This window comes from Moschus berezovskii, chromosome 6 (assembly GCF_049115385.1).
Source record: "Moschus berezovskii isolate FMDL1 chromosome 6, NW_MosBer_1.0, whole genome shotgun sequence".
Lineage (NCBI taxonomy): Eukaryota > Metazoa > Chordata > Mammalia > Artiodactyla > Moschidae > Moschus > Moschus berezovskii.
The window spans coordinates 114677800-114747196 of NC_142465.1; the positions used below are offsets into that span (position 1 = coordinate 114677800).

At 54.6% G+C, this 69397-nt stretch overlaps 3 protein-coding genes across 4 annotated transcripts; all 3 read left to right on the forward strand.

The window, feature by feature from the left end:
• The first annotated feature begins 3496 nt into the window (after window positions 1-3496).
• MGAT3 (beta-1,4-mannosyl-glycoprotein 4-beta-N-acetylglucosaminyltransferase) lies at window positions 3497-39613 on the forward strand. Of its 2 annotated transcripts, none has more exons than XM_088836763.1 (2): window positions 3497-3651; window positions 37711-39613. In XM_088836763.1, exon 2 carries the CDS (start codon window positions 37712-37714, stop codon window positions 39323-39325), a length of 1614 nt encoding a protein of 537 aa, XP_088692889.1. In that variant the 5' UTR covers window positions 3497-3651; window position 37711; the 3' UTR covers window positions 39326-39613. The 2 variants fall into 2 exon arrangements, with proteins under 2 accessions (XP_088692889.1, XP_055252334.1); XM_055396359.2 differs by lacking the exon at window positions 3497-3651 and adding an exon at window positions 11447-12000.
• A 15622-nt stretch (window positions 39614-55235) lies between these two features.
• On the forward strand, window positions 55236-58690 carry MIURF (mitochondrial elongation factor 1 upstream open reading frame). The gene is made up of 2 exons (XM_088837501.1): window positions 55236-55403; window positions 58450-58690. Exon 2 carries the CDS (start codon window positions 58478-58480, stop codon window positions 58688-58690), a length of 213 nt encoding a protein of 70 aa, XP_088693627.1. The 5' UTR covers window positions 55236-55403; window positions 58450-58477.
• A 5711-nt stretch (window positions 58691-64401) lies between these two features.
• Window positions 64402-68307, forward strand: MIEF1 (mitochondrial elongation factor 1). The gene is made up of 4 exons (XM_055395454.2): window positions 64402-64545; window positions 65946-66123; window positions 66322-66584; window positions 67113-68307. The coding sequence occupies exons 1-4, from the start codon at window positions 64402-64404 to the stop codon at window positions 67917-67919; spliced, it is 1392 nt and encodes a 463-aa protein (XP_055251429.1). The 3' UTR covers window positions 67920-68307.
• Window positions 68308-69397: the final 1090 nt, after the last annotated feature.

Below are 69397 nucleotides of genomic sequence, written 5' to 3' on the forward strand. Positions count from 1 at the left end.
CCCCCACCACCAGCCCCCCGAGGACCTCAGGAAGCGTGCAGCGGCCGTGGATTCAGTCCTGGCTCTGATGCTTATTAGCTCTAGGATCTTGGGAAAGTTACCTCTCCGTGCCTCAGTTTCCTTATCTGAAAAATGGGGAGAAGAGAGGACAAAACATAACTAGGCCCTGTTCTCAGCACTTTACATCAAGCAGCTCATTTAACCGTCCCAATGACTCTATGTGGGCTGAGGGTAGGGGGCTCTGTTATTAGTCTCACTTTACAGAAAAGGAGATGAAAGCACAGAGAGGTCAATAACTAGCCTGGGGTCACACAGTTAGTCATCATTCTGGAGTCTACGCTTCATCCAACTCCTGCAGAGTCTGCTCCCCATCTCCTAATCCCTTCTTTTTTTTTATTATGGGAAAATATACATAACAAGTCAAGGCTATGGTTTTTCCAGTGGTCATGTGTGAATGTGAGAGATGGACTATAAAGAAAGCTGAGCGCCGATGAACTGATGCTTTTGAATTGTGGTGTTGGAGAAGACTCTTGAGAGTCCCTTGGACAGCAAGGAGATCCAACCAGTCCATCCTAAAGGAGATCAGTCCTGAGTGTTCATTGGAAGGACTGATGTTGAAGCTGAAACTCCAATACTTTGGCCACCTGATGCAAAGAACTGACTCATTTGAAAAGACCCTGATGCTGGGAAAGATTGAAGGCAGGAGGAGAAGGGGACAACAGAGGATGAGATGGTTGGATGGCATCACTGACTCAATGGACATGAGTTTGGGTGAACTCCGGGAGTTGGTGATGGACAGGGAGGCCTGGTGTGCTGTGATTCATGGGGTCGCAAAGAGTCGGACACGACTGAGCGACTGAACTGAACTGATACATAACAAAACTTACCATTTTAACCATTTTCAAACATTATGTATTTTTGGCTGTGCTGGGTCTTTGTTGATGTGAGTGGACTTTCTCTGGTTACTCGGAACCCCCCCTGAGTGGGGGCTGCTCTCTAGTCGCTGCGTTCTGGCTTGTGGTTGCCGAGGCTTCTCCTGTTGCAGCGCGTGGGCTCTAGCTGTCAGCAGTCGTGCATGGGCTTAGCTGCCCTGCAGCACGTGAAGTCTTTCCGGACCAGAAACAGAACCTGTGTCCACTGCACTGGCAGGCAGATTCTTAACCACTGGCCCATCAGAGAAGTCCATATTAACCATTTTCAATTGCATAATTCAGTGGCATTAAGTCATTCACACTGTTGTACAACCATCACCACCATCCATCTCCAGGACTTTTTTCTTCTTCCCAAACTGAAACTACCTGTTAAACAGTAACTGCCCATTTCCTGGCAATTGCCATCCTGTGTCTATGAATTTGGCTCCTCATAGAACTGCAATCATATGCTGTTTGTCCTTTTGGGACTGGCTGATTTCACTTGAATGACTCAATGGACATGAGTTTGGGCAAACTCCGGAAAATGGTGAAGGACAGGGAAGCCTGGCGTGCTGCAGTCTGTGGGGTCACAGAGTCAGACACGACTGAGCGACTGAACAACATTTCACTTAAAAGGCCTTCAAGTTTCACTCATGCTGTAGAATCTGTCAGAGTTTTATTTCATTTTTTGGCTGTACCTTATAGCTTTGGGATCTTAGTTCCCCAATCAGAGATGGAACTTGGGCCCTCATTGATGAAAGTGGAGTCCTAACCACTGGACTGCCAGGGAATTCTCTAAGAATTTCCTTCTTTTTTAAGGCTGAATAATATTCCACGGCATACTTTCACCATGTTTTTGCTTATCCATTTAGTCCTCAATGGACACCTGAATTGCTTCTCCATTTGGCTCTTGTGATTAAAGAGGCTGCGAACATGGATGCACAACAATCTGTTCAAGTCCCCGCTTCCCGCCTTTTGGGCACATACCCAGAGAAAAAATCGCTGGATCACAGAGTCATTCTCTGTGTAAGTTTTTGAGGAGCTGTTGTGCTGTTCCGCGGCAGCTGTACCATTTTACATTCCCACCAGCAAGGCACAAGGGTTTCTGATTCCTCCTTGCAATCATGTGACTCCAAGCCCGGGGAACACTGGCAGCCCCTCTGGGCGCCGAGCAGGGCCGGGTAATATGCTGGCAGAGATTGTCCAGCAGCTCATAAGTGAGGAGCGTGTGGGGTGGGGCAGTGATGCCAGCCCTTCGGGTAGGCACTGGGGAAGCCTGTCTTGCCAGCATCCTCACCCATGGATGCCAAGCCCTGGGTTCATTCTTCTGGCTCTGACCTTTCCTGACCCTGCTCTGCCAGGTCACTTTAGACCAGGGCAAAGGGCATGAGAGGGGCCAGCATGGGGGACCCTGGCAGGCTTAAAGCCATGACATAGTCAGACCCTGGGGCAGAAGGGTCCCTGCTCAGCAGGACCTCACCCTGCCCTGCCACACCCCTCACTCTGTCATCCCTGCCCTGGCCTCAGTTACCTCTTCTGCTTTGCACGGGCAAGCCTGAGAATCGACTTTGTGACCCAGGAGATGCCAGGCTCCCTTTAGGAATTCCCAAGGCCAAATCCCTCACTGGGCAGGTGAGTCAAGGAGGGTGGCTGTTCTAGAACCCTGGCTCCAGGCTCCCACCCTGGTTCTCTCTGCACCCTGCCCAGGCTGCTTGCATCTTCCAAGAGGGGTGAGGCCATTAGGTCCTTGAAAGTCTGGACTCATTGAAGGCTCTGGTCCCAGGCTGAGGGTGGGTACTCTGCCCTCCAGAGATGTCAGAGACAGAGGCTCTTTGGGTCCTCTTCCTGTCTCTTCACTGATGTAATGGGGTTAGACTGGGACTCAGTAGCCTTTAAAGGCCCTCCCATCTAGAAGATTCCATGACCCTAAACTTTCAGAAGAGGAGGAGAAGTCATTGAGGAGGGTGGCTGCAGTTTCTGGACCACATGCATGCTAATCGCTTCAGTCATGTCCGACTCTTCGAGACCCTATAGACCGTAGCCCACCAGGCTCCTCTGTCCATGGGATTCTCCAGGCAAGAATACTGGAGTGGGTTGCCATGCTCTCCTCCAGGGGATCTTCCCCACCCAGGGATCGAACCTGCATCTCCTACGGCTCCTGCTTTGCAGGTGGATTCTTTACTGCTGAGCCACCGGGGAAGCCCTTTTGGACAATAACCATCTACAAACAGTAATAATGGCACTAACTACGTTTTCTAAGCATTTTGACGTGTATAAACTCATTCCATCCTTACAACAACCCTATGCAGAAGATACGAGTCTTATTCCTATTTTACAAAAGAGGAAACTGAACTGCAGGTAGCAGCTAGCAGGAAGTGTATAAGAGCGGCCAGAAACCTGACCACAAAAACAGGCCACATAAAGCCGAGGGTTGGCCTACCAGGGGAGGGAGAGGCCCTTGGGCTGTACTAGTCAGGTCGTGTCTGGGGAAAGGCAGGGGCAAGTGGGAGAGAGGCTGAGATGGAAAGTTCTGGAAACCCTGCATTGGAGGAGCTGCTAAAGATCCTGGGAAGAGAAGTGGTACAGGGACTCTAACCAGTTTCTGAAGGATGGTGGTGCCAGTGAAGAAGCTGACTTGCTCGGACCAATTCCAGGCAGTGGGATCTAGGGTTTCTAATAGCTGAAGCTGCCCCACCGAAAAGAGCTTCCAAGGGAGACAGTGAGTGGCACGTCACAGGAGGTGTGTAAGCAGAGCCGTGTGGGACAGGGCTCAGAGGAGGTGATCCTGAGGGTGAGGCTCCGTCGAGCCACATCGAGGCAGCCGTGGCAGCCTCATGGTGCACAGGGGCTCAAGGTTAGCAGCTGAAGCCTTGGTGCTGGCTCTGGTCCCCAGGTGGAGTGCCAGCCCCGCCCGGGGCCTTTTCTGTGGCCAACCCACAGACGTATTTCTGGGTGAGTTTTTCTCTTCTTCCACTCCCACCCAGCAGCCCGGCTCCAGCTGGACAGCCTGGGCTCCCCGCAGCACCCACATTATTTACATTTTTGGTCATCAAAAGGACCAGAGAATCTGCTGACCCAAAGGATCTCTGAGACCCCTCAAGGACCGCCTGTGGGCCTGGGGCGTATAGGCTCAAACAGGGAAAACAGCCTGGATGTCCAGAGGTTGCCTTCCAGGTTGGGGGGAGGTGACCGAGGGGGTGTGGGCCAGGTGGTGGCCCAGCAGCTGTGAGGTTGGAACCTCGCTGATGGGCCCCAGGAGCGGAAGCTGCCATCAGGCGGACAGGCCGTGAGTCAGCAAGGTGGGCTGGTGCCCCCACCTCTGTTTCTGGAGTTTCAAGGCACCTTTGCCAGGGTAGGTGCTGGGGGCACGGATGGGAGCAGCAGCTGCAGGCCGGAGGGGGCTCCGGGTAGGCCCATCCCAGTCCTGCCCTCCTGGCTGAGGCTGGTAGGAATGTTGTCATGTGAGTTTGTGGGGAGCGCCCAGTAGGGTTTTGAGGGTTACAGGGTGTGTGTCCTCTGTGAGTGTACAAGGGGTGTGTCTGTGGGTCTCTGTCCAAGGCTGAGTGTGTGTGTAAGCAGCACTAGGATGGGATGTCTCTTGGTGGGCACGCCCTGCTCCATGCATGTGCCAGGCAGAAGCACACAGGCGTGTTGTGTACCTCTCTCTGCTGGTAGGACCGCTGATGTGACCCAGCGCCGTGCCCTCGGGGACCCAGCCCCGGGGCCTCACTCCAGCAGGCCACCCTCCTGGGCTGCCATCTGCCACAGGGGGTGTCACTAGCTCAGCTGGTGACTTAGCCCAGCGTTCAGCATCTCTGGTGTCTTTGGAGCTTGTGGAGACCCTCGGGCTGACTCACTCCCTGCATGTCCCCTGCACGCTTTCTGGCTGTAACTAGTCCCTTCCCTGTGCATCCTTGTACTGGATGCTCATCTCCAAATCTGCCCCAGCCTTTGAGGCCTGGCTGAGATGCTGCCTCTACCTTCCAAGCCCCCCGGGGGACTGCGGCTGTCTCCTGTTGCATTTAGGTCTCGTCCTCGGCACCCCACTGGCCCAGCTTCTCCTGGGGGCAGGGATGAGTCTGACTGCTCTAGCCCAGGACCTGACGTATTGTAGGGGCTGAAACTGTGAACAGATGTAACCTTGCCCTCCCCCTGCCCTACGTACTCGCCTCCTCTCTGGATGGGGTCAGCTGTGAGGATGAGAGGACTCGGGGAGGGACCTAGCCCTTGGTCACTGGAGCCCTGGCTCTGAGCTTGTGTCCTGGCTCTGCTCTCAGCTGTCGGGGGGACTCTGTCAATCAGTTTCCTCACTGGGGGATCCAGTGTGCGAGGCTTGGGAGCCTCCAGGGAAGGTAAACGTAGTGGAGAGGGAACGGGCTCCCAAGTTTCTAGGAGAGGTTGCCAGGATCCAGCTAAGTGTGCAGTTCATGGCACAAGACGTGACTGGGATGCTGGATCACGTCGGTTTACAACCACACAGCAGCCTTGGCCCCAGTGGGGGGATTCTTCCAGTCCGAAGGTCTTTTCTCACCCAGAAGGCGGGCACTTCTCTCTCTAGGCTCCCAGCAGTCCCCCACAAAAGACACTTGCAGATGACGCATGTGTGCATGCTTAGTCATGTCCTACTCTTTTCTGACCCCATGGACTGTAGCCCGCCGGGCTCCTCTGTCTATGGGATTTTCCAGGGAAGAATACTGGAGTGGGTTGTCATTTCCTCCCCAGGGGAGCTTCCCCACCCAGGGATCAAACCCATGTCTCTTGTGTCTCCTGCTTTGCAGGCAGGTTCTTTACCAATGGTGCCACCTGGGAAATTTCAGGGGTGACCCTCAAACACACATGGTGGGGGGCGGGAGGGAGGCTTCCTTCCCATGAACAGAGATTACCAAGCCGCTGCTATGTGCCAGGCTTGTGGGTACTGAAGAAACAACAGCGGGGTCAGGACAAACATCACTGCCCTGCTAAGGGTTATGTCTAGTGGGGGAGACAAGCAAAAGGACAAGACACAGGAAATTACCTAATATGTTGAAGGTGAAAAGTTCTAAGAAAAAAGAGAAGGCAGAGTGATCAGGAAGCCTGCACCTAAACAGGGTGCTTGGGGAGGCCCTGAGTTTGCATTGAGACTTGAAGGAGGAGGAGCCATGTGGTATCTGGGGAAGAGCATCCGGAGGAGAGAACAGCCCGCCCCAAGGAGGTAGATGAGCTCAGGGAGCACGGAGGGGGATGGGGTGGGGGGGGTGGGGGACAGCGGGCCGATCAGGTGGGCCCCTGTGGCTCCTAAAGGACTCTGGCCTCATGCTGGGTGAGATGGGATCTGCCTTGTTGCTTTCTAGAAACATACTGACTGCTCTATAGGGCTGGAGCAGGTGCACCGGGGCAAAGCTCTGGCAAGCATGCCAGTGAAGGACTTCTTTGGTGGTCTCGTGGTTTAGACTCTGTGTTTTAACTTTGGGGGTGCACAGGGTCGATCCCTGGTCGGGGACCTAGGAGCAGCTAAAAATAAATAAATAAAGCAACAACAACTATTTTAAACAAAAAAGAATGCAGGTGAAAGCCATGGAAGGGTGAGAGGGCAACTGGGGAGCCCAAAGGACCCTCTGCTGTGGGAGGAGCATGGGAGAATTGGGGGAGGGGCCTCTGAAAGGCCAGGGGAGCCCAGGAGTCCCTCAGCTGGGCCCCAGTCCTTTGAGGACCCAATAACAGCCATGGGCCCGCTCCCACAAAAGCACACAGGTGTGCATGCACATGTCCACATGCCACATGTGTTCATACACACTCACACGTGCAAGAGCAAAATCACATTCATGTGCAGGGATACCCATAACCATGTCTACACACACATGTGCACTCTCACAAACACACACCATGCCACAGGAAATTTTAGGAGATTCCCGGACCCCCTGACCTCCCAGGTAATGGACTCCTGTCTAATATATCCCCTCCGCTTGACAAGTATGGAAACTGAGGTTTGCAGAGAGAAAGGGGACTTATCCAAAGTCACCCAGGCAGAGAGGGTCTGACCAGCAGCATTTGGCCCAGACAAGACTAGACTCCCTAATGTGGGGCTGTCTGTCCCCCTATACTGAGCAGGGTGACCCATCTCATTGTTATGCCCTAGGAGCTCACCAGGAGGCCAGTCATGGAGGTCAGAATATCAGACAGGAAGTGCTGAGGGTCCTAAGAGGGCCCGGAAACCTGTAGTAGGCCATGAAGGTGAACTTCAGAGAGCTGCTCGCTGTGTGCTTGGGGGATGGGCTCGGTAATGAGTGAATGAATGAATGGAGATCATGTAGGGGAGGGTAGGAGAGCCAGTCTGGTGACTTCATGTGGCAGGTGATGAGGAAGGAAGGGGACTAACATCCCGCTGCTGCTGCTAACCCACGTGCTCTCAGGCGGCCACCTCATGCCCATTATACAGATGAATAAGCTGAAGCTTCTCTTTTCTTTGGCTGCACCACTGTGAGGCTTGCAGAGTCAGTCCCAACCAGCGGACAGCCAGGGAATTCCCTAAGCCATGGCTTTGAGCCAGCTCACATTGCCTATGGCATCACCAGGCTCCTGGCCCCTGAGGACTTGGCAGGGCAGGTGTTTGGCCCTCATCACGGCTCAGGGGACTCTCACCTGGAGACCCAGGGCCAAGTGAAGGAGGGGGTGAATATAGCTCCCACCGGTCAGGCAGCAGCTGCCAAAAGGGATAACAGACCTAGCAATTGTTCCCAGAGCCAAACAGGCCCCAGGTGAAAGGGGACAGCAGATCTGTAAGGTGACACCTGTCTTGGGGTGGATAATCTCTTATCTGGACCTCTCTCAGCTCCAGGCTCCCACAGCCTCCTTGTCAGGTGGCCTGGCCCCAGGGGAAGGGTGGGGAGGGAGGAACACTTACCAAGCCTCTGCCTCCCCCACGCCCCCTTTGGGGGTGTGGAGACAGGAGAGGAAGTGAGCAAGTAGGAGGGAGAGGATGGAACTGTCCAGGTTCCACTGATATCAATGTGATGCCTGGGCAGCGATCGTTCCCATTTTCTGGATGAGGAAATGGGGCTTAGTCCAGTGACACGAGTACAACAGGTAGAGGAGCTGATGCGAGCCCGGCTCTCTTTTATTTATTTATTTGGCTGCACTAGGTCTTATTCATTGCAGCATGCGTGATCTTTTTTAAAAAATATTTTTTACTTATTTATTTTTGGTTGTGCTTGGTCTTCGCCGCTGCATGTGGGCTTTTTCTACTTGCAGTGAGCCGGGGCTACTCTTGGTTGTGCGGGCTTCTCATGGTGGTGGCACGTCTTGTTCGGATCACGCTTTGGTAGTTGTGGTTCCCAGGCTCTAGAGCACAGGCGCAATAGTTGTGGTGCATGGGCTTAGCTGCTCCATGGCATGTGGGAATCTTCCTGCACCAGGGACTGAACCTGTGTCTCCTGCATTGGCAGGCGGATTCTTTACTACTGAGACATCAGGGAAGCCCCTCTGAGTGGCCTTATGAAGGAAACTTCCTTATTCCCATTTTACAGATGAGGAAACTGAGGTTTAAGTCATTGACACAAAAACTCAGACTGAAGCCAGATGTCTCTGGTTCCTGAACCCAGTGACCACCATTCAGTGACTTGCCCACACCCTTATCTCTCACTCAGCCCCACAGGGAGGACCTGGGGGCTAAATGATAGATGACCACAGCTATTTTGCACATCGTTAAAAAAAAAAAAAAAGGAGTCAAGCTACAAGTGTGATGAATTAGTTTTTAGGTCACAGCAAAATGGCTTCAAATCAAATGAGCTGCATCAAAAAAAAAGTGTCACAAGGGTACAATCCTTACATTGAGGGGATCTGGGAGGCCTGGGCTGGGGCTAGGAAGCTTCCTTTCTACTGACCACCCTTCAATAATTTTCAGATTTGCACTGTGTGAAATTATTCTCTACCCACCCAAATCAATTAAATGATTTCAAAGGACAAAAGGCATATTTGTGGCTCAGGCCTTGATTTGGAATTGTGGGGCTCGTGGTCTTGCGAGGTTCCAGCGCTTGTCAGGGGCAGAAAGAGCACACATTAGGTGACAGATGAAGGCTATGGACCACCCACCAGGAGCATCCTGGCAAAGAGAGTGAAGACTGAGAAAGCCCCATAAACCTGAACTTGAGCCCGGGGCATGTCACTTCACCTCCTCCCCTTTGCTGGGAGCTGTGAAAAGTGAGAGATGTGATATTTTGTGCCCAGCTTGGTGCTGGGCCAGCATCCAGGTTTCTGGACAAGTTCGCTGGGGGAGCCAGACCTACAACAGAGCTTCTCTTTTGGGCCGAGGATGTCCACAGTGCTGCAGAAGGCCGTGGGAGAAGATTCTCCTGCGGAACATGGCTGGGCAAGGAAAAGTGTCTCTGAGAGGGTCCTTTCCAGAGGGCGGGAATCCCCAGGCAGAGGTGGAGTGATGGCCACGGCAAGGTGGAGGTGAGTGTGTGAGAGCAGTAGTGAGGGTTCTGTAGGGGTGGAGTGACAAGGGCGGAGCGTCTGCTGTCGAGGCAGGTGGGGGAGAAGCGGAGGCTGACTTTTTTTTTTTTTTTAACCTAGTTGTCACTTGTTGCAATGCACTGTATTTATTTATTTATTTGACTGTGCCTGGTCTTAGTTGCCGCATGTGGGATCTTTAGTTGCAGCATGAGAACTCATTTGTGAAACGTGGAATCTAGTTCCCTGACTTGGAATCGAACCTCGGCCCCCTGCACTGGGAACGCAGAGTCTTCGCCAATGAACTAACAGAGGTCTCAAGACATATTTTCAGGATAGGATAGTTGGGATCTGGGGAGGGGGTACTGACAGAGTAACTGAAGCGGGTGCGTCATGGAGACAATACATAAGGCACAGTAGGGCTTCCCCGGTGGCTCAGCGGTAAAGAACCTGCCTGCAGTGCAGGAGACACAGGAGACTCGCATCTGATCTCTGGGTCAGGAAGATCCCCTGGAGGAGGGCATGGGGACCCACTCCACTATTCTTGACTGGGAAATCTGCAGGACAGAGGAGCCTGGTTACAGTCCACGGGATCGTAAAGAGTTGGACAAGACTGACCGACTAAAGTTTCTTTTATTTTTAAGAGTAGTGCCAGCTAGGAATGGTTTTTACATTTCCAAGTGGTTGGGGGTAAAAAAATCAAAAGAATAATGGTTTACCTTGAGTGTCCCTAAGTAAAGTTTTCTTAGAACACAGTCATACTCATTCCTGTACACAATACCTATGGTTGATTTTATGCCACACTGGCAGAGCAGAGTAGTTAAGACAGAGACCCTATGAGCAACAAAGCCTAAAATATTTACTCTATCGCCCTTACAGACAACAGTTTGCTCATTTGGGGCTTAGAGGGAACTAACCGCCGGCAGAGGTAAACAGCAGAGGGTCTAGGTTACGAAGACCTCCTTTTCTGCCCAAGAACTGAGCTTAAGCTGAGAGCAAGTGGGAGCCATCAGGTGTTCACAGAGGAGAGTGTCCTGCTCAAATAAATGTTGGAGAACGGGGACTCTGGGTGCTTAGCAAGAATAGACAAAGGTGGGCGAGGAGCACATGAACCAGGAAGAACAGCAGGAGAGGGCTCCAAAGGCCCAGGCGGCTGCTCTTGAGAACCTTGTGGGCGCCTAGCCTGGAGGAAGCTCAGTGCCCTCCGCTGCCTCCGCTGCTGGTCCACAGCGATGCTGCTGCATACCCGGAACCGCTTACACACATAGCCGGAAGTGATTGCTAGAGGGGCTCACGTGAGTGGAAGCCGGAAGCCCATGGCCCTGGAATGGCGGGAAGCACGTGGAGACCGCCTCGAGCCCCATGCAAAAGCATGAGGAGCCAAGGTGTGAAATAGTGGGCGCTTGGAGAACCGCTGCTGGTTGTCCAGCAGAAGAGGAGACGCAGGAGGTGGGCAGGACCGTTGGGCTTTAAGTGCCCGCCGAGGGGGACGGAGTGGGTGTGGCGAGCAAAGGTCTCCACCGGGAGTCAGTGGGCCAGGCCTGGAATAGAGGGGGTCAGAAGGATACAGGCGGGCCAAGGCCCAAGGCCTACAGGCCAGTGTACATTGGCGATCTTCAGAAATACACAGACATGTGTAGAAGCGGTCACAGGCCCGCAGCGATACACGCCCCACAATACCGGGCCCTTTGCACACGGTCACAGCTGCGTGTACACATCATTGCAGCCGCCCAGGACCAGGCACGCACACAACACAAGACCCAGAGGCCTCTCTGCATGGTCACAGATGTATGCACACAAACACGATCCAGGCACACACAGGCACAGCGGCTGGGATCCACGCCCATGTACACACAGGTACAGACTCCGGTACACGCCGCAGGTCACCCAGACCTATACATGCGGTAAAGCAGACACATGCATCCACGCGCAACAGAATCGGACAGGCAGACGCATGCACATGCCAGACACGCACACACTCTGACCCGCTCCGCCTCTCCTCACACACACACACACACACACACACAACCGCACAGGACGCACCGGGCCGTGGGTCGGCGCACGCACGGTCACAGGCAGGGTCGCGCGCGCCCGGGCGCGGGCGCGCGCACACACACACAGACACACACACACACATTTGATCGCACACGCGGGAGGCGCAGAGCAGCGGCGGCCCGAGACTGCGGTCCTAGGCGTCCCCGGCCCCGCGCGGCGAGCGGAGCCCGGCTGGCGGCAGAGAGAAGGGGGCGCCGGTGGGGGCGGGGCGAGGGCCGGAGCCGCCCGAGCCCGGAGGGAGCGGCACCTCTGCGCGCCGCGCTCGGGCCTCGCCTCCGCACCCCCCGCCTGCCTCCCGTGGGGCCCTCCCCCGCCGGGGTCCGCTCGCCGGATCCCCGCCGCGGCCCCCGGGTGCAGACAGGAGGCCGCGCCGGGCCCGTGGGACGGGTTGGAGGTGGGGGCGGGGGCGGCGGGGCGGGGATCGGGGCCGGGCCGGGGCCGCGCTGCCTGCGATGCCGGGCGCCCGCCGCAGCCGCCGCCGCCAGACCCCGGGATGGGGCGAGAGGTTGCGGCGGACGCCAGCATCTCCCCGCCGGGGGCCCCGGGGGCCGCGGAGCCGCCGCCGCCGCTGCTGCTGCCGCCGCTTCTGAGACCCGGCGGGCGATGGGTGAGTTGACCCTGGCGTCCTGGGGGCCAGCGTCGCAGCCCCCCGCATCCCGGCACTCCCGGCCCTACGCCTCCTCCTCCGCGCTCGCTGCGCCCCTAGTCCCCCGTCACAGCTCCCACAGCCCCCCTCCCCGAGCGTGACCTTTGGGGGCGGGGGCGGGAGCGCTAGGCTGGGGGGTCTGGGTGGGGGCCGAGATGGGGGTCGGATGCTGGGGCGGCTACTCAGCTCTGGCACCCCCTCCCCCAACCCGGCTGCTCAGCTGAGCTTTCTGTGGCCCGGGAGGGCAAAGCCTCATTCCCTCGACCCCCCCATCCCCGGCCTGGGCAGGGGGCGTCCCCGAGGCGCGGGGTTTGAGCTAGGCTTTGTGCACCGCGCCCCGGACAAACCTCCCGCGCGCCGCGAGGCTGGGGGTGGGAGGCCTCGGCTCCCGCTTTCCCCTACCCCCGACCCCGGGCTGCGGCGCGGCGGCGGCCGAGGCCCTGGCGCTGTCGGGATGCTGGGAGGATGCGGAGGCCGGGATCAGACCGAGGAGGTGGAGAAAGAACCCCAACCCTTTCTGGTGGGGGTGCTCCCGCTCTTTCCACCGCACTGCCCAGGGAGGGGGAGGGAACCTGGCTGGGGGAGGGTGCTATAAATATCTGCAAATAGTGAGTTCTGGAACCGGGGGTGGGGAGGGGACTGCACCTGGGTTGTATTGGTGCGGGGGGAGGTGTGCCTGAGCTGGGGTGCCAGAGAGGCAGAGATGGGTTTCAGCCAGCCCTGGTAACCTGAGGTTGGGTGACTCTCTAGGCTCTAGGAGACTTCCTAGAAGTGGGCAGGACCACTGCCCTAGTGAGCTCTCTCTGGTCCCCCAGCCCCGGCTGTCTCTGGGTCCACATAGCACTCCACTCCTGGGCCACCAGCCCAGATCTGCCTCGATGGGAAAGACTTGTGTCACCTCCTGGGCAGTTACTAAAAATCCAGGCAATGGGCCAAGCCTGGGGATGGGAGGAAGAGCAAGACAAGTTCCTCCCCCCCCCCACCCCACTTCCCCAATGCTCCACCCGGATTAGCTGACCATTCTGCAGGGTTATCAATATTTCTGCCAGCTGAAGAGACAGACACAGGGTCCTTGGAAAGTTTGAAAAAGGGGCCCCCAGCTCCCCCCGCCCCGGGGGAGAGGGAACTTGCTGGAAGACATAAAAGGAAGCTAGAAGGGTTTGCTTGGGAGAGAAAGTGGGAAGGGTATTCTGGGCGGAGGGATGGATAAGGCAAGGCTCCAGGATGTGCTGAGTGTGTGCTGAGAGCTGGAGGTGGGGGACAGCCAAAGCCCTGCTGGGGGCTGACACGAGAAGCCACTGAGGAGAGGGGAGCCGAGGCTGGAGGAAAAGGAAGGCCAGGTGGCGGCGAGGTGGTGGGCCTCCCCAGGGAGCTGGCATGAGGACAGCAAGGAGACTGGCTGGGATGGCACCGTCTGGCCCAGCTGACCCCCTTCTGTGGGTCTGCCTAGCGCCCTTGATGTGGTCAGGGCTGCTTGACCCACATTGCTGGTCACTTTCACTGAGGTGGCCGGACCACCTCAGCGGGACAGCCTGCTGAACCTCAGTTTCCCTGTCTGACGCATGGGGAGATTCCTTCACTGAGTTGTGGCGAGGACTGCATGAGATGCTGCGTCTACACGTATAGGTCCACCCAGCTCCTGAGAAGCACCTAGGAAACGGCTGGCAGCTCCTGGGAAACAGGGCCGCTGGTACCAGCTGGCAGGCCATGTCCCCTTGATGGTGAGGACTCTGTGAGGGCTGGTTGTGACCAGGAGGAAGCTGAGGCCTGGTGCAGCCGATTGTCGCTGTCGTTCTTCTCGGAGGAGACAAAAGTAGCGGTGAGGAGTGACCGGGCAGGGCAGTCTGCACAGGCAGCCTCCTCTTGCCTCTGTAGACACCCGCTGACTTCTGGCCCCCAGCCATGCCGCTCAGGGGACTCTGCTCTGCTCTCCAAGGCCAGTGTTTGGTCCCCATGGCGCCGCACGGCGCACCCCTTCACAGCCAGCTCTCTAGTCCACCGCGTGGGACCAGGGCTCCCTTCCAGACGTTTCTTCAGATATTCTGGCCAACAGCATATCCTCCTGCGAAGGGCACTTTGCCGGGCAGCCTGGTGGAGAGGACACAGGCCTTGCCCGTCAGAGATTCAAGTTGAGTTGGGCAGCAGATACCCCTGGGCACATGGGCGCAGATCCCCATGGTCTGCCTAGCCCTGTGCTGGCTGCTTGTGGGTAGGGAGCAGTCTCAATAGTCGTGCCATGAGGCAGGCAAGTGCAGAAAGAGCAAGAATCTCAGATCCAGTGGCCCAGGTTCAGATTCCGATCCCGTCACTTCTTATTGCGTGACAGCAGACTGGTGACTGTGTCTCTCTGTGCCTCAGTTTCCTTATCTCTAAAGTGGGGGAGATGCACACTGTTGCTCTTTGAAGAGCTTAGTTCAGTTTCCAGTGGGCATTCGCTGACCCCCTTCTAGAATGAGTCTCCCTGTTCGCCCAGCCTGCCACAGTCGATGTGTGGTCCACTTTCCTGTTTCTTCCCCTCTGTCTGTGAGTCCCCATGGGCTGGGTCCTGCCTCTCTGCACCCATTTCTTGGGTGGTGGTGGGGCAGTGTTCTGCTGGCTCACCGATGAATAGTGTTGGCCAGTTACAGTGGTGTAAATCTTCCCAGCAGGACCGATTTCAAGCTGCCAACAATTTAACAGTCTCACAGTGGGAGCTGGTACAGCACCCAGGCATTCAGTAGGTGCTTAATAAATAACAGTAGAACAAGGAGGAAAGTCCCCAGGAGCTGTTGGTCAGACAGACTTGGGGAGCGGCCACCTGATTCTGTATGCGGAGGGCTTGTTGGAGGGCGCTGGATAGGCTGAGGGTGGGGTGAGAGACCACAGGGAGGAGGGCAGAGGGAATGGTGGGTGTTCTCCTTCCCTCCACACCTCTGACCCTGCCTCTCTCCTGTCTAACCCCTTCTCCTCCCAGGGTCTCTCCTTGACCTTGGCCTGGGCCTGAGCGTAGAATGGCCCGGCTGGACCCCATGCTTTAGCCAAACAGGGTTCTGAGTGTGGTCTGCACAGGCCCCAAAATTCAGATTCTATTCCTTTGCTTATGCTCTTCTCACTACCTGAGTGTCTGTTCCGCCTCTGTCCTCTGGCGCTCTGTCACTCAACAGAAGCCTCCGCGTGACGCCAGCGTGTTTGTTATTGTGTGTTCCTGACAGACAGTGAGTCCCGTGGGCCTACAGGAGCACGAATGAATTAATGAATGAGTGATTCTCAGCCAGGGGAACATCCCTGCTCTTCCTTCCACTTATTCCTCCCCTTCTCCATCCCTGATCAAGGTCACTGAACCTCCAGTGGGCGGCCTCACTTGCGGCAGAATGGTCACAGGGACCTTGTTTGTCCCCATCTCCCAGAAGGGGAAAGAGGCTTCAGGAGGGGTGAGAACTTCCCAAGGGCTGGAAGCAGGCCTGGAGGGTGGAAGGGTGGTGGACCACCCTCGCATGGTCTAGAATGGGCTGACAAGGGGCCCAAGACCTTGCTCATAATCCAGAAAGTTCACAGGGAATACTTTTCCTTGCATTGCTGAAATTCTCCTGTTGGCTCACTTCTTTTCATCTTTTCTATAAAAATAAAATCGGAACAATAGGAATCATTCACACACCTAATTACTCTGTTGTCTTATGAGTTTAGAACTTATTTGGCTAAGACTTTGGTTCCCACTGAAGTGGGAATCCCGGGGGTGGGATGGGGTGGGGTGTGGGGTGAAGGCCAGGACAGAAGGTAGGAGTCTGTGCTGATGCTGGGGTCTCCTGAGGGCCCGGCCTCTGGCTACCCCTCTAGGCAGGCCAGGAATTTCCCAGAAGGAGCAGGCCAGGCGGTCTGAGGTCTGAGCGAGGGAAGGTGGCCAGAGGTCGTCTCAGAGTCTGCATGCCAGAGACCCGTGATGGAGGACTGTGCAGTCATAATAACTTGCAGCTATTTATCGAGCACTTACTATGTGCTGGGCGCTGGGCCAAAGCACTTTGTCTGCATTATCCAGAGACACCTCCTAACTTCCCACCAGGTAGGTACTGTTATTATCCCATTTGGCAGTGCGAAGGGGCTGGGGACCCAGGTCGGGAAGTGGCAGGGCTGGGATCCATAATATCCAGCCTGTAGGTCCCCAGCCTGTAGGATGGGGCTGCCTGTCCAGGCCCTTCCATCACCCAGAGATGACTGCTTTCTGTGGTTCGGACACCTTGGACGGCCACCTCCCCCCACCCCGCCCTCCAGGCCACCCTCTTGGGGGCCCTGGGGCTGCCTCCTTCCTTCTCATAAGCCTGGGACCCTGCCTCAGGAAGGCCCGCTTAGCCTTGCCTGGGCACCAGGGGCATAGTATGGATTTTCCAGGCTCCCCTCCCTGCCCCATTGAGCAGAATCCCACCCTGGAAGGGAGGGTTGGAAATCTATAGTTTTGAATCCCCTGGAGATTCTGAGGCCTGTGGACTCCAGGAACCACTGCTTGGCCCCATGAAGTCCATGCTGCCTTCAGCCTCTTCAGACCCCTTCAGCCTTTGCGACTCAGCTGCTCCCTGTGTTCTCTCTGCTCCCACCCCCCAGCTCCGCAACAGCCACACTGTTCCACCCCTCCCATCCCTCCCTTCCAAAGCCCATTGCTTTTATCTCAGCACCTGCTGCTGCCACCTCCTCCAGGGAACAGGTCCCGGGCTGACTGTGGACACCCCAGAGCTTGCTTGGCACTTTGGACAAGCCCCTTGTGGCCGCCCTCCTCTTTTACTGGGGGCCCGACACGCGGTCTGGGTGCATCAAGGTGACTGGGGAAGAAGGACCCGGGGGGGGAGCTGCCCATTGAGTGGGAGCACTGGTTCCTGGGCGGGGCACACAGGCACTCTCTCGGGGGCTGGCACCGTGCCTCACATGAGGAGGCACTTGAGAAGTATTTAAGTGAATGGTGATTTTGAGAATGGAGGGTGAGGGCCACTTCCGGAAACAAGGCAGATTAGCTGGTTTAGGTGAATGATGGAGAAGGTGCCTTCCCGACCATCACCTGGGACTGTGCATGTGTCATAACTCATGTTTATAGCACGAATGGGAAGGAGATGCTGGTGCTTTCTGGCATGATTTTGTTTCAGCAGCTCGGGGGCGCTGCACCAGCTCCCCCCGACCCAGACTAGCAGCCCCGGGGCCGGCTCCCCCTCCGGCCTGGCCTGGTGCTGTCGCTCTGTCTCCTGGTGCCCTTCCTCCCCTCTCCTGACTCATCCATCCTATAAGACTCCTCCAGGAAGCCATGCAGCATTCCTACTACCCCAGATTCCTGTCTGTCTGTCTTCATGGGAAGAGAAGCTTGTGCAGGGAGGTCTGTTGAGGGCCTGGTTGGAGGGGAGGATGCCAGTGGAGTGAAACAGAGAGGCCTGGGTTGGGGGGCTGGGGTGGAGGTCACCAGGGCCAGCCGTGGGGCTTGCTGTGCTGTTCCTTGTGTCCAAGTGGCAAAGGGAGGGAGTTGCAGGAAAGGTCAAGGGGCTTCCTGGAACGGCTCGTGGAAGTAACAGTGAAGCACAGTCCAGCCAGCTGACGGTCATGTCAGCCGAGAGAGAGGGGGCCAGACTGAGGCCGCCCATTTCACAGAGGGGACACTGAGTCCCAGGGTGCTTGGCACTGACCCAGAGCTTTGTGGTCTGTAGGAGGAGCGCCCAGGACTGTGGGTTTGCACCCTGCCCGCATTCCTTTCCCACGCTGGAGTGTTTCTTAGTGGGGTCCTGGTCAGGGGGTGGATGAGAAGGAGGCAAGGAGAGCAGAGTCCCCAGGGCTCAGGCCTGCCCTCTGGTCCTCTGGCGTGGAGACAACGCTCCTTAGGAAAAATGCGTGTTGCCCTCAAACTGGCAGGAAATCCATGCCAATAGTTCATTCCAGCCAAAAGGTGCTCAGGAAAAATGTCTGCAAGACCTCAGGCTACAATGTTAGCCCAGGGGTGGCAGGTTGGTGAGTGGTGTCATCCTGTCTCTTTCGCTGTGATGTCCAGATTCCCCAGAATGTCTGAGAAACCTTTAGAACCAGGAAGATGAAGTTAGGTTCTAAGACAAGAAAAGGGACTGTGAGAACAGCCAGCTCCCCATTTGTTGGATTCTGGGGTTCCTGCTCGTGGTAGCCTCCAGGGAGGCTGGCTGTGGGGTCTCAGGGTAGGAGTTGCCCAGCCCCAGGGACATCCCCCAGAACAGGTGCACTGGGGGCACACAGCTTCCTTCTCTCTCATTCCTGGAAACTGGGTCAGTGAGAGTCCAGGCCAGGGGGTCCTGGGATGCCGCGCCCCGAGAATTCTGTCCACACCTCCGACCTCCTTCCTGTGGCCCCAGGCCAGCCTCTGCGCCTCTTGCCCTGCGCACCCCACATTCCTGCCTTGGGGCCATTACTGTGCTGGACTCTTCATCTGGAAAGCCAGCCCACTCCACCCAGGTGTTGCCATCCACCTAGGAAGCCACCTCTGCCCCTTCCAACCAGAGGCGACCCAGGGCTCTTGACATTACTGCCCCCCAGCCCTGTGCCCAGTGGATTGGCTGTCTTCCTGACTGATCCTGTCTCTAAGTGCGTTTCCGCATCCTTCTGAGCTACAGTCAAGTTCTTCCCTGTGCTCATGGTCTTCCTAATGACAGCTGAGCCCCGATTCCGAGTGGGGACTCGATCTCTGTCTCCGCCACGGCCCCTTGACTCTGTCCTTGGTACAGAGCACTCGTTCATTCATTTAGGACTTGATCATTGGGTGTCTTCTCTGTGCTGGGGGCTGGGCTACATGCCAGGGCACGGTGTGATCATGTCTGTGTTTTTGTGCTTTTTTTTTTTCAATTTACCTATGCACACACACAGCAGGAGCACCTCCATCATACGAATGCGTGTCCCTTAGGCTGTGCCCCCCGTGTGTAATCCTGCCAGTCCCGAGCATGCCTAGCTAATTCATTCAACAAGCGTTTATTCAGTGCCCACAAGGAGGTGCCACGCAGAAGCTGAGTGCCCCAAGGTCTCTACCCTTGGGAAGTGCCTGTCTCCTGGGGCCATTATAGAGCGGGCTGGTGGGGAAGGGGGTCCAGCAGGCATGGGGGGGCGGTCAGAATGGCATCCTGGGGTGACAAGGAGAGGGATGGGGAGGGGCATTCCTGCCGGGGCTGTGGGTGTGCTCTGCGATCCCACCATGGCCCTGGGAGCCCGAGCGGGGCCTGCTTGGTGGTTTCACTGTTCTAGGACCATGGAGCCCTGGGCTTTGAGTGCCGCCGCTGGTGCCGGGAGGAGGACACAGTGCCCTGAAGAGGGAGTGTGTTGTCTGGAGAGCCTGGGCTGCAGAACTTTCTCTTTGTTTAAAATCAGTTTACTTATCTTTTTATTCGTGGCTGCACCGGGTCTTCGCTGCCGCGGGGTTTCCTCCGGCGTGGTGCGTGTCTTGCTGCGGAGCTCGGCCTCTGGGCGCGCTGGCTTCAGCAGTTGCAGCCCGTGGACTCAGTAGTGCCGCACGGGCTTGGTTGCTCCACGGCCTGTAGAATCTTCCTGGACCAGGGATCGAACCCATGTCCCCTGCGTTGGCAGGTGGATTCTTATCCACTGTACCACCCAGGCAGTTCTTCCAGCTACAGAACTTTCTATGAGAGGCAAGCCTTGGAACTAGAACCCAGAACACAGCACCCAGAAAGTAGAACCGCCCCCCACCCAATTCAGACCAGGGAAACCTGAAGATGGAACTTGGAGAGGAACATGAAGCAGCAAACCTAGAATGCGGCCTGTTGGAGCGTGGAATGCTGATGTGGGTCAGGCTGGAAGGTCATGTCTGTGCCCCCGGGGGTCAGTGGGAAACAGGTCCAGAGAGGATGGGGAGGCCCTTACCCTGGGGAGCAGCAGTGGGCATGCACGTGGCCTCTGCTGAGCTAGTCTCTTCCCACAGCCTGCTGGTGGGTAACCTTGGATGAGGCGTGTCTCCTCTCTAAGCCTCAGTTTCCCCTTCTGTGAAGTGGGCTTGAGAAGATGAGCGAGGACGAAGCGCACCGCCGGGGAAGGGGCCGCTGCTCTCGGTGCCCAGGGTCTCCCGGGAGGTTAGCGGAACCGCTGAGGCCGTGACCGCAGCCACCTGGCCCCTGGAACGGCCTCACCTGTGCTGATGGTTCTGTCGCTACTATTTCATCCCCTGTCTCCTGCCCTGTGGTCAGCGGGAAATCTGAGCACCTGCCGGCCTGTTCCAGAATGCTCCATGGATCCAGCGGGTGGGAAGGACTAAGTCATTACCGGCGAGAACAGATTGGTAGCACCCGTGAAATTAAGGAGCAGGGGCCCAGCGCCGGCAGCCCTGTGTGATATCCCCTCCAGTGGTGAGGGCTTAGGAGAGCGCCTGGTGGGGACAGTCAGGTCCTGACCCAGGGATGCTGTAGCCCCCCACAGGCTGGGTCAGACAGAGAAGAATCAGGGAGGGTAAAGAGAAAAGGCTCATTGTTCAGCCTCGAGGAGGCTCACCAGGTGCCCAGAGCTGCAGAGCCAACCAACTGTGTACCTGCTCAGGACTGCACCCAGCAGGAGGTTAATTATGGTGCTCAGGTTCCCAGGTGGCAGGAGCCCAGGAGCCGCAGCCTCTGGGCCAGGTGCGGCCCCCAAACCCTCTGGGGAGCCTGCAGGTGGCGTTACCAGCCTCCCTTTCACACAGCGGACAAGCCTGGAGAGAGCGGGAGTTTTGCTTGGGGTCGCAGGGCTGGGGGTGGCAGAGCCAGGCTCAAGCCTATTTCCTCCCTCAGCAGCAGCCGCTTGAGCACCTACTGTGTGCCAGGCTTGGATCTGGGCACTGAGCACAGAGTGGTGAGCCGTGGTGAGGGGGATCGTAACCTGCTCTAAGCGGTTGCTTCACTTTCCACCTTCCCGTCCCTCCTCGCGGCCATCAGGTGTCACGTTGCTGCGGAGGATGGAGTCGTGCCCTGTGTCTCCCTGAGGATGGAGTCGTGCCCTGTGTCTCCCTTTACCACCAGCCCATTGGAAGGGACCCTTAGGATGCACGTAGATGAGCCCCTTCACTGGGGCGTCCTGAGCCCCAGAGCTTAGGGCAGACAGAGCTGGGACTTGCAGCCACCTTTCCAGGCCTGAGAGCCCAGCAGCACTGACTGAAAAGTACAGTGTGTGGATTTGAGGGGGTGGGTGGGGGTCTTTCATTCATTCTTCAAACCTCTGTGGCAGGCGCTGGGCTGGAGCTGGGGAGCCCAGGGTATTGGGGTGGGCAGGGTTGAGACGACTCAGCTCTGTCCACAGGCTAGGGTCAGAGAGGCCTGGAGGAAGTCAAGTCCAGTTCAGCTGAACCCTGCCGAGCCCGGCATGGGGCCGGGGAGTGTAAGATTACACAGAAACTTGGAGCCTCCTGAGAGATCTGGACTTTATCCTGAGGGCCAGGCTGGTAGGGGCAGTGTCAGATGTGGCTCCTGCCTGGCTCCAGGGAAGCCCCCTTAGGAAGGCCACAGCTGCTGTCCAGGTGAGCACTGGCAGTGGCACAGCCAGCGGGGGATGGGACACAGGGTGAAGGGTGGGGCTTGAGAGGTTTCAGGGCACACGGAATAGACCCGCCTTGGTGAGGGTGTGTAGGGTCAGTGAGAAGGAGGCTTTAGAGTGGCTCCTGGGGTCTTGGCATGGGCTCCTGGGTGGCGGCTCACATCACCGGCGGGGTGCAGAAGGAGGCAAGTTGGTAACGGCCGCAGTTGTCCTCCTGTCCTGGGTGCCAGGCTCAGGTCACTGGTCATCGGCTCAGGTTGTTAGAACAACCATTGGAGCGAGTTCTTTGCGCCCTGTTTTGTGGCCGAGGGTGGCAGGCAGGCATGATGGGAACTGACTGTAAAGCCCAGGCCCCTGCCCTCCCTGCGGCCTGTCCGGGATCCCGTGGGGTCTGCCTGTTCGTCTGCGCCCCTCAGCCCAGCCGGCGCTCCGGCCTCCCGCGTGCACAAGTGCACCCTGCCCCCCCGTACATGTGGGGAGGTGCCTGTGGGAGACCTTCCACTCCCACTGCCTAGGAACACGGGGACCAACCTCTGCCTCTGTCCTGTGCCTGGGCACCCCCACCACCCTGAGCATGGGCACTCTCCCGCCCCCCAGCACAGGCACTCTCCCGCCCCGCCCTTCCAGGGTGCAACGCCTGGGACATAGTTCCTCCACGCTGCAGCGTGACTCTCGCCCACCGAGCCTGTGCAAGAGAAAGCTCCGTGAGGAAAGAGAAGGGGTGGGGCGGACCCTCCCCTCCCTTCCCCTCCCCTCTGCTCTCCTCCCCTCCCTTCCCCCACTCTCAGGCCTTCTGAGCTGGAGATGGAGCTGAGGCTTGGAACTGAAGTGGCCCTTTGTACATTGTCCCTGGAGGATGGGCGAGCCTGAGCTGGAGGGGCTGGCACTGCCGGGGCTGCCTGCCTGGGAAGGATGGTGCTGATCTCAGCAGGGCTGGGGGCAGGGAAAGGGCCGGGGGCTTTCTCAGCGCAGCGGAGAGCATCCTGCTAGGCGTGGAGTCTAGCATCACTTCTCACTCAGCAGCTGTTTGTGGAGCTCCTGCTCCGGGCCGGGCTTTCCCTTAGGGAGCGGGGAGCAGCAGGGACCCGCGACTGTGGCCCGTGGTGACCCTGCTCTCCTGTTGTTGACATTCCAAGTGAGCAGGGTGTGGGTGGGGGAGACGGACCACTAACACATAAACAAGGAGACAGATCGCTTCCGCAGTGAGGAGTGTTGTGGAGCCCATGACCGGGGAGGGGACCACTGCTTTAGCTAGCTGGTTGGTCAGGAAGGCCCCTCTGAGCAGCAGCCGGCATGTGGAGATCCAAGGGAAGGGCATTCCGGGCGGAGGGAACAGCCAGGGCGAGGACCCTGAGACAGGTGAGCCTGGGGTGTGGAAGGGACGGGAGGCAGGGACTGTGGCTCGAGTCACGTGGCTGAGGGACGTGAGGTCAGCAAAGATGCAGGGACCAGATGGCCAGGGCCTGTGGGTACAGAAAGGAGTTGCGATTTTATTCTGAGTACGATGAGGGTTCAGAGTAGGGCAGTGTGGCCTGATGTGGCCTTTCAGTGGCAGAACTGGTAGGGCTCAATGCCAAAGGAAAACGTAGGGCCCTTTGTTCAAAAATCGAGAATTTCAAGAGAGGGGACTTCCCTGGCAGTCCAGTGGTTAGGACTCTACGTTTTCACTGCAGGGGGCATGGGTTCAATCCCTGGCTGGGAAACTAAGATCCCACTTGCCCAGAGGTGGCCAAAAAAAAAAAAAAAAATTTCAAGACGGAAAAAGATATAGGCAAGAGGGAGACCAGCGAGGAGGACGACAAGGGGCCTTTGGGAGGGAAGTGCCAGCTGGCCTACCAGCATCCCTGCCAGGCCATCCAGACCCGCGGAGGGCATGTGCAGAGTGGGCACTGACCCCAGACTGGAAGCTCGGCTGGCTGGTCTCTCTCTTTGGCTGTTATCCTGGTTAATCCTCCTGGGGTGAGAGGCTGGGGTGGTCCCACGTTGCAGATGGGGGACTCTGAGTTTCAGGGATATTAAGTGATCTGCCCAGGATTGCACAGGAGTGCGAAGGCACGGAGGCCGGATTTGAGAACAGTGCCTCTGGATTCTGGATCCCGGGCAGCTGCTGCCCCAATCGCAGTGCCCTGCCCCGCCTCCTGAGAGATGGGGCTGGGGGCATCTCCTACTGCGCTGGGCCTGGAAATGAGTTCCCGCTCTCATAGAGGCAGAAGGTGCTTAGCCCCGGCCTGACCGGCCTTGCTTCTCCTTGCTCTGAGCCTGATCTCTGTTCCATAGACGTGGACACTGAGACAGGTAAGGGCCGTCTGCTCTGGCCACCCTCTCATCCTGATGGACCAGGGCGGGTCATTTGGGTCTGGAAGGACGAGCAGCTGGGAGGTGGGCCAAGAGCTGCAGGCCCGAGATTCAGGGGTCTCTGGGGGAGTCTCCTCCCCTCTGGCTTTGGTGGGCTCCATAAAGATATGGGTAAACTCTGGGAGTTGGTGATGGACAGGGAGGCCTGGTGTGCTGCAGTCCAGGGGGTCACAGAGTCGGACACGACTGAGCGACTGACGCGAACGGATAAAGAAGTGGGCACTAGGCCTGTGCGTGGCGGGCTCCTGCCCACATCCCGTGAAGGCCGGGCAGCGTGCCCCTCTTCTGTACTGGAAGAAGCTGGGTTCTTCTCCAGCCTTCAATCAGAAACTCTGTTAATGGTTAATGGTCCGCCTGTGTCATTATTGCACGCCTGCGCTCCCCTCCCCGCTGCCTTGGCCCCACCCTGGCTGGACCTTGGCCTCTTCCCGCCTTCCTCCCACTTCCAGCACCACAAGGCACCCTGCCTTTCCCAGCCCGTCTCTCTCTGCAGAGACAACCCGGCCCGGAGCCTTTGAGCCGGCCCCCCACGTGGGGATGTCCTCTCAGCTCTCCTCACTCAGGCCTTCAGCCACCCGATTGGGTGGGGCTGACTCTGCGTGACAGAGAGAGACACTGGAGCGCAGTGGGGCTGTGGGGCAGACAGACAGAACGACAGGATGGTTCTCTCAGGCAGATGGGGGCTCCTGAGCAGGCGGGAGTTGAGCCCCACCCCCGACCCCTCGCTGAGAGACGAAGGCTAAGCTGGGGGGTGCGTGGAGGGGGAGAAAGGAGTCCTAGGGGTGGAGGGCAGTGGGTTTAAAGACTTCTAACGCATCCCACCTCCAGCAGCACCGATGCTGGCAGTTCTGCCGGCCACGTTCTGAAGCACGCCAGGGCCTGCTTCATGTCTTGACCCTCTCCGGAGGGCCCTGGAGAGGCCTGTTCCTAACACAGAGAACTAAGGCCAGTGGTGGACTTGGACATGGAGCCAGGCAGTAGAGTAGACTGCTGATTCCTGATCCGAGGCCACCCGCAGCGAGGCCCCTCACCCCTGCCTGCTCCCACCCCAGGGCGGAGTGCTGGGCCCTGTCCAGGTGAATGGCCCGCTTTCTCTGAGGGGCAGAGTCAGACCCAGACCCCGGTCCCCACTTCGTCTGGGACACCGGCTGCTGCCAGTGGAGCAAACCTGCTTCCGAGCTCTCCTCTGTGTCCCATCCGCGTCCCACTGGACACACCCAGCAGCCCCTGGGAGTCAGGGCAGTTCAGTTCAGTCGCTCAGTCGTGTCCGACTCTCTGCGACCCCATAGACTGTAGCACACCAGGCCTCCCTGTCCATCACCCACTTCCGGAGTTTACTCAGACTCATACCCATTGAGTCAGTCCTGGGAATCAGGGCAGGGTTCACAGTGACCTTCTGCCCAGACAGAGAGGGAGCAGGGCGAGGCCCCCAGAGGAGCTGGGTTTGCAGTTTCCTGAGCACAGGATACCAGCAGGCCCCTCACCTGCGAGATGGAAACCCCAGGCCCCCCACCTCCTCGGCTCCTGGCTCTGGGGAGCGGCTCCGTCAGGGTGGGGCTGCCTCGCCCTGCCCTGCCACCCGGTTTTCTGTTTGTACCTTAGCAGATGAGGAGACTGAGGCCCAGACAAGTGGGAGGAGGTGGAGGCAGGAAGCCAGGCCCTGTGAAGGGCAGAGCTGGCGCCAGGCCAGGCCAAGGCCAGCTCATCACGTAGCCACCTACCTGTGGCCTGTGCTCGACCTGCGGGCTGGGGAACCGCCCTCAGGGAGGAAGCAGCTGCCTTCCCACCGTGTGGGCTGGGCACTGGGTTGGGCAGCGCCTTGCAGCCGCTGGGATGGGACGCTGCCTCACCTGTGGCTTGCCACCCTGGGGTCCGAGGCAGGTACTGGGTCAGGTGAGGGGAGGGTGGGCCTGGGGGCTCCAGAGAGGGGCCGGGCAGAGAGCAAGGCAGCGGAGGGTGGCAGGGAGCAGGAGGTCCCAGGGTCCAGGTCGGACACTCCGCCGCCCCTCAGAGGGTGGGTCAGGCTAGGCACTCTGACCCTGAACCTCTTTCCTCACATGTGATGGCACTGGCGGCTAATGACAGGATCAAAGTGGAGCAGAAGTGCTTAGTGTCCCTGCCAGAGGGCGGCTCTGGGATAGGCCTCAGGTGAGCCCGCTTCTCCCGCCCATATTGGCAACAGGCTGGTGGCGATGGCTGTGGGCACAGGAGTCCGGGGGTCCCCAGGCCATGTGGTCAGGCCCAACTGGCAAACAGAAAGCAAACGGAAACCTCCGAGTCGGGGTGCAATTGTGTAGTACCCTCACTGTCTGAGCTCCGGGCCAGTAGGACCAGGGAGAAGATAATGGGGAAGGTGGGGATAAAAACTGATGAGAGGGCGTGGGCAGGGGGCAGCAAGAGTCAGGTCCTCTGCGAGCTCCTGAAGCCCAGGCCTGGCCTAAGAGGTTCCCCAACTTTTTGGAGCACCAGACCCCCTTCAAGCTACTGTAGACCTCAACATGGGACCCTGTTCAGGGTGATCTGTTCCCATTGGAGTTGGATGAAGGGCTGGGAAAGGGCCCTGGGGCTCCCTCAGCCTTTCTCAGGGAAGCCTGAGTTTTGTGAAATGTTTTGTTTTTTTTTAAATTTTTATTTATTATTTGGCTGTGCTGGTCTTAGTTGCGGCCTGAGGGATCTTTAGTTGTGGCATGCAAACTCTTACATGTAGGATCTAGTTCCCTGATCAGGGATCGAACCGGGCCCCCTGCATTGGGAGTGCAGAGTCTTAGCCACTGGACCACCAGGGAAGTCCCTGAAATGCAGTGTGAAGTCAATGCAGGCCAACCTTGCAGAGCATCTCAGGGTGGGGTGGGGGGACTCACACTGTTACAGGGGGAAGGGGAGGGAAGCTGCCAGCCAAGGGGGTTTGGGAGGGTGCAGCTGTCCTGGGCACATGCCAGAGCCAGGGAGGACTGTGAGCCACGGACTCAGGCCCACCGGCTCCTTGGAGGCCCCTCCCCGGGTCAGTCTCAATGCGGCAGCCTAGCCTTTGTCCTGGAAATCCCGAGTGAGGGGTCGCAGAGGTGGTGTATGGGGCTCCACTTCCTCCCAGCTGGGTGGTTTCTGGCAGAACTTTACAAGGTTGATGTGAGGCTACCTCTGATCAACACTATCAGTTTTCTATAAATCCAGCATTTATAGGAAGTCAGGTCTCCTAGTCCTTAAGTTTGGACTCCCTGAGGGTACATGTGTGAGAAACTCCACTTTGTATATCCTCTGGTTCTATTTTATTTATTTAGTTTTGGCCACGTGGCATGCAGGATCTTAGTTCCCCAACCAGGGATCAAACCCATGACTCCTGCCTTGGGAGCACGGAGTCTTAACCACTTAAGCCTGTGAAGTTCTCCTCTGGTTCTGTTTTAGACTGAAAGTTTTTCACAGCTGCCTTGGGATTGCTGATCCAAGAGGGTGCTGACCAAGATGGGGTGCCCAGGCTTCTGTCTTAGCCGCCCCCGAAGTGTGGGGAGTGTCCGTGCCACCCCTCGAGGCCCCACACCCCTCCCCAGGCTCGGGACCCCTGCTTTGCTGCCCCTGCGCTGGGGTTCCCGACATACTGGCTTCTGTCTGTGCCCTTGGCCCAGGGCCTGGGCTGCTGTCCCTACTCTGTGCAGCGGCTCCTTCTTGACCTTGGGTCTCCACTGAAGGGTCCTCTCCTTGGGAGGTCCTCCCTGACACCTGGCACCCTCTGTTGGTCAGTTTTCTCATTTGTCCTCTGTCCCTCCACTGGACTGAGCTCTGTGAGGACCTCCTCCCCCGACCTGGCTCCCTACTGTACCCCCAGCTCCATTGCCAGGAGCCAGTCTGCGCTCTCCACCCACCCCAGGGCAGGCAGAAGCACCAGTGGCCTGATGGTGGCCCTTACATCTCCCAAGGTTCTCTCACAGCCCCCGGGTGCCTTCCCTCCACCCTGCCCGCCACCTCCCCCCACCCCGCCGACGACTGTGTGGCCCTGCTGAAGGGAACAGACGCAGCCAGATCCTTGTGCCTGAAATGCCACCCTAGTGCGCCTCCCTCTGTCGTTGTTCAGTCGTGTCTGAGTCTTTGTGACCCCAAGGATTGCAGCACGCCAGGCTTCCCTGTCCTTCACTATCTCCCAGAACATGCTCAAACTCATGTCCCTGGAGTCAGTGATGCCATCAAACCATCTCATCCTCTGCCGCCCCCTTCTCCTCCTGCCCTCAATGTTTCTCAGCATCGGGGTCTTTCCCAATGAGTCGGCTCTTTGCATCAGGTGGCCAAAGTACTGGCCAAAGCTTTTCCCTCTGGCTTGCCCCAAACACTGGCTGACTGTCTGTCTGTCTGTCTGGGCCCCAGGCTGGGTGCGGGGAGCACAGGCCCACCTGACTTCAGAGAATGGTGTGGGGACAGAGGTGGGCAAGGCAGGGAACAGGCCTGTTGCTGCCAAGGGCGACAGATCCCAAACAGGGGTTGCAGGAGACGGGACTTCCCCAGTTCAGTGGCCCCTGGCCATGTCCAGGGGCAGTTAAGGTTAGGGCTGGGGCACCTTGGGGGTGCCTTGCTTTGGGAACATCTGTTCTCGATGCCCACAGAGCCCTTTCTGTGGCATGTTTGTAGGTCTCTGCGTCCAGCCCCTCTCCTCACCCCCAGAGCCACCCCAGAGCCCCATTTCCACCTCAGAGGCCTCAGTGGTCTCCCTGCTCCTGTGACAGGTGTGCCCCACGTGCCCCTCACCAGCTGTCTCTCTCACACACCCCCTGGTCCAGGCACTTCATACAGGCGGGCCCCTCAGCACTGCCCTGTGACGGGGCCACATCATCACCCCATCTCACTGGCGAGGAAGCTGAGGCCCAGGGAAGGGGCGAAGCCCTGCCATTGGCTGCAGGGTCTGGACGCTGCCTCGGGCGGCCTCTGTGCAGATCCAGGCCTAGCCACCCCCGCCCACCCGCACCCCCCCACCCCCCGGCTCGGGTCAGTCTGTGTCCCCGCCTGGCACAGACTACAGGCACCGGCTGGTCCCTCATGCTCTGCTCCCGCCCTTCCACCTTCCCAGAACTTCCCCGGCCCTGCCCTCAGCCCCCTCCTGGTCCCGCCATGTCTGGGCCCCTCAGGGCGGCTGCCTCCTCCGGCTCTCCCTCAGTCACCTAGTATTTAGCGGTTAGTGTTAGCCGCTCAGACGTGTTTGACTCTTTGCAACCCCATGGAGTTCTCTGGCCATAGGATTCTCCAGGCAAGAATACTGGAGTCGGTTGCCATTCCCTTCTCCAGGGGAACTTCTCGACCCAGGGATGGAACCCAGGTCTCCTGCATTGCAGGCAGATTCTTCACCATCTGAGTCACCAGTCATTCTGTAGTTGTTAATCCAGGCCCGCCCCCCGGAGCTGAGCCGGCAGAAAAAGCGGGAAGTGCTCAGGGAAGTGCCCAGGGAAGTGGCTTCAGTGCCCCATCTGGCTGGTCCAAGAACTGGCTCCCCGTGTGGCTCTGCCTGGCCGCCCGGTTCCCTTATCTGTGGACGGGGAGAGCAGCAGCTGTGCCCCACCCCCATCCCCGGGAAACGGGTTTTGCCAGGACTTTCCAGTCACCTGGGCAGATGGAGTCCTTCCCTTGAGCCAGCTCCCTCTCTCCAGGGGATGCCAGGGGAGCAGAATTCCTGGGGACTGAGGGTCCTGGTGCACCAGACCCACCCTCAGCCATTTTTGTCCAGCCCGGGGCAGGACTCCCAAATCTGCAGCCCCACTGGGCTCCAGGTCTACCTGTTGGGAGGTGCAGGATGCTCGGGGAGCCTCAGTTTTCCATCTCGTCTTCATTCCCACAAGCCCTGGGTGGCAGAGTGAGTAGCTTAACCTCTCGAAGCCCCATATTTCCTCATTTGCAAAATGGAGACACACGTACCTTCCTTTGGGCTCTGCCCCAGGCATCTGCCCCTGATTTTTTTTCTCCAGCCCTTGCATCGGCAGTGCCTGGCTCATAGCAGGCTCTTGGTAAATGTCCACCAGCAGCCTGGGTGATGTGCTGGCTGTTGAGTGACCCCAGGTGTAGGCTTGTTCCTTGTGGAGCCGGCCTGATGGATATGAACCAAAGGAAAGAATAAAACAAGGAGAGATGACTCAGCATCGCTGTCTCTCCCACCTTGCCAGAGCTCTGGGATCTGTCATGTTCTGTAGCCACCTCCTCAGCCCGTCTCTTCTCCATGTGGGATTGGGGAACCTCACGTTGGAAAGACCCATATTTAGTTCCAGACTCAGTGGGAGGTGGTTGTGGTCTTCTGGTCCCTAAGACACTGGTTTTCTCTGCTGAGCCCCAAGGAAGAACCCGGAAGTGGTGGCTGAAACTCCAGGGAAGCTGATTGAGGCCAATAGAAAGAAGAATTTCTAGCAGCCCAAATGGCCCGGAATGGGCGGTACTCAGAATTGGACAAGCAGAGGCCAGATGGGCACTCGGGAGGGGCACTGGCCTGGGGCAAGAGGTTTGGTCCTGAAAGCCTGATAAGTCACTGAGAATGCACTGCAAAGTGATGGGTGCCAGTCAGCAGTAAGGAGCCCCTCCTCCCAAATTGGCCCAATCATTTAACAAAGCTGGCCAGGAGCAAAGCCTGGCACACAGAGCTAGGCAGAGCCCTTGGGTACTGTAGAGCGGAACTGGGATGGGGTGCAAGGCGGACTTCGGCGCAGTCAAGATGCCTGCGGAAGCACATGGGAGCTGGTGAGAGTCCATCTGAAGGTACTCTTGGGTTGGGGGCTGTCAGTTCCCTGCTAGGAGTGGAGACAGGGTGGGCTGTGCAACCTCCAAGATTTCCCCCACGGATATTCCAAGAGTGCCCTGTGCACCTGCTAGTGTCAGACCTGTTCACTGCTGGCCCCTTCTGCCAGCCGGAGGAGTTGAGCGCCCTGTGGCTGCTCCCAAACTGAGGACACCAGGGATCACAGCTGTCAGCAAGGTGTTGCGAGGCAGACGGGGAAGGGGGCCAGAGGGTGGTGAACAGGGGACATGGCTGTTCGGACAGAAGCTTCAAGACCACAGCAGAGGATGGCAGGGGCCAGGGTGAGACCAGCTAAGGGCCGAGCTAGGACCCTGGTCAGCGCATGTAAGCTCAGGACCATGGAGAGCGCCATAGGAGCCTGGTCACCAGGTGACAGCTGTCAGGGTGCATCCACACCCGGGAGGCTGCTGCCCGCCTGAGTAGCACACGAGTCACAGCCCATGGCCTCCAGGAAGCATTTGTCTTCTCTCTGGCTGGCAGCCCCCACTGGACGCAGCCTGAGCCCAGACCCCAAGGCCGTGACTGGGTCGTGCGCTTTGGGCTCATCGTCCTTCTCTTACCTCATAAGCTTATCAAGCAGAGGCCGGAGGAAGAGGTCACAAGAAGGAGGGAGGAGCAGGAAGAGGCAGGGTAGAAAGATAGTCTGCCCAGCTGGAACCTTCCGAGCATGGCCACGGCTGTGAGTCAGTACAGAAACAGGAGGCCCAGGGTGGGCTGGTCCTGCCAGCATCCTGGGTCTGGGTCAGCTTCCTACGGCCATGATTATCTGACTGTCAAGAAGCACCTGGTCCATCCCCATCACCTTCCTGCAGGAGACCCAGGGCTCTGAGGCTGGTGCAACCTACAGAGTGACTGAGTGAGTATGTGTTTGTGTGAGTGTTTGTGTGTGTGTGTGCACGCGTGTGTGTGGCCAGGGGTCTTTTAGGGAGGCTTCCAGAGACTCTCATAGTTCTTCCCTCCTTTCTGTGGAGCCCCAGTGGAGCCCAGGGAAGCAGGGCACTGTTTCCCAGCCCATCTCCCATCAGACTCAGGTTCTAACCAGGCTCCAGTTGAGCCCCCCACTCGACTCCTTGCTGCTGTTAAACAAGAAAGCACCCACCAGGCCCCAGGCCCTGCTAGGGGCTCAGCTCTGGTTGAGCCTGTGCAACTGCTGCCCTCTCCCCTCAGCTGAAGGCTCTCCCTACTCTTCTTCCAGGTGGGGCAATACCAGTAGTGGTAAGAAGAGCTAATACTCACTGGGTTCTTAATCTGTGCTAGGAGCTTCACATGGGTTATTATTGAACCCTCATTTTCTAGATGAGCCAAAGGAGGAAAGTTATTTTCACCTGCCCAAGTCCATGAAGATAGGAAATGGCAGAGCTAGAGGTTTGAGCTGGGCTGTCTGGTTCTAGGCTCTGTGTGCACACAGTTGGCGGCTCTGGTTGAAGCTTGCTCCCTGACGGCTCCCTGCCCCCAAGGGCTCGTGTCCAGAGATGAGGAGACAGATGGATGGGGAGATGGGCTCAGTGCTGGGGAGAAGGGACGGTGCGGGGCTGCGGATTGGTCTCTCTGATTCGGTGACTGAAGTGGGCAAAGCACTTAGAGAGTACCCTGCAGAGACAAGAGCTGCCTCCAGCCCAGCTCTGCCATTTTCCATCTCCATGGTGGCGATTGAGGGATGACTTCCGCCCCAAAGGCTGGTCCATCCTGCAGGTCCCGGAGCCACTGAGTGTGACTCGTCACTCACACTTCACACCAGGTCTGGCTGTTGCCTGCACCCTGTCCCTTGTCCAGACAGTGCTGCGGCCTCCTTGCCGCTCTCCCTGCTGTTCTTCAGGTGACCGTCTGTTCTCAGCAGAGCAGCCCAACTGAGCCTGGACGCTTAGCATCCTCCCGTGAAAGCCACACTCCAGCACTTCCGTTCCGCTGCCCCTCCTCCCTTGTCTTCTGGCCTCACTCTTTTTAAGGCCCACCTTGGCCACCTGATTACCTGTGAACCTGCCCACTCCTAGTCTTTATCGTTTTATTTTTCTCCAGAGCATGTCTTTCCAACATACCGTATGACTTGGCTCATTTTAGTTGCCACAGCCCCGTGCCCCGCTCACCCTTTGCTGGCTCCATGAGTTGGGGGCTCTTGTGGTCCTCATCTGCTGTGCTCCCAGGGCCAGTGCAGTGCCTGGCACTCAGTGGGTTCTCAATAAGTAGTTACTGAGTAAACGGAGGAGACAGGTTGGGTGACACCCTGCAGGGGGTCACATGGGTCAAATGCAGTGATGGCTGTTCCATCCATGGACTGCCTTCACTGGTGGACTCTCCATGGGACCCTTATCTACCCATTTGGGTTTCACCCAACTTGGGCTGAACTTGGCAGATGGAAGGGACACAGGACAGCTTTACCACTGGATGAAATCCCACTACTGACCCCACAGGATCGAGTCCGACCCTTACTAATTGTGTGTCACTGAGCAAGTTACACCATCTCTCTGGCCTTAGTCTCCTCATCTGTAAAATGGGAAAGACAGTGGTACCTGCTGCATGGTGGGGGGATCCGGTGAGGACGTGCGTCTGATATGCTTGGGACAGTAGCTGGCCTGTGTGTGTCGGTGACCATCAGCTTTATCGGTACACCTGGTGGTTCTAGATGAAGCTTTATAATGGAGGCAGAGATGCTGAAGTGGGGGCCTAGTTTGGTTCCACGGCTTTAGCCCGAAGCCAGGCCAGCAGCACCAAGGAGGGCTGTGTTCTCAGATGTAAGGAGGCAGAGGCTGGTTCGGAAACAGAACTTTCCTTCAGGTCCGGATTTGGTCGCCTTCCTAATATCCTTTGGGGAAAGTCTTGCCATCTTTCTGAGTCTGTTTCCCCATCTGTGAAAATGGTGATCACAATCCTCAGTCTCCCTGGGTGGGCAAGACTTACATGAGACCCCAGGGCCCATGCTTATTTATTTATTTGGTTTCTTGTTTATAGGCCACTCAGTCTATAAAATGTATTTGAAAATACTTGAAGATAAGATAAAAAGAGATCAGGCCAAGAACAAGTTCAAGAAAAAAAAAAAACCAACCCAGACAGCTGTGTGTAACAGTGTCCCAGAAAACTTGGCCTGTGAGGCACTGCCTTGCTCTGGGCCAGCCTCTGTGTCTTGTCAGCCTCCCAGCAGCCTGAGCCACAAGGGAGACACACTCCATTCCATGATTCTTGAGCAAGCTGGGCTGGGGCCTTATCACATGGCCTTACCCTGAAGGCCCCTGCAATTCAGAGGGGGGACCCCCAGGCCCTGGTGAGTCTGTTTTCCAAAGGGAGCAGCTGGCCAAGTGTAACTAGATCCTAAAAGCCTTCCTGACCAGGGAGCTGAGGGGCAGCTGGGTCAGTGTGACCTCAGCAGGGCTGTGGGGGCCCCTTACCTGAGTTTCTCTTACCTTCCTGGGGCCTGTGTTCACGGCTGTCAGGAGGTTTCATCTGAGTGGCAGCCCCAACCTTGCCCTTCACCGCTCGCGGCCAGTTCAGTCCAGGGAGGGCTGGGATTGGGATGTCTCATAGAGACAGGCTCCAAGTGGGGAGAAATGATCTGCCAGAAGGATCGGGGCTGCCTTGCCAGGTCCTAAAAGCCCTCGGGAGGGTCACTCTGGAGACCTCTGCCATGCTGACCTCTGTCTGCAGTGTTGCCTTGTGCCTGGTCCCTGCCCCAGCAAGAGCTCCCATCCTCCTGCCTCTACTGGGCCTCAGTTCTTTGCCACTCCATTCATCCCGCCGGCCTGGCCTGCTGGTCTGCCTTTGCCAGAGCAGGGCTAGAATCCATGGGGGGACAGGAGCTCCCTCCTGCCTCCCCAAAGCCAGTGGAGGCCAGTCCTCCCCTCTGCCCCAGGGCAGCTGACATTTAGCAGAGGTCAGGCCCCCACCCCTGATTGTCCTGCCTCCTGCAGTCAGCTGTGCTGACCCCCGCCTAAAGCCAGGCTCCAGGGTGTCTGCATTTAAACCGGAGGAGGGGGAACATCTGGGTCCTGAGGGCACAAGTACCACCCTGGCCAGCAGGATCAGCAACTAGACTGCTCCTCACTAGCGTGCTCGGGACTCCTCACCAAGGTGAGGCCGGGGAGGGTGACCCCTCCTCCCCAACATGAAAGGGTGGGAGGAGATGGTCCTTGTCCCAGATCAAACATTTCATGATTGTGCACCTTATGATCATGTAGTTTAGAGAACATTATGTTGGAGTCTTTCAGCCTTGAGCTTTGAAAGAAGTAGAAATCTGTTGAATACCTGCTGTATACCAGGAACTCTGTACCCATTTCACAGATACAGAAACCAAGGTTCAGAATGGTGAGGAGCCTGGCTTAAGTTAGGAAATGAAGGGGAGAGTATAGCAAGAAGATGCTCAAATGACCCAGAGGAAGAACCAGAAACATAGGGAAAGGCCACAGAAAGGAACATTTTAAGGGAAAGGACAGTGGCCCCCCCCCCGCCCCCCACAGGGAGATCTGTGGAAGAGAAATGAAAACACCAGTTTCTGTCCCAACCCCTCCTCTGACTCTGTAGGTCACTCCAGCCAAGGCACTGGTCATGAATTCAGTCATGTCTGACTCTTTGCAGCCCCATAGACTGTAGCCCTCCAGGCTCCTCTGCCCATGGAATTTTCCAGGCAAGAATACTGGAGTGGAAAGCCATTCCCTTCTCCAGGCGATCTTCCCAACCCAGGGATCGAACCTGAGTCTCTTACATCTCCTGCACTGGCAAGCAGATTCTTTACCACTCAGTGCTACCTGGGGAGGCACTGGTCTGACTTGGCCAAATGGATGTAACCTCCTGGCCGGTGTGCCCTCTTTCCGGGGCTGTGTGGTGAGAGTCAAAGGTGCTGCACAGGCTTGCTCGTGAGATAAAGAGCATGACTGAGTTAAGTGTGGCGTCCAGTTGAGAGTAATGCGAGCCTTTCAGTTTCTTAGTTGTGACCACATCCTGTAGCAATGTAAGTGTCCACACTTGGGGAGATGGGGTGAGGGGTGTAAAGGAACCCTCTGAACTATTTTTGCAACTTTTCTGATAAGCTACAAATATTCTAAAACAGAACATTTTTTTAATTATGAAAAAATATATATGGCTCTCCTTTCCACAACCATAAACTAACTGATAAACTGTGCAAACAAGCAGAGAATGGTCATACTCATGATCCCTCATAGAGAATGATTCATTCCAAATGAGTATGGAATATGTGAAATTTAAAAGGAAATGGTAGATTTATTTCTACTGACACGAAAATCTCTTTAACCTGTTGTCGATTGAGGAAAACCACTTGATTGGATGAGTGTTCAATAGAATAATAATTATAAAAAATATTAAGCTGAGAACAGAAAACATGCATATAAAACCAGTGATGCACCTCAAGAAGATGAATATTTATGGCTGGATATCAGTCAACTGCCTTGCATGGGGCAATGAAGGAGTTGTTATTCAGTCGCTCAGTCGTGTCTGACTCTTTGCAACCTCATGGACTACAGCACCCCAGGCTTCCCTTGTCCTTCACTATCTCCTGGAGTTTACTCAAACCCATGTCCATTAAGTTGGTGATGCCATCCAACCATCTCATCCTCTATCATCCCCTTCTCCTGCCTGCAGTCTTTCCCAGCATCAGGGTCTTTTCCAGTGAGTTGACTCTTCACATCAGGTGGCCAAAGGATTGGAGCTTCAGCTTTAGCATCAGTTCTTCCATTGAATATTTAGGGTTGATTTCCTTTAGGATTGACTAGTTTCACCTCCTTGCTGTCCATGGGACTCTCAAGAGTCTTCTCCAGCACCATGATTCAAAAGCATAAATTCTTGTGTGCTTAGCCTGCATTGTGGTGCAACTCACATCTGTACATGACTTTTGGCAAAAGCACAGCTTTGACTATATGGATCTTTGTCGGCAAAGTGATGTCTCTGCTTTTTAAATACATTGTCTAGGTTTGTCTTAGCTTTCCTTCCAAGGTGCAAGCATCTTTTAATTTCGGGGCTGCAGTCACCATCCTCTGGAGAACTTTTTCTTAATTTTGTTTATTAAATAATTTAGAATTAGAAGTGTTCCCTTGAGACCTGGAAATTTTTTCAGTGAAAAAGGTTTGTTAATATAGCCACACATACACACACACACACACACACACAAAGATAAAGGGAAAGACAGATAGACAGAAGGAGAAAGCATCCTGGACAGTGCAGGGAAGGGGCCCCATGTCCGAAGACTACAACCCACTCTCCCCCTCGCTTAGGGCCTGTCGGCCCCCTGGGTCAGGTTCTGCATTGCAGGGTTGAGCTTCTCCCAGGACGCACTCTGTTCCTGGAGTAAAGCCCAGGGACGCAGCTGGTACAATCATGGTGGGGTGGGCCAGGTGCTGGAGCTGGCTGCTGTTCTGCCAAAAGTTTTACTTTCCTTTTAGTAAACCTTTTCAAAGGATTCGTTTGAAACCACCCTTGCATACAAATAAACAATTTCAATTTTTATAGAAGATAATTTAATTTCAACATACAGTCATTAAAAGAAAAAAACAGAAAGAATAGAGAGAAGTAAAAACATATATATCACCACATTGGGCTAACAACCTACATCCAGACTTGACCATCGCTGGGAGGTCCCTGCAATCTGGAGTCCCAAATGGGAAAGGTCTTGGGTAGTACATTCACCCCATGGGTGATAATCCAAATTGCAGCTTTGAGGGCTCCTGTTTATAAGCCCAGGCCACAACCTGATACTATCAGCAGTTTGTGTTAAAGAATGCAGCTCTGGGTTGTCTTTTTTGTTTTTGTTTTTAACTTTTACAATGCTGTTTATTTCACCTTGTGAGTCACAGGATTTCATTAGACCCCAGGGGGCTGTACAGACCTCCAGGGGTTCAAGAATCCCAAGACCCACTCCCTTTCTTATTTAAAGTGCTGCCTGACTTGCTGTGCTTTCAGGCAGGCATGGAATCCAGGCAGTGTGCAAGCAGGTCAAAGACCTGCTCTCCTGCTTCTGAAGGCTGAACACGACTTTTTCTATTTTAATTTCCCTAAAAGTTGCATTCCCTTCTTCAGGAGAAGAGCCTCAGACTCCCCTCGCCAGGTCTGCAGACTCCTGACCGCTCTGCTTTCTCCCCTGTTTCCTGCAGGATGAAGATGAAACGCTACAAGCTGTTTCTCATGTTCTGTATGGCCGGCCTGTGTCTCATCTCCTTCCTGCACTTCTTTAAGACCCTGTCCTATGTCACCTTCCCCCGCGAACTGGCCTCTCTCAGCCCTAACCTCGTGTCCAGCTTCTTCTGGAACAATGCCCCGGTCACGCCCCAGGCCAGCCCGGAGCCAGGTAGCCCCGACCTGCTGCGGACCCCGCTTTATTCCCACTCACCCCTGCTCCAGCCGCTGTCGCCGAGCAAGGCCACGGAGGAGCTCCATCGGATGGACTTCGTGCTGCCCGAGGACACCACCGAGTACTTCGTCCGCACCAAAGCCGGGGGCGTCTGCTTCAAGCCAGGTACCAAGATGCTGGAGAAGCCCCCATCGGGGCGGCCAGAGGAGAAGATGGAGGCGGGCGACGGCGCCTCGTCGTCGGCGCGGGGCCCGGGCCGGCAGCTGCTGAGCGCCCGGGAGCGAGCGGGGAGCCGCGGTGGCGGCGCGCGGCGCAAGTGGGTGGAGTGCGTGTGCCTCCCGGGCTGGCACGGGCCGAGCTGCGGCGTGCCCACCGTGGTGCAGTACTCCAACCTGCCCACCAAGGAGCGCCTGGTGCCCCGGGAGGTGCCGCGGCGGGTCATCAACGCCATCAACATCAACCACGAGTTCGACCTACTGGACGTGCGCTTCCACGAGCTGGGCGACGTGGTGGACGCCTTCGTGGTGTGCGAGTCCAACTTCACAGCGTACGGGGAGCCGCGGCCGCTCAAGTTCCGCGAGATGCTCACCAACGGCACCTTCGAGTACATCCGGCACAAGGTGCTGTACGTCTTCCTGGACCACTTCCCGCTGGGCGGGCGGCAGGACGGCTGGATCGCCGACGACTACCTGCGCACCTTCCTGACGCAGGACGGCGTGTCGCGGCTGCGCAACCTGCGGCCGGACGACGTCTTCATCATCGATGACGCCGACGAGATCCCCGCGCGTGACGGCGTGCTCTTCCTCAAGCTCTACGACGGCTGGACGGAGCCCTTCGCCTTCCACATGCGCAAGTCGCTGTACGGCTTCTTCTGGAAGCAGCCGGGCACCCTGGAGGTGGTGTCGGGCTGCACGGTGGACATGCTGCAGACGGTGTATGGGCTGGACGGCATCCGCCTGCGCCGCCGCCAGTACTACACCATGCCCAACTTCCGCCAGTATGAGAACCGCACGGGCCACATCCTGGTGCAGTGGTCGCTGGGCAGCCCCCTGCACTTCGCCGGCTGGCACTGCTCCTGGTGCTTCACGCCCGAGGGCATCTACTTCAAGCTGGTGTCGGCCCAGAACGGCGACTTCCCCCGCTGGGGCGACTACGAGGACAAGCGGGACCTCAACTACATCCGGAGCCTGATCCGCACGGGGGGCTGGTTCGACGGCACGCAGCAGGAGTACCCGCCGGCCGACCCCAGCGAGCACATGTACGCCCCGAAGTACCTGCTGAAGAACTACGACCAATTCCGCTACCTGCTGGACAACCCCTACCAGGAGCCCAAGAGCACAGCGGCCGGTGGGCGGCGGAGCAAGGGTCTGGAGGGAAGGCCACCCGCCAGGGGCAAATTGGATGTGGTTGAAGGTTAAGGCTGCATGATCTTACAGGGCCAGTGGCAGGGTGGGGGTGGGGTGGGGTGTTGGCACCTGCCCCTCCTGTTGTTACCTTTCTGCCTCCTTCCACCATCTGGGTGGTTCGTCAGGGGACCAGGAGTGGAAGGTGGGGGAGTCTTTCCTACTCAAGCCCCTGTGAATCCAGGGTCAGGCCTGTGAGCTCAGAAAACACCCTTCCTCACCAGGGGAGGAGAGCAGGTGCTACCGCCCCTAGGAGTGCTGCGGCTGGGAGGTGCCTGCAGAGAGCACAGGAGGGTTCCTGGGGAGCAGGGGTGGGTGGGCAGGGTAGGGGAGGGAGCCTGCAGGAACGCCCTAGGGCAGCCGCGGTCCCCTCCAGGGAGAAGAAGCCCACCATTTGGCCTCCTGGGGCTTTGGACCCACGGTAGGAAGGGAGAGATGCCAGGAGTTCCCAGGGCTCTGTAAATAGTTGCATTCAGGCCCTGGACGAAGCAGGGACACCAAGGTGGGAGGGAATGAAAAACAGCAGCTGGGAAGAAGCTCCAGTGGATGCTTTGTAGTGTCCTCAGGACTGTTGGGCCAGAGGGAGTGGGGACCTCCACCCTTGTCTCACAGGGCATACAGCACAGATGGCCCTGTGCCCCTCAGCCCCTCTGGAGATGACACAGGTGTGGGGAAGCTGGGAAGGCTTCTTTTAGGTTCCCAAACTGGCCTTGACATTTCTTCTTACTTTTTATATCGCTGTCTTGTGGGCTGCCCACCCAGTCCTTGCAAGTTCCATGAGTCCAGTTCTCAGGCTGGGATGGGATCATCAGCCAGCCTAGTAGGTGAGATGTGGCGGGGTGGGGAGCCTCCTCCCCCATCACCCCTTCCCACTGGAACCCACAGCCTCAGCTCTCCACTGTCTCAGGTGGAGGCACCCTTGTGCCCCTTTGGGGGCTGGTTTGGGGCCAGGAACGGGCCACGAGGCTGCTCTGGGCCCACGAGGGACATTAAGGCCAGTTGTTTGTCATCTCATTCCTTAGTTGCCTCGGGGGAGGGGGGGTGTATATGTTAGAGTAGATTCTAAGCTGCTGTAATTAAGAGACCCCAAAATACAGTGGTTTCGGCAGACAGAAGCTTGTTTCTAACTTACCTCTCTGGAGGGTGGTGGTCTGGAGGGCAGCTCTGCTTTCCTGCCTTATGCCTTCCAACTCTGGATAGAGTGGTTGCTCCAGCTCCCACCATCACGTTTGCATCCATGTCCGAGGGAAACAGAGAAAGTGCACACCCTTTCTGTTAAGAGCATGAGCCAGAGATGGCACAGTCACTTCTGATGGCATCTTGCAGGACTCAGTCACTTGGCCACCGGAGCTGCAAGGGAAGCGGGAAAAGTAGTTTTCAGCTGGGTTGCCCCTTTCACCTATTAAAGGAAGGAGGGGAAAAAATGAAGGCAGAGAGGATACTTACGGGGACAAGGGGCATCTCTGACCCCCAGGGAGGAGGGGAGAGGGCAGAAGTGACTGGTGCAGTGGTGGGATCCTGCTGGCATGCTCACAGCTCCTGGATCAGCCCATCCCTGCCCGCCTCACTGGAGACCCAGGGCTGGGTCACTGAGAGCATGCAGTGGTGGGCAGGGAGGGGCGCCCCTCCCAACGGCCCCCTCAGGTGTTTACCCGGTGATGCTGGGACGCGGAGCCTGCCTGTGGAACGGTACATGTCTTTGCGTGCGTGTGTATTTATGGCATGGGTGCATGCTTGGTGTGTACTTGTTCGTGTCTGTGTCGGTGTGTCCCTGTACATATATGCCTGTGTGTGGGACGTGGGAGCAGGGCCCAGGCCTCCCTTTGCTGGGACCTGGAGCCTGTGGCCACACTTCCTGAAACTCCCCAAAATGACTGAGGCAGAAGGGCAACCTGGGGAGCCAGAAAGCCAGGCTAAAAGGGATGTGGGGGTCCGTCCATCTGTCTGTCTTTCAGTTCAAGGAGTGAGAATGCTCTCAACCTGAGGGCTGTACTGCTGCGAGCCCACGACCTCCTGGCCTCTTCCCTCCAAGCCTCTGGCCAAGACTTTCTTGGTGTGTCTTATTGGGGGTTTCCTGGGGAGCTGGTGTGGTGTGGGGAGCTGGCCGTGGAACACCCTCAGGCAGGCGGGCATGAAGCAGGCTGGGGGGCCCCCACTGTCCCTCTGGTTAAGGGGGTGTCCCAAGGGAACCAACCCCTCCCTTGGAGTTAGAGCAGTGCCCCCCAACACCCCGGCCCTTCTTGGGGCTGAGAAGTGGCTCAAGAGGTCAGGGTGTCCCTGTGGCTCCAGGTCACCCCAGGCCAGGGCCTGCCCGCCAGTCACCTCTGCCCACCTCCTGAATGGGCATCTCTGGGGACACATGCCTGAGCCCCAGCCCAGGGCCTCCCACCTTGACAGCGTCCTCACCTCACACCCCCCACACATGTGGGGAGGTTCCCCCTCCAGGCTAGCAGGGGTCCCTCGCTTCCAGTTCGCCAGCTCAGAGGCAAAGGTAAAAAGAGGGAAGGAGCTCGGACGTGCCAGACCTCACCTTCCCTCTCGGACAAGGAGGGCCAGGCGTGTTCGTGGTCACCCCCCAGTGGAGGCCTGGCCATGGAGAGCAACCTCAGCTGTCCGTGGGGTCAGGGGACCAAGACATGGGGTTGCAGAATTTCACTCAGAGTCACATCATACACTGGGAACTTCGGGGACAGGAGAGCCCTGGGCCACTCCCCTCTATAAAGGCAAACCAAACTGTGAAATGGGACGCCAGCAGGCTGCTGGCCCTGTCGCCATAGCCACCTTCCTTCCTTCCTTGGGAAGCCCTGGCCCTGTGGTCTCCAGACTCATGGAGGCCCAGCCCACCCTGGGGGGTTCCTTAGGGTGTGGTGGTTCCCACAGGCAGGCGTGGGGGAGCTTTGGGGACAAAGGTGACAGGGTGGGGAACTGGGACTTGCCCCAGCAGCAGGCAGGGCCCTGGGAAGTGTGTAATTTAAGGACACCGATAATAATAATAGTATTATTTTTTTTGTAAGGGAAAATCAATATGTACATTCTGAAATCATTTTCTCTGTAAATGGTTGGATTTCATTTCACCCTTAAAGGGATGCTTAAAGGAGAAGATAATATTAATAATAAAAACAGCTACAAAGTCTGAAGGTTGTGCTTGAGTGGCCGCTTTGGGGGTATGCTGGCACAGGAAGGGGTACGAGTGGGTGACTGGTCTTGCTGGGTCGGTGGGGGGGGGTAGTGAGCCTTCCTGAGGACTGGACAGGCAGTGGGGGGGCATTCCAAGCATCTTCATTTAGGGATGCATTTACCCCCACCCCCCACCCCGACCAAGGGAGCCTCTGACCTCCCACCAGTGGAAACGGGCCTGGAAGGGGGGTGATGATGGGTGGTCCTTTGCAGAAGGAGGAAGAGGGTCCGGGCCTGGCCACACCTTCCTGAGGTGGGCAGGGGACCCCTTTTGGGATCTAGATGAAGACCCTGGTGCCTCTAGTGAGAGGTGAGTGATCCTTCCACTATTGTGCGCCTGTCAGGGGCCCTAAGGCCACACACTTAGTGGGTGTGGGGTCAGACCTGAATTAGGGGTACCAACCCTCCAGGGCAGGTGGGGATGGCAGCCTCCAGGGATGCTCATCTCCCCTATGGAGCTAACCTGGACTTGTGCTGTAATGGTGCCTGGGCTGTGGAACGTGGGGACTTCCTGGAGGTTTATGCCAGGTCTTTTGGATCCTGGCATTGTCCTGGGCAGGGGAGCCTCTGGATATTTTCTAAGGAGAGTCTCAAAGATGAACTCTGCCTTGGGCCCTCATGGGGTGACTGTGCAGCCTCTGTCTTAGATGGAGAAACCGAGGCTGGGGTCAGGGAAGAGGAGTGACAGCAGTGTTGGTGACCAGAGCAGGGGCTAATGTCTCCTGAGCACCTGGGAAGTGCCAAGCCCTTTATGCCCATAACTGACGTCTGGACTCCTAGCCACAGCCCCAAGGCCCAGGAAGGCACCCGCAGGTGCAGGATTGAGCAGAAGTGGAAGAGAAGTAGATGCGGAAATTGAGGCTTGCATACATTCAATAAGGCGGGGAAGGGCAGTTTGCCTAACTCCAGAAACTGAGATCTTAACTGCCAAACTTCACTCAATCTCTGAGTCCATTCGGGGAGGAGGAGGAGGGTGTGGGGAAAGGTGGAGAGGATGGGGGTGATGCCAGTGCCATCATTCAGACATCATCCAGGCTTCTGACAGCCGGGCACTGTGCTGGGTCATGGGTCGCCGAGAGAGAGGGCAGTCCCTGTTCTCAGAGGGACCACAGTCAGTGGAGAACACAGGGAAGCATGACCTCAGGACTGTGAGGTGAGGCTGGCACAGAGTTCCCAGAATCCAGAAATTGGCATCGTGCAGGAACCAGTGTCGCTGTGCGTCTGTGAGCATCAAGTAAAACACATCCCCTCAACTGGCCATCCAGGTAGGTGTGGGGGCATTGATGGACTCCATGACCTTGGAGGGGGGACATATATTTTCTTCCAGACTCAGTCTCCTCTCTACCAAAATAGCCCATGGAAAGCTTTACTGCATGCAGAGGATAAAATGAAATAAAGAGAAAAGCTCGGCAACCTGGTAAACTCAATTAGGTTGGAAGAGACAAGAGCAAACGTGATGACTACAGTCAAGACCTATCATTAAAATCCTCCCAGTTTGCTTTGCAAGTGGCGGATTTGGCTGTATGCAGATAAAACCCCCAAATCCCAAAGGCCCATTATCCTGGAGCCCATTGGAAGTCTCCACCCATGTGCCCCAAATCAAGAAACACCCACAGATGTTTTGGGTTAAAACAGATCTCTGGTTAAAGCTCAAAGGAGTGAGAGGCCTTGCCCAGGGCCAGCATCCTTGACTCTTCACCTGCTATTCTGGTGAATTCCCAGTGACTCAGTTGTAATAGGAAACTAACTCTTTCAAATTAATACAGTTTTTTTAAAATTTATTTATTTATTTGGTTTTGCTGCATCTTCATTGCTGCACAGGCTTTTCTCTAGTTGTGGCACGTGGCAGCTACTCTCTAGCCGCAGTGCAAGGGCTTCTCGTTTCAGCAGCTTCTCTTGTTGAAGAGCATAGGCTCTAGGGCATTCAGGCTTCAGTAGATGTGGCAGGTGGGCTCAGTGGTTGTAGCTCCTGGCCTGTACAGCACAGGCTCAGTAGTTGAGGTCCACGTGCTTAGCTGTCCCATGGCATGTGGAATTTTCTGGGACCAGGGATTGGACCTGTGTCTCCTGCATTGGCGGGGAGATTCTTTACCATTGAGCCACCAGGAAAGCCCCCCAAATTAATATAGTCTTCTAATAGTTCAAAAAAAAAAAAAAAACGCTGTTGCTATTTATTGCTGCAACACAAATCACCCTGAAATATAGTAGATAAAACAGCAATCTATTTGCTCCCAGTTCTACAATTCAGGCTGGGCTCAGCTGGACAGTGTTTCTGATCAGCCGTGGGTGGACAGCTGCTACAGAGACATGTCCACCTGCTCAGACCTGACCTGCATAGTTTTGACAAAGGAAGGGATAACACACCAAAGAATGAGCCTGTCAGCCCACCAACAGTCACATAGACAGGACTCCCTCAACCTCACAGACCCACTGAGAAGAGGCTCTAAGAAGGACCCATTTCACGCATGAGGTCTGCTGCTGAAAAGAAAACATTGCCTGACTATGATCCCAAGGAAGCATCACACAAACCCAAATTAAGGAAAAAAAACAAGCTGGCCTCTTATATACCCTCCTATAGCCTGCAACCCGTTCCTGCAGTATTTGCAAGAAAAGCCCACCCATCCATCAGTAACACAGATCATTTTTGAAGCACCTATCCTAGACTCCTTAAAGCTTCCAGAGACAAAACATCAACAGTGATATAATTGTTATCACTGGGGCCTCGACATGTGGCCTGGCTGTCTCCATCATCCCACTGGTCAAGGCCAGAGGATTTCCTAGTCAAGTCCAACCCATCAATCCAGTCTCATGAGCTGAATTGCTTTAGCCACTAAGCTGCGGGGGTGATTTGTTACACAGTCTAATTGTGGCCCTATATAACTGATACAGTTTGCTTTCAATGAAGGATAGAAAATCCAACCCAGACTAGAAAAGCAGAGGATGAGTTTATTGGTTTGCTGGCAATAAATGTCAGTAATGGTCAAGCCTGCAGCTGCAGCTTGAGGCAGAGCTCAGTGTCACACCGCCATCCAGCTCTCTCTGCGGCTCAGCCCAGCTCCACATCCCCACCGGTGTTGCCCTCATTCTCAGGCGGGCTTACCCCTCATGCCTGTAGATGGCTGCAGAGCTCCACGGCTCACACCACCTCATCTTGTGTACTCAGCACAGAAGAAACAGAGCTCCTAAACACCCTGGGTCTGGATCTCACTGGCTTGGAGGAGGTCGTGTGATCGTCCACTGAGAGTGGAGAGGGGTTGGCATCTACTGATGGGCTTAGATCAACCGGAGCCCATTCTACGTTGACTGAAAAGGAGGGGAGATGCCCCCCCAAACTGGGGGCAAAGATGGCAACATTGGTACAGTCTCAGCTGCCTCCATCAAGCCTTTCAGCAGCCCTTGGTCAACCTGCTCTCCTGGACCATCTGTGAGATGAGGATCTTCATAGAACAGGCTTCTGGAGTGGGTGGGAGGATGCTCAGAGCTTGGGACTGGGCCTGGAGCATCGTGAGGGCTTTGTGAGTGCCAGTCACCATCATCATGACGATGTCTTCCCCCTGCATTTCCTCATGTGGTGCGCTTGACACACGGACCACGCATCCCTTCTCAACACTCCTTCCCTTAACCTCTGTGCATTTATCTTCCTCCTCCTTGTCATTCCTTCTTGGTTGCCTTTCTGGGCTCCTTTCACCCCATAGGGCTTCCCTGGTGGCTCAGATGGTAAAGAATCTGCCTGCAATGCAGAGACCAAGGTTCAATCCCTGGGTCAGGAAGATCCCCTGGAGAAGGGAGTGACAATCCACTCCAGTATTCTTGCCTGGAGAATTCCATGGACAGAGGAGCCTGGTGGGCTACAGTGCATGGGATCACGAAGAGTCGGACAAGACTGAGTGACTAACAATTTACCCCATACAGCCCTTCAATAAGGGGTCTCTCTGGGGCTTAGTCCTGGGCCCACAACTCTGCTTACAGTTCATGATTCTTATCAAGGTGTGATCAAGGGATTTCCCTGGTGGATACAGTGGATAAGAATCCACCCGCCAATGCAGGGGATATGGGTTTAATCTCTGGTTCAAGAAGATTTCACTTGCAGCAGAGCAACTAAGCCCGTGTGCCACAACTACGGAGCCCCAGGGCTGCAACTACTGAAGCCCCTGCACCTAGAGCCCGTGCTCTGGATCAAGAGAAGCTACCATGGCAAGGGGCCTGGGCACTGCAATGAAGAGTAGCCCCTGCTCTGCAGCTAAAGAGGGCCCATGCATAAGATGCAGCACAGCCAAAAATAAAGTAATTAATTAACCTAAAAATAAAGGTGGGATCAGATAAATCTCTCCAAGGAGTCCTCTCTTCTGAGCACCCTACTCATGGATCCCACTGGGGTTGAGTGTCACGGTCACCTCAAACACCAAGAAGCCAAATGGAACTCAGCTTCCCCGAAGGCTCATCTCCCAGTATGTTCCATCCTGTTGATGATGTGTCATCTTCCCAATCACAACAGCTGGAAATCTGAGAGTCATCCTTGAAAATTCCCTAATAGTAGCTACCATTACTGATCACCTACTGTATACCAGGGTTATGATTCAACCACCCAGGGTCCAAATTCCAGTTTCCAACTTGCTAATCACATGACCCTAGATGTGTTCATGTCAGCATTTGTAAAGTGGGGATGACAACTCCAACCTCAAAGCATTGGCTGGGTGTGTGTATTAAACGAGGTCTGTGAAGCAGTGGGCACAGAGCTGGGCACCCAGTAGTCAGTGCTACCTGCTGTGGACACCTGCACCTGCTTTTCTCAGTATCTCCTAGTGGGTACACCCAGCTTCCGAGGTGGCCCTGCATGGCTAAGCCAATGCGCACATCCATGGCCTGCCTGGTCAGGGCAATAGTTTCAGGGATGGACAAGTGGCCCAATTCAGGCTTAGTGATAGAGAATAAATCGCTGGAAGCTCCTAGAAAAGAAGTTCTTGGGGATACTTCCCTAATGGTCCAGTGGCTAAGACTCCACACTCCCAATGCAGGAGGTCTGGGTTCGATCCCTGGTCAAAGAACCACATGCTGCAACTAGATCCCATGTGCCCCAACTGAGTCCACACGCCACAACTAAAGATCACACATGCCAAAATGAAGAGCGAAGATTCTGCCTGCCACCACTAAGACCTGGTGCAGTCAAATAAACAAATATTCACCAAAAAAATTCTTGGGAATTCCCTGGCAGTTCAGTGGTTAGGACTCCGTGCTTTCACTGCCGAGGACCTGGGTTCAATTCCTGGTCAGAGAACTAAGATCCTGAAAACTTCACGGTGCAGCCAAAAAAAAGTTATTTTCTTTAAGAATAATAAAAAAGAACTTCTCCATCCACTACCAGAAAAAATACAGGGGTATGTGTGGAGCATATAGCTTATTATAGCACTGGCTGCTATATGGAGCCTCTGCTAAAACACAGCCAGGGACTTCCCTGATGGTCCATTGGCTGAGACTCTGCACATCCAATCTAGGCATCCCAGGTTTGATCCCTGGTCGGAGAACTAGATCCCACATGCTGCAATTAAGACCTGGTATAGCCAAATCAAAAAACAAAAAAACAAACCCACAGCCAGGACTTCTCAGCTATGTGCGCCAGTAAATTCCCTTTTGTTAAAGACACTTTGGGGCTTCCCTGGTGGCCCTGAGGTTAAGAATCTGCCTTGCAATGCAAGGGACACTGGTTCAATCCTAGGTCCATGAAGATCCCACATGCCTGGGAGGAAAGAAGCCCCTGTGCCACAACTACTTAACCCTTGAGCTTCAACTCCTGAAGCCCTCACCCACGAGTTTCAACTCCTGAAGCCTCTGATCCACGAGAGAAGCCACCTGGCCCCCCGAGCCTCTGCTGTGTCCACACCAGGTCCTTTGGGTATATGATCTCTCCCGTAATCAGAACAGTATTTGGGAAGGGTTTCCTCCCACATTCCAGTCTATGAGACGAGGTGGGGAGCCTAGGATTTCGGGAAATCAAGGGTAGAATTGCTGAGAGGCTGGGAACCGCTTCCAGCCGGATTAAGGACCAGGGCTCTACCAGCCTTCTCGTGGCGCAGCGCTGCCCCCTAGTGGGAGAGCCAGCACCCGCCTCACTTGCTCCCTCCTTTCCTTCCTCTTCCTTCTCGCTGGACACCACCCAGGATGTGAGCCAGATGATACAAATACAGGCCACAGAATGGAAAAGCAAATGTATAAAAATTAGAATTGTGGGAAATGATAAAAGAAAACCAGTCTCAGGAAGTAACACAACATGATGAAGGCGATGCTGGGGGCATGTCAGAGTGCTGAAGGTACAGCCGGGTAGGAGGTCGGGGGTGGGAGGAAGGGAAACTTCTCTCCCCTTTTACAGAGGAAATGAAGTTTCCAGAACTTGTGCCGGAAGTGCTGGAGCTCCGAGAGAAACATGAACAGAGGACTTACCTCTGGAGCATCTCTCATGTTTACACAGAGGGGCTGGGCCTCACCTTTAGGTGCCCAGTGAGACCCAAAGAGTGCCCCGGAGCTGGCCACACTCACTAACTGCTGGATGAATTGTACTGACCTGGGCACATGGTAACTCACCCTTCCTTGGGTGACCGGTCCCCCTGGCCTCTAACCTGTGGTAGTAATAACAGTGGCAGACACTGGGAGGCAGCACCCTGACCCGGAAGTCGGCAAATGCGAAGTTGTCACCATGTTCTGAAGACTTGGAGACGGCGTCCACAAATACGCACAGGAATTTGATATATGATAAAAGTGGCATGGGGGGAGAAGGATTGCTTCGTAAATATCAGACAGTCGTTTCGATAAAAGACTAATTACAATCCCTCCCTCACTCCTTGTAACAAAATGAATTCACCATAGACATAAGATTTTTTAAAAGTACAATTTGGCCAGTCTTTTCTCTCTCTGAGTGGCTGTACAGTTGAGGGCCGGGGGGCAGGGGTCAGTGGAGGAGGAAAGTTAAGCTGAATAAACTCTCAGGTCTGATATCTGTGACAGCTGCTATTGATTCTTTTCACCCTGACTCTCAGCCCAGTGACCCTCAGCCCTCCATACCCACCTGCTTCCTGTAATACTTTGCCCTTGACTGGAATAATCTTAGCTCTCTTTTCTTCAACTCTATCTGCCCCACCATACCTGGATTTTCTCCTGGGACTCCCAGGAGGTGGGTGTGGGAGCCCTGCAGGTCCCAGCATCCCCCAAGAGCCTACCTTGGCTCCCAGGCTGTACCAAGAGCTTCTGCTTCAGTTCCTTTCCTGAGCCGTGGAGGTATTTACCCTGGACTTGAGCACAGCTGTGCTGTTTTGGTTTCCTTGTTCTATATTTTAAGGTTTGGGTCTTTGTGATTAGAGCTGGGAAGATACGTCAGAGAGGGTACCCATCCTGACTCCGGTGGGCAATCATGCTTTCTCTCCGAATCCCTTTCCTTCCCATCTTGGATGAGAAAGCCTTGTGAGGCTTTGGCAGATTCAGCAGGATACAGGAGAGCAACGGGTCATGTAGATGAATGAACACCCCTGGAGAAGATGACAGGGAGCAGTGGGGATCGGCGTGCGGGGGGAGCTCAAACTCTGAGCCCAGTGCTTCCAGATCTTCTAAACATTTAAAGCCGAACTGGAAAGCTGTCTTTTATATTTGTCTGTATCTTACAAAGCTTGATGTGAAGCAAGAACATGTCTTGGTCCAGCCCAGCACGGGGACTTCCAGTTTACCCCTTGAGGAGGTGGAAGCTACATGCTTGTTCAATCGCTAAGTCGTGAAGCTGTAGTCGAGGAAGTTATAGTCAGTCTGAATGGTGCCTCATCTGTAAAATGGGTACACTGAGAGAATTCCCTTGTGATACAATAGGGCAACTCAAGTCACATCACCCCAAGCGATGAAAGATCCCATACGATGCAACTAAGACCCGAGGCAGTCAAACAAATAAATATTTTTAAAATTATGGTACATCCATATAATGGAATATTATCCAGCAGTAAAATGGAATAAACTGACATGTAACATGGATTAAGCTTAAAATAATTTTTAAAAAATGGGTACACTAGTGCACAGCCCTGGCAGGCTGTAGTAGTCAATCCATGGGGATGAAGGATGTAAAGGGAAACCAACTACCATTCCCCGAGCAGTTGCTCTGGCCTGGTCACTGTACTCAGTCTCCCTGTTTTTTTCCTAAGTCCTGAAACTCCCCGAGGTGCACAAGTGGAAAGTGGGGAGCTGGGATCTGGGCTCTGAGCCCACACATCTGCCCGCAGCCCCTACTCCTGGTGCCTGCCAAAGAGAGGTATTCAATGAACAAGCTTCCATTCCCTTTGCCCATTTCAACACCACCTGGCACAGTGTGGGCAGCAGAGATTTCACGGGACAATGTGGGAAACACCTGTCCAGGGATATCAGGTTCCAGTCTGGTAAATATAGAATCGATGACATCTGAAGATAGCAAACCCCATGAGGATAGAGTTGGCTCTCAGAGAAAGATTTCCAGGTCCCCGGCTGCTTATATTACGGAGTCTCCATTGATCCGGTTATAGCCAACGTCTCCATCATCCCGCCAATAAGAGCATCTGCATGTTCACTACACCCAGAGTCTCCCTGGGTAGGCTGGGGCAGGTTGGTGGGCTGGGTTGAGCTTTCTGTCTTGTTCAGTCGCTAAGGCACATCTGGCTCTCTGTGACCCCAGAGACTGTAGCGTGCCAGGATTCCCTGTCCTTCACCATTTCCCAGAGTTTGCTCTGAAGAGCAAGAAGAGTCTGGGGGAGCGGATCTGAAGGGCAGACACCCAAGGGGCCTTCCTCTTTCCCTCCTAAAAATAATGTTCTCTAGAACAGGAGGGTCAGGGGAGATATAAAAGTTCCCTTGGTCTTCCAGCTGGGAATGTCACCAATTACTTATGTGGGTCACGAAATTGCTTCCTTAAAGAGCAAAGTAGGGCAGCCTCAAAGAGTTGGAAGAATACACATTTTGGAGTAAGACAGACCGGGGCTCCACAGTGAGCCTCTCAGCTGCCTGGCTCGGTGTTTTAGGGAAATGCCTGAACCTTTCTCGGCTTTGCTTATCATCACCAGGATAATCATGTTGACTCAGCATGGATGTTTGGATTAGACACAAGGCAACATTTATAAAGTACTTAGCCAGGTGTCTGGCACACAACAGATGCTTCATAAAGGTACATGTAGGGTCAGCTGCCATTTCGGATGTTTTTCCCACACCAATCCAGCCCTCGGGGAATGATGCCCACGATCCCAGATGCCACACACATTATTACTCCTAAATCTTAGCCTCCTCAAGGCCCCTATCTGGGTCCCTCCCTTTCATAGATGTTCCAGGGGTCCACGGTCTCCCCAGTATTGATGGGGCTCCCTCTGTCATGGGAGATCTTCTTTTACCTGAGTGGAGACTCTAAACCCCAGAAAACTGCCTTCTTTTAGAAACATGGAAAGCCTGGAAGATGCTCTTGAATAGGTTGGAGCAGGGGAAGCAACAGGGCATTACTCAGGCAGGACCCCAAGGCCATGGTTGACCCTCTGTCTCACTCCCCCATCAGCAAACTGTGGCCCTACCTCCAAATACTTCCTGATCCGACCACTCCCCTCCACATGCTGCCCCCTGGTCCAAGCCCCTGTCCTCTCTCCCCTGGGGCTTTGCAGCAGCCTCTTGACCAGTCACCCTGCTTTAGCCCTTTAGCCTTCCAGTAGTCTCCAGTCAGACTGATCCTGTGAAAATGGAAGTCAGGGACCCCTTTCGAAAAGATGACACCAAAAGTGAAGAAGAAAGCCCCTGCCCTCCCAGTGATTTCAAAACAGACTTTGAAGATCAGGAGGGCAGTGCTGAATTGCATCCAAAGACACACACACAAAAGAAGATCCACATGTCACCCACCTTCTGGAGGACCAAGACACCATGGCTCCAAAGGCAGCCTAAATGTTCTCGGAAGTGCACCCCCAGGAGAGCCAAGCTTGGCCACTGTGCCAGCACCACATTCCCCAGGCCACTGGATCCGCCTTGAAAGAGATAGTAGACAGCGACACACTCATGTTCTTTGTGGAGGTCAAGGCCATCAACACAGGTATCAGACAGGCTGGGAAGATGCTTTTATGACATCACTTTAGCCAGGCCAACACCCTGATGAGGTTTGATGGAGAGAAGAAGGCATACATGTTTGACTGGCCCTGTAATGCTTTGGGTGGTGCCAACAAATTGTACCATCTAAACTAAGTCCAGTTGGCTAAATCTAAGTATACTAATACTAATTCTAAGTATTCTAAGTATACTTAGAATTCTAAGTATTAGTATACTTTTTTTTTTTAAATTTTAACCACAGGCAAACTAATGGATGTCAGATCCCATCATTCAGTTCAGTTCAGTTCAGTTCAGTTGCTCAGTTGTGTCTGACTCTCTGCGACCCCATGAAACACAGCACGCCAGGCCTCCCTGTCCATCACCAACTCCCGGAGTACACTCAAACTCATGTCCACAGAGTCGGTGATGCCATCCAGCCATCTCATTCTCCGTCGTCCCCTTCTCCTCCCGCCCCCAACCTTTCCCAGCATCAGAGTCTTTTCCAGTGAGTCAACTTGTCGCATGAGGTGGCCAAAGTATTGCAGTCCCATCATTACTTTACTGCAAATTCTGTGGTGGCTCCTGTCTCAGATGGTCTCCTCTCCCTAAGGACCTCCTGTCTTGCCTCTTCTCCACCTCTTGCTCACTTTATTCTCCCAGGCACTGGCCTCCTCCCTGCCTGCTCCTAGGATAGACTAAGGGCCCACCTGAGTGCCAATACCTGGAATGCCCTTCCTGCAGGTCCTACTCAGGCCCTCTTATCAGACAGGCTTTCCAGCAACATTCCAGGTATAAAAGCAGCTCCTTTCTCTCCATCCTCATGCATTATTTTTCCTCCCAATTCGTATCACTTCCTTTTACATCTGCCCCCTTGGGAAGATGAGGACTTGATCTCATCTCATCTGCCACTCCTGTGGCAGCGCATGGCACGTAGTTCTTCATTCACTCAGTATGTGTGACTCTTTGTGACACCACGGACTGCAGCACACCAGGCTTCCCTGTCCTTCACTGTCTCCTGGAGTTTGCTCAAACTCATGTCCATTGAGTCAGTGATGCCATCCAACCATCTCATCCTCTGTCACCCCTTCTCCTCCTGCCCTCAATCTTTCCCAGCATCAGGATCTTTTCCAGTGAGTCAGCTTTTCAAATGGGGTGGTCAAAGTACTGGAGCTTCAGCTTCAGCATCTGTCCTTCCAATGAATATTCAGGGTTGATTTTCTTTTGGATGGACATTCAGTTCAGTTCAGTCGCTCAGTTGTGTCCGACTCTTTGCGACCCCATGAATCACAGCACACCAGGCCTCCCTGTCCATCACCAACTCCCGGAGTTCACTCAAACTCATGTCCATCGAGTCAGTGATGCCATCCAGCCATCTCATTCTCTGTCGTCCCCGTCTCCTCCCAGCCCCAATCCCTCCCAGCATCAGACTCTTTTCCAGTGAGTCAACTCATCGCATGAGGTGGCCAAAGTATTGGAGTTTCAGCTTTAGCATCAGTCCTTCCAATGAACACCCAGGATTGATCTCCTTTAGAATGAACTGGTTGGATCTCCTTGCAGTCCAAGGGACTCTCAGACCCCAAACAAAGACTTGTGCAAGAATAATTGGATGGGTGGGCAACTGTTCTGTGAGTGCCCACCCATTCCTGCCAGATGCCTTTTAACCCTCACAAAGACTGAGAGGGACTGAAAGGGGTTAGGAAAGTTGCCAGGGGGCAAGCTGCTCTCTTTAAGGTAGAGCTGAATTTGGAGAAGGCTGGGCCTGATTCCAAAGCCTGCCTCTTCCCTCCCCTTCTGAGACACTGAGGGGGTCGGGGGGAAGGATGAAGAGGGCTGACAAATTCCATAAGGACATGGCTCCTGCCCTCAAATCTGATGAGAGACAAAAAGTAATGGAGAAATTAAAAAACAGTGCCTAGCAAATAACAAGCGTCAATAAACATGTTTCTGGACTTCCCTGGTGGTCCAGTGTCTAAGATTCTGCACTCCCAATGCAGGGGGCCCAGGTTCCATTCCTGGTCAGGGAATTAGATCCTACAAGTCACAGCTAAGAGTTTGCATGCCTCAACAAATATCCTGAGCGCCCCAACTAAGACCCGGATTAGCCAAAAAAATATTAAAAAAAACCCCAAACAACACATTTCCTTGAAGGAGAGAAACCCTAACTGCGATGTGCAAACAGTTCTGTGGGACCCAAAGGAGACACCTAGCTGTGTTGGATGAGGGGCGCGGAATGAGCTGGAGAAGACTTCTAGATGTTTGAGGAGGACCTTGAACGGTAGGTCTTTGACAGTCGAGCGGTAGCAGCATGGAAGGATGAAAAGAGAGCAATCTGAAAGAGCTTTAAAAGCCACAGCAGGGAACATTGTTAGTGCTAAACCTCTCCAGGGACCCTCCACGGCTCCAGCCTGAGATCAGCAAACAGTGCTGGGGCCTGACAGGTTACAGAGCTGACAGCAGTTTGGGGGACCACCCCGCACAACGGCTGATCCCCGCTTTCCCCTTCTCTCCCACGGGACCACTTGTCCGCGACCCTCTAGGGCCCTCTGGGCGGGGTCCAAATGGCCTGGCCAGACCCATCTTTAGGTGACGTCACCTACAGAGGCGGGACTCAGGACTGTGGGCGGGGCCCAGCGAGGGGGCGGGGCCCGATGCGGCTCCTGGCCACACCCCGAGAGAGGCCTAGGCAGGGGAGACCGGAAGTCCTCCCGCCACCGTCGGCCTCCCGGCTCCCTTCGGTTCCTCCTCTCAGCTCCGGGCGCAAGGTCGTGGCCCGGAAGTAAAGGGGCCATGTTGGTGGGTGACCCCAGGAGAGGTACCGGGCAGGAGGCGAATCTCGAGTAGAGGAAGTGCGCGCGGTCCTCAGGTGAGTGAGGGGAGGAGTGAAGGCCGGGGTTGGGGGTTCGCCACGCCTTCTCTCAGGGTCGTTGTTTGTCCCCAGCCCGGCCGGGGCCCACACTATCGGCCTGACCACCGGGGGTCTCGCTCCAGCTTACTCTGGGTTTTCCCCTGGAGGCCGCTCCAGGGCTCCGCCCCAACCTCCGGAACTCTCCCGGTGCCCCAGAGCCGGCCTGCCCCAGCCTCAGGGTCTCTCCACCCCGGTTCGGTGCGATCCCCCCAGATGACCTGGGGACCCTCCAGGGCCCAGCCGCCCGTTCGCCGGTAGACCTTGTAACAGCTCTTGCATGCCAGTTGCCTCCTACTTCGTACAACACTTTTCTGTTGATTTCTGGATTCACTCTGACCCACTCAGGGAGACCCTTGGCGCCAAGGGACGCTCTTCTGCAGTTGAGGGTAAAGGGACGAGGACTGTGGCTTGCTCACGGTCGCGCAGTGGGCTCGCAAGGCCGGAGGCTGACGGTAGCTGACTTTGGGCCCAAAGTCCAGACCTTTTTACCAGTCAGAAACCTCTCCCATTCAGTCTCATTTCTTTAGTTCAGAAAGAGGGGTGATCATTTTTTCCACACAGGGACGTTGTTAGCGTCCTTCCTTGAGTTTATTTTTTGAGCCCTCGGTATGTGCCAGGCGCTGAACTGGGAGTTTGTACAGCACCTAGAAGTGCTGTATGCATCGTAAGATCCCAGCAAACGGTGGTTTTCATTCCACTGGCAGGCAGAGTGGGGGTCGGAAGTGCATCCCCCACCCTTTACAGCCCTGCCTGTGGGTGAGTTACTTCTCTCTGGGAGCATCAGTTTCCTCCACTTAAAATGGGGATACTGGTGACACTAGAATTGTTGATGGAATGAGATGTCACGTGGGACCTGCTTGGCCAGTGCGTGCTATATAGTAAACACTCAATAAATATTAACCATTGCTGTTATGAACCCTGTCCACTTCATAAATTCCTCAGGTTAAATGTGATAATGGATGACAAAGCACTTTACAAATGGTAACACTCTGTGGTTCTGTAAGGGTTTATTGTTACTGAAGGTAGATGATGGTGGTTTATGTGTAACTAAATCTGATACTTATTGAGCACTTACAAACACACAAGGGGAGGTAGCATTAATTATAGCTGCCCCAATAGATGGCTTGGCATATGCTGAGTGCTATTCTAACCACGTTTAATCCTCATACTAACCACATGGAAAATAGTTTTAATCCTCATTTTACAAATGAGGAACTAAGGCAAGCCCAGAGAGGTTAAGAAACTTGCCCAGGGTAATCAGCTTACTAAGTGTTGGTGCTAGGATGTGAGAGTTGGACTGTGAAGAAAGCTGATCGCCGAAGAATTGATGCTTTTGAACTGTGGTGCTGGAGAAGACTCTTGAGAGTCCCTTGGACTGCAAGGAGATCGATCCTGGGTGTTCATTGGAAGGACTGATGCTAAAGCTGAAACTCCAATACTTTGGCCACCTCATGCGAAGAGTTGACTCATTGGAAAAGAGTCTGATGCTGGGAGGGATTAGGGGCGGGAGGAGACGGGGATGACAGAGAATGAGATGGCTGGATGGCATCACCGACTCGATGGACATGAGTTTGAGTGAACTCCGGGAGTTGGTGATGGACAGGGAGGCCTGGCATGCTGTGATTCATGGGGTCGCAAAGAGTCGGACACGACTGAGCAACTGAACTGAACTGAACTGATGGTGAAGTGATATTACATGTGCTTCTTCCCTGGTGGCTCAGATGTGAAGAATCTGCCTGCAATGCAGGAGACGGGGGTTCAATCCCTGGGTTAGGAAGATCCGCTGGAGGAAGAAATGGCAACTCACTCCAGTTGCCTAGAGAATGCCATGGACATAGGAGCCTGGCAGGCTACAGTCCATGGTGTCACAAAGAGATGGACATGACTGAGCAACTAATATTTTCACTTTCTTTCACTTTACATGAGATATCTCAGGCAAGTTTCAAAATAATCCTATGGGGTAAGTACTATTAGCATAAAAGTACATAGCAGTATATAAATGTTGATAGCATTATCTCCATTTTACAAGAGAGGAAACTGATGCTCAGAGAGGTTATGTACTTTGCCCAGAATCATATGGCAGGTAAGTGGCAGAGCCAAAATTCAAGCCCAGGTAGTCCAGCTTCCAGTCCCTGACCTTTCAGCGTAACTGGTAGTTTCCCAGAAGGAGGAGTTTGTAGGGTGAGATCTAGTGTGACCTTGAGGGTATCTCTGAGACCTGGATTAAGAACTACAGAATTACTGATGACTCAGATGGTAAAGCGGAGAAGGCAATGGCAAGCCACTCCAGTACTATTGCCTAGAAAATCCCATGGATGGAGGAGCCTGGTAGGCTGCAGTCCGTGGGGTCGCTAAGGGTCGGACACGACTGAGCGACTTCACTTTCACACATTGGAGAAGGAAATGGCAACCCACTCCAGTGTTCTTGCCTGGAGAATCCCAGGGACGGGGGAGCCTGGTGGGCTTCCGTCTATGGGGTCACACAGAGTCGGACACGACTAAATTGACTTAGCAGCAGCAGCAGATGGTAAAGAATCAGCCTGCAACAAGAGAGACCTGGGTTCAATCTCTGGGTCAAAAAGATCCCCTGGAGAAGGGAATGGTTGCCCACTCTAGTATTCTTGCCTGGAGAATCCCATGGACAGAGGAGCCTGGTGGGCTACAGTCCATGGTTTTGCAGAATCAGACACGACTGAGCAACTAACACTTTCACATTTCACTTTCATAGGCCCTTCTGGGCTTTCCTGGTGACTCAGTGGTAAAGAATCCACCTGCCAGTGCAGGAAATGTGGGTTCGATTCCTGGGTGGGAAAGATCCCTGGAAATGGCAACCCACTGCAGTATGCTTGCCTGGAGAATCCCATGGACTGAGGAGCCTGGCAGGCTACAGTCCAAAGTGTCACAAAGAGTCAGACAACTGAGCAACTGAACAAGAACAACAATGTAGTCCCCTTCTATCATTAATTCTGATTCTAGACTTCTCTTTCTTCCCTCCTGTGTATAGCCTGACGCCCAGCCCCTGTCAGTCCCCCATGGCCTCATGGAGCCGAGAGGCGGTGCTGAGTCTCTACCGGGCTCTGCTTCGCCAAGGCCGACAGCTTCGCTACACTGATCGAGACTTCTACCTTGCCTCCATCCGCCGTGAGTTCCGGAAAAATCAGAAACTGGAGGATCCTGAGGCCCGGGAGAAGCAGCTGGAAAAGGGCCTGGTCTTCCTCCACAGCAAGCTGGGAGGGATCATTTAGGATCCTCTCCTTTCCCCTCCCATCCTAATTCCAAGGGAAAGAGGACACAGGTGCCTTCCAGAGACACGCCTGCCTCTCTCCCACCTCCACCTCACAGATGCATTAAGAAGCCTCAGGTAGGTAGGCCTGTGTTCCTATAGTTTTCATTTTTTTCTGATACAGGGGACCAGGAAAGGGAGAATCTTTCCTTTTAGTGGCCAAAGTTCTTTAGGCATAATGAAGGAAATACCAACATAAATAACATAAATAAATGTTCCCTTGTAAAATGTTCCCAGTTAAAAAGGCCCTTAGTTTCAAGTCCTACTAGGAGATCATTTTTCTTCATAGAACATTTAATGTATGAAAATGCTAGAAAAGTTACTGATTAAGACTTAGATTTTGTTCCAGCTGGCTCATTCTTCAGTGGATTCATTTCTCTTGAGGGTTAGATCATGTTCCCCCAAACATAACTGTGTGGTTTGGTCACTAAATCCTGTCTGACTCTTTGCCACTCCATGGACTGTAACCCACCAGGCTCCACTATTCATGGCATTCTCCAGGCAAGAATACTGGAGTAGGTTGCCATTTCCTTCTCCATGGGATCTTCCCAACCCAGGGATCAAACCTGGGTCTCCTGCATTGCAGGCAGATTCTTTACCAGCTAAGCCACCAGGGAAGCTATAAACACAACTATACTCTGTTTCAAAAGTCTCTAAAGCAAGCATAGTGTTCATACCTCAGAGGACTGCCTTCCTGGCACTACTGCTAACAACTGGGATTTAGGGCAAATCACTCAATCTGTCCAGGCCTCCACTTCCTCATCTGTAGATGAAATGACATCCCCCTCCAGTATTCTTGCCTGGAAAATTCCATGGACAGAGGAGCTTGGCGGGCTACAATGGGGTCCCAAAGAGGACACGACTGAGCACCACCACCACTTCTTCAGCTTATTGTAAGAATTAATGAGAAAATGCACACAGAGTGCTTTAATAGTTCTTGGCCAGTGGTATGTGAGCTGTTTTCTCTCATGCCATGTTATCAGCAAGTTCCACTGTAACCTGATGATTGTATTTAATTCAGCAGCTTTCCCAGAGGGCCTGCCCTGGCATCATGGTAGGCTCTCAGGTAGAGATGAACGATGTGGCCCGTCTAGGGACAGGTCTGATGTGGCGATCCGCAGGAGGTAGCTCTGGACTAGAGGTGGGTCAAGAGCTTATAGACAGGGAAGGGGTCAAAACTACCTGGAGAGCAGGGCAGGAGCTGGGAAATCAAAGATAAATGTAGGAAAGAGGACATTGGCAGTCTGCCTCAAACAAAAAGTAGAAGCTCATCAGGCAGATGAGCAAGAATGAGCAAGTGAGGAGGTGAAAACCACATTTTGTAGTCTGGAAATTTGAGTCTCGAGTAGCTCGAAGGACTGATGCTAAAGCTGAAACTCCAATATTTTGGCCACCTCATGCGAAGAGTTGACTCACTGGAAAAGAGTCTGATGCTGGGAGGGATTGGGGCGGGAGGAGAAGGGGACGACAGAGAATGAGATGGCTGGATGGCATCACCGACTCAATGGACATGAGTTTGAGTGAACTCCGGGAGTTGGTGATGGACAGGGAGGCCTGGTGTGCTGTGATTCATGGGGTCGCAAAGAGTCGGACACGACTGAGCGACTGAACTGAACTGAAGGCAGGTGACTGGAGTTGAGACTGAGCCAGGTCTGGAAGGACATCACGTCTCCTGTTGAGGAAGTCATGACATCTGATGGGGGAGTGGTGGGCACCACAGCTTTGTCAGCCGGGGAGTGGAGTGGATGAGGGGTCAGGGCAGTGGCAGCATGCAGAATAAATCGGTGAGAGGCCCCAGAGGGGGTGAATCTCAGCAGATGAGTGGAGGGACTGAGGCAGTGGCGTGGCTGCATGTAGGTACAATGTGGGCAGCAGGCGACTTTACCAAGTGGGGGCTGGTGCAGCAGGAGGAGAGAGAATGAAGGATGACGTTGAGGTGGAAGGCATGCCAGCTGGGTGGAGGGTACTGTTTTCAACAGAGAGGGAAGGCAGGAGGAGCCTTCTGTAACAGTTTTGGGTTCTCCTCAGCCAGTGGGTTGATTGGCAGACCTGCCTTTGGGAGTAAAGAGCAGGTGGGACGTGATGCCCACGAGGGCCTGCCTGCATAGGGAAAGTGGAAGTGAGTACTGAAGACTTTGTGTTCAGAGTCTATTTTGAGTGTGAGTCAGGTTACAGGTTGCTGCCACTACCTCCTTCAAAAACAAAAAAAAAGCCATAGAATTAGTAGCTCATTGGTGGAACAGGTGGGTTGAGTCCGGTCTGTCATCTGTCAAGTACTGCTGGCGCTGGGGGCAGTGAATGAGCCAGAATGTCACTGGGGCATATGCTCTAGTGGTGTGTGGAGAGCAGATGGGTACAGGGTGGGGCTGCAGGCTGTTTGGGACCCCTGTAAACTGCACCCCAGCACTGTGAGCTCCAGGTTCAACTCGTGACTGCCCAACTTACTCGCATGGTGACTTTGGGCCAATTACCTGACCTCTGCCTCAGTTTCTTCATCTGACAGTGGGAGATAACAATGCGACCGACCTCATGGGATTGTTGTGAAGAGGAAGAGAGCAAAGGGGGGAGCCCAGCACATGCTCAATGTCTGTTAGTTCTTATCATGCATACTTAAGCCAGCTAATGTTTAGTTTGAATCTTACGACCTTTTCAAGTAAAAGAAGTTGGAATGTTCAAAGTTCTGTGTCATCATCCTAGGAAGCCACAGGACCACTGTTACTCACCACCCCCACCGCCAGTACACGGGGTGGTGAGCATGTCCGTCCCCGTTCTCGTATCTGAGACAGGTTAAACACCGTGTCTGAAATGTTAGCAGAGTTCACATTCTGCACCCTCAGCCCTGCCACCGCGACAGTGGTTCCTCCTCTTTTTTAAATACTGTAACTATTTGTATGTGTACAGTTCAGTGGTGTTAAGAATATTCATCTTATGATGTAACAGATCTCCAGAGCTTTTTCATCTTGTAAAACTGAAACTAAACCACAGGGCTCCTTCCTAATTGCGCAAGGACCCAGGCTCCTTCCCCCTTGTTAGGCAGAGCTCCTACCCTTCACTGGCTCCCAGCTAGTAGAGCACAGCCTGAGTGGACGGTATACTGTGGATAAGCAGTTTCAGCTGGAACAGGTTGAGATAGTTTTAGAATAGAAACTCTGATCTCCCTGGGGGAGCTTGTGGATGTTCTCTCTTGCTGGTTGCTAGGTCGTCAGCACTACCTGGTCCTTGGATGGGGCAGGGAATATACTGCACTGGTGTAGAAAAACCATTTCCCAAGTCTGCTCAGCGTAATAGTTTTGGTCTCAAGCCCAGGATGGCATCAGTGTGGATTTCAGAGACCGTTCCTGGCTCCATCTCAGAAGGTGAAATGGACCTCACAGGACAGTCTGGCTTGCTGAGTGCCTTCTGAAACATGACCTTTGTCCTGTGGATGGAGATCGTAAAGGCTTAATGATAGCCCACTTTTGTAGAGTCCTTTTACAGTTTATAAAATGTTCACGTACAGTATTTTAGTAGCTGTGTTGTCCTCACTGCAACCCTGTGATCTAGGCCATGCAGGCGTCATTATCCCCTTTACACAGCTGAGGGGCTGAGTAACTCATCTGAGGTCACCAGCTCATTAGTCAGGGCTCAATGGCAGGTTCTCAAGATTTCTGACTCTAAAATCCAGCCTCTTCCCGTGTGCCACCTCACTGCCTCGTTCTCACCAGCCATCAGAGGGTCAAGGACTAAATGGCCCAGAGAGGCTCCTTCCATCTTCCTCACAGAGGGGAGCTGGGCCCTTCTTGCTCTACTGTATCGCATACAAGGAGCATTTAGGAGATGGTTCTCCCTATTGTAAATACATCCCTAAAGAGCCTTTTGTTTTTAAAGAAATAAAACGGTGGTTGGAATAGAAAATGGCAACCCGCTCCATTATTCTTGCCGAGAGAATTCCATGGACAGAGGAGCCTGGCAGGCTGCAGTCCATGGGGATGCATAGTCAGACACGACTGAGCATACACAAAAAACAGTGGTCATCATTATGTATGGGGAACTGTACCTGTCAACTGTGTCCTGATTGTATTAGTTTGCCTTGGGGACATTTATGTCCCACCTCTGTCTCAGTGGCTGCTGGAGGGGCGATGATGGCGAGAGTTCCTGCCTGACTCCACCTGCAAATACAGAGTTGCCCTCTTCTCAGCCTGGCTTGCTCTGAGCGTGGAAGTGGAAGTATATTTAATTTGGCCAAGTCTCTCATTCTGTCCCTGAACCTGAAGCAGATACTAACTGCAGAAGGTGGAGAAGAGAACAGAAAAGTGCCAAGGTGGTGAATTCTAGTTAGAGAAAAAGTAATGCTTGACTGCAACTCCTGCTGAAACAAGTAGGGTCAGAAATATTCCTTTCTTGTTGATGAGGGAGGCCTGAAGCATGCGGTGTGAGATGAGTAGTACTCGGCTGTAAGGGCGTTAGAAAGAAGTTGCTTCACACTGGACGGTGCACCAGTGATCTTGTCTCTCTGTCCTCCCATTCTGGGTATGCGGGTGAATGGTACACAGCTGTTTATAGGTAGCTCCTGGCATACAGGACACGGGAGCTAGAAGAGAGAAGCAGTGTGAAGCACCGTGTTCAGATCTGAGCTGCTCTGTCTTTCTTCCTCTGGGTCGGGCCCAGGCTTTTAAGTCCATGGGAAATGGGTTTTTTGGGGGATGAGGGGAACTTCAGTCAGGATGACCCCGTTGTTGCCAGGGAACAAAGGTGAGCTCACCCTGCATGAACACTGTACGGAGGCCAGCCTCGTCTGCATCGTGCCTGTGAGTTCCACTCGGGTGACCACATTTTTAGTTCATTTTTCGGGTGCATGTGGACACGTGGATCTTTTTGTTTGCCAGTTAATAGCTCAGTCTCCAGCGACTGTTGTGTGCCTTCTCAGTCTCTGTCCAGTGCCAGGCTCACCTGCGCTTCTCGTGGTCCTCCTGCACACTCTCCCCAGGAAACAGCCTTTGTCAAGTGGGACTGTCCACAGAGCCCTTTTCTTCTCTGCCCTTCCTCACACGTGGGCTCGTAGTTAAGTCTCCGTGTCTGTGTTGTTGTCACCGTGATTCGCAGAAAGTACGCAGAAAAGGAACAGTTTGATCTGGGCGAGGGTAGACATGATAGAGGAGGAAAAGCATCGTGCTAGGAGTTGCGAGCTGTGCATGTGGCTCTGTCATTCCTTTTCTCTGAGACCTCTGACAAATCACCTCCCTGTGTGTGAGGTGATGTGATGGGACTAGATGGGCCGCCTCTAATTAAATTAGACCTTCTCTGCTGTGACTTTCCACAAGCAGTGGCCAAAGGATCAAAGCACTATCTGCACTATAGTGTTGGGAAAGGGTCCGGAGGATTGTGTTGTGTCGTGGGGTCTTCACTCTAATACAGGAAAGGGTTCACTGTGAGCTTAGTGCTCTCTATAATCTCAATAGCTGGGTGAGGTGCTTTTCACATAACTGTCATGATCATTTCCTCCACCTGCATCCAGGTACATCGAGGACATGCTACCTCCCTCCTGGCCCTCGAGTGTGGAGTGCTAGAGTCAGGAGGATTTGGTTTGCTGGAACTCAGGAGTACCCTGGACTGGCCCGAAGTGGGAGGGAGGAGGAGGCCTGGTTCTCAGGGTTGCCGGTGGTGACAGCTTCTGCCTTCGTCCTCAGGTGCGCAATGGCAGGCTCTGGGGAGCGCAAAAGCAAGAAAGATGACAATGGCATCGGGACGGCCATCGATTTTGTGCTCTCCAATGCCCGGCTGGTGCTGGGGGTGGGAGGAGCAGCCATGCTGGGCATCGCTACGCTGGCGGTTAAGCGGGTAAGTGCACTCAGCCTGGGCCAGGCATTGGAGAGGTGGTGAGGCTGCCAAGTGGAGCTGACCTAGAATAAGACCATGATACTGCTAATGGGAATTTAATGTGGCAATTTGACATTATTAGACGAGACCTTAAGAGAATTAAGTAAACGTGCTTCTAGGATCCTGCTATAAAGAAACTGTTGGAAATAGAAGAAAGAAGTTTATCCCAGGGTTACATTGCAAATAACCAAAATAGCCTTTTGTGCCCACCTTACTTAAAGAATAGCAGCACCCTCACCACACATATATTTCCTGTTTCCCTTTCCCGCTTTACTCTTCATACCTGTATCTGCATGCCTTAGCTTGTTGATGGTGTATGGCCTGAATCCCTGTACTGGACTGCAGACTCCGTGAGGGAGGAATTGGGTCAGGAAACTGCTTTATTTTGTGCACCTAGAACAGTGCCTGGCACAGAGTAGCCATTCAGTGATGTGTTTGTTAAATAAATGGATTGCTGTTTGACATTACGGTGCATTGATAAGGTACGGTGTTGTATCATCAGAAATTGTACCATATTGTTCAACTCTGATTCATTCTTAGTGATATGGGGAGTGATAAAAATGACAAGTAAAAAATCAGTTTTTCAAGGTATATATAGAGGAAGATGCTAATTACATAAATACATATTTCCAGAAAGAAGTATACCAAAATATTAATAGTTATTTTCTGGTGTGACTTCCCTGGTGGCTCAGGCAGTAAAGAGTCCACCTGCAATGCAGGAGACCTGGGTTTGATCCCTGGGTTGGGAAGATCCCTTGGAGTAGGAAATGGCAACTCCAGTATTCTCGCCTGGAGAATCCCTTGGACAGAGAAGCCTGGCGGGATACAGTCTATGGGGTCACAAAGAGTTGGACACAACTGAGCAACTAAGCACACAGCACAGCAGTTAGGCTGTTAGACCCTGTTGTGTCCCGAAATGGGTGCTGCTGGGCCTGGAAAGGCTGAGCTCCTGCAGCACCAATGGGGCTTGGCTCAGTTGTTGGCTGCTCCTCGTGGGGTCAGGCTGGTGCCTGTGCCCCCAGGACAGAGAGGTGGCCCTGTGGACAAGCCCAGCAGTCGGGGAAGCCCGAGGCCTGGGTAGAGGAGGGGGTGTCCCCAAGTCACCCAGCAGGCTCTTATGAGTAGAACTAACAGAAATTCTGAGGTTTTTCTTTTTTGGGTTGTGACATACTTTATGGATAAATGTGTTTCTTACTTATTTATATGATCTAGTATTTCCTGAGATTTTCTGTGTGGAACAAAGCATTCCATAATCTAGGATAAAATAACATTATTGAAAAGTAGTAGTGGAACTCATTATGGCAGAACTGGTGGGAAGCAGGTAAGAAGGTCCACGTGCTGGGTGTTCTCTGCTCTTTCAGATGTATGACAGGGCGATCAGTGCCCCCACCAGCCCCACCCGCCTGAGCCATTCAGGGAAAAGGAGCTGGGAAGAACCAAACTGGATGGGCTCTCCCCGACTGCTCAACAAGGACATGAAGGCAGGACTGAGCAGGTCCCTGCAGGCCCTTCCCACTGGCTCCTCTGCCTTTGACACAGGTGAGGAAGACTGTAACCCTCTGGGACTCACCTTGGGCTCTCGGTGCTACTCTTGGCCTCAACATGTTTCTTAAGGACACACGCACCAGGCGCCATGCTTGCCTTTTGTGCTAAGCCCTTCTCCTCTCTGGGGCTGAGGCGGCTGTGGATGAGCAAGCATGGGATGAGCTCACGGGCCTCTCTCTCTTGCCTTGGCAGATACATTCTGCCCGCCCCGGCCCAAGCCATTGGCCAGGAAGGGCCAGGTAGACTTGAAGAAGTCACGACTCCGCATGTCCCTGCAGGAGAAACTTCTTACTTACTACCGGAACCGGGCGGCCATCCCTGCTGGCGAGCAGGCTCGGGCCAAGCAAGCTGCTGTGGACATATGTGCCGAGCTCCGGAGCTTCCTGCGGGCCAAGTTGCCTGACATGCCACTTCGGGACATGTACCTGAGTGGCAGCCTCTATGATGACCTGCAGGTAACCAGGGGGTGCTTATGAAGGGTAGGGTGGTTCTGACCACGATGCTTCTCTGTAGTGCTATTGGGGCAGAAGATCAGTGTCCCAGGCTTGCCAAAAAAGATTAGTCTTACTGCTTCTGAATTCTGCACATTGTGGTAGCATTTGATCCCTGCCTTTAACTCGTTTTCAGTCATAAAACTTCTAGGAAGCTGTTAGAGGCTTCCTCCTTCCTTATTTTTGTCCCAGTTTCTCCTTCCTGGCTTTCTGTCTTCTGGGATCTTGAAGGCATGGAGGACGTTATATGTACTTCTGGGTCCAGAGACAGTGGGGTGTGTGGAACAAGCACAGGTTCTAATGTCTAACAGACCTAGGTTTAAATCCTCACTCTGAATTGATGTGGTCATGTGCAAGAATTTTTAATTTCCTTTTTTGCTGGGTGGGGGAGGGGGTGGTGGGGGATACAAGAGGGTGGGACCTGTGTTTGGGGAAACTTGTCTCTTGAGGAGATGAAGGTCCCTCAAACCTTTTTTAATTTTGCTACAACAGGTGGTGACAGCTGACCACATCCAACTCATCGTGCCCCTCGTGTTGGAGCCAAACCTGTGGTCATGTATCCCTGGGGAGGACACCATCATGAACGTCCCTGGCTTCTTTCTAGTTCGCCGGGAGAATCCAGAGTACTTTCCTCGCGGTAGCAGTTACTGGGACCGCTGTGTAGTAGGGGGCTACCTTTCTCCGAAGACGGTGGCAGAGACGTTCGAGAAGGTAGTGGCTGGCTCCATCAACTGGCCGGCCATCGGGTCCCTCTTGGACTATGTGATTCGACCAGCCCCACCCCCAGAGGCCCTGACTCTGGAAGTGCAGTATGAAAGCGACAAGCACCTCGTCATTGACTTCCTGCCATCAGTGACCCTTGGTGACACTGTCTTGGTGGCCAGACCACACCGGCTAGCCCAGTACGACAACCTGTGGCGGCTGAGCCTGCGTCCTGCTGAGACAGCACGCCTGCGGGCCCTGGACCAGGCCGACTTGGGCTGCCGCTGCCTGTGCCTCAAGATCCTCAAGGCCATATGCAAGTCCACTCCAGCCCTGGGCCGCCTCACTGCCAGCCAGCTTACCAACGTCATCCTCCACTTGGCCCAGGAGGAGGCTGACTGGTCCCTGGACGTGCTGGCCGACCGCTTCTTGCAGGCCTTGAGGGGGCTCATCACCCATTTAGAGGCTGGCATTCTGCCCAGTGTCCTGAATCCCAAGGTGAACTTATTTGCAGAGCTCACCCCTGAGGAAATAGACGAATTGGGATACACTCTCTATTGCTCGTTATCCGAGCCGGAGGTGCTGCTGCAGACATAGGGCAGGTGAAGGCCAAAGCAGGTGTCGGGTGCCCAGGCCCCTGATTCTCTGTTAGAAACGCTTGGCTACATAGTTGGTGCCTCACAGGGTCCCTCGGTGCCTCCTGTCTTGCTGGTCATCACCCTGGTCACTTCATGCTGATTAGAGTGACATTTCCGTCTCCTCTTTTCTCACCCACCCTTTTGATTTTTATCAAACACTGTGCTCCCTATTCTTCCCCACCCCATGGTCCAGGCCAGTTTTCCTTGAATGAATTGAGAAGGTGGAGCCCCGGCCTGAGCTGGGGGACCACTTGGTATTTTGCATCTTGGCCTAGGTCTGTCGTGTCGGCTGTGCCGCCTGCCCCTTTTCGGTGTCTGCTGTCTTTCCTGCCTATTCACATCTTCTCTGTTGCTCTTTTTTCCTGGAGCACATCTGCCTAATTAAGATATTGCCTTGCAGTTGACTGTCACTGAAGTTAGGATTGCATGTTTCAAACTCTGCAGAGAGTGCTCAGACAGCATTTAGGATTTCCGGAGATAAAGCTGTGGAAAAGCTGGTCTTTGACCCAAGTTCCTGGAAAAAAGAAGCCCTCCCCCCCACCTCTTGACCAGTTCATATCCAGAGGGACCGAGAAGGTCTCCTGGGTACACTGTTGGCTGCCGCACATGGGAATGAGGGCTCACGATAAACTGGATGCAGAGTTATTCGGGGACTGTGTTTCTTAGTGGCCATCAGTGAGAGTGCAGAGTGGGGGAAGCTGGAGGTGGTAGTGGGGTCTGTGTGCCGATGTCTGTGCCTCACCTGGGGCTGGTCACACCTGGCACTGCCGGGCGCAGGTGTCAGACAGACGGGGACGGAAGGGCTGCTGTGTTGCCCTCCCTGCTGTATTGCCAATGAGGACAAGGCCTTCAAGGACACAGCCTTAGTGCTCGAGGTTGACAGGCAGCTGAACATCAATGACCACGTTCCTTCCCATCAGCCCTGCCTTTCTCGGATATTGCCTTAGAGCAAGAATAGGTCCAAGAGCCAGCCCTTCGATCCCCAGTGTGTGCCATAGGAACGTGAGGGGGTGTTTGCTGAACTCTGCAGGCATCGCCAGAGGCAAGAGGGCAGGCACACATGCACAGACCTCTTCCTTCCATCCCGTCTCTCACCCAGCACCTGGGGAGATCGGTGCTACCCAGCAAGAGAACACATGAACACATGAGAGGGAGGTGGGTACTTCCCACATTCCTTCTTGTTTCCTGCTGCTAAAATTGCACTATTTATTGCAATGTAAAAAGTATCCTGAGAGTGGGGAGGAATATTTAATATACAATATCAGTGCATCTTGTTTTGTGTGTTTTTTTTCCTATTTGTGGCAGGAGGCTGATGATAATTATATTTCTGATCTGCCCATCCAGTATTTTGTTCTCCCATCAAATCTTATTTTTGTCCGTTCTGCCTCTCCATCAGTGAGATTCTGGGGACGCTCTCTGCAGGTGTCTCATTCCTTT

Coding starts and splice junctions, on each gene's coding strand:
- MGAT3 (XM_088836763.1), top strand. CDS start 37,712: ATGAAGATGAAACGCTACAAGCTGTTTCTCATGTTCTGTATGGCCGGC.
- MIURF (XM_088837501.1), top strand. CDS start 58,478: ATGGCCTCATGGAGCCGAGAGGCGGTGCTGAGTCTCTACCGGGCTCTG.
- MIEF1 (XM_055395454.2), top strand. CDS start 64,402: ATGGCAGGCTCTGGGGAGCGCAAAAGCAAGAAAGATGACAATGGCATC. Junction 64,546..65,945: donor CTACGCTGGCGGTTAAGCGG/GTAAGTGCACTC, acceptor CTGCTCTTTCAG/ATGTATGACAGGGCGATCAG. Junction 66,124..66,321: donor CTCCTCTGCCTTTGACACAG/GTGAGGAAGACT, acceptor TTGCCTTGGCAG/ATACATTCTGCCCGCCCCGG.